This window comes from Triticum urartu, chromosome 3A, assembly GCF_056163025.1.
Source record: "Triticum urartu cultivar PI428250 chromosome 3A, HENAU_Tu73, whole genome shotgun sequence".
NCBI classification, from domain to species: domain Eukaryota; kingdom Viridiplantae; phylum Streptophyta; class Magnoliopsida; order Poales; family Poaceae; genus Triticum; species Triticum urartu.
Genome location: NC_141875.1, coordinates 587526611 through 587598699, shown reverse-complemented (window position 1 = coordinate 587598699; position 72089 = coordinate 587526611). Strand labels below are relative to the sequence as shown.

Sequence of the window (72089 nt, the reverse complement as noted above, 5' to 3'; positions counted from 1 at the left end):
TTATACTCTGAAGCATGGCAAAAATAATGTACTCTGAAGCATGGCAAAATATACTCTTAAGCCGCCATGCCCATGTGCTGCTGCTTCGCCGACGATCGCGACCCCTGCTACTGCTCGTCTTACCCTCTAATCTCCCACCAACCTCCAGATCGTGACACTCCATTGAAAGGGCGAGCTTTCTCCAACCAGAAATCCTACATTCCTCAGCCTCGATATGAGCTTCTCTCATGGCTGATCACACCCCACCCCTTGCCCCGTCCTCCATCGACGATGACGACTTGCTCTCCCGGTGCTCAAGTAGATGAATGGCGTCGCTTACCTCCTTGTGTTCGCTGAAGAGGAGGAAGGAGAAGTCGTGGCCCTTGCTGGCGATGGAGAGGACACATGCCTGAGCTCAAAGAGTGAGAGGGAGTGGAATGAGGAGGGAGAACCAACTAGAGCGCTGGTGATGTTTTCGAAGTGGAGGCGCCGCTCTTTTGTCTCGCTCCGCTAGTCAACCGAGATACCGGTTGTAGTTGTGCAAGTGCGATAGGGAACGAACAAATACGCCGGGGTGTTGTCATGCTGTCACGCACGGACGCATCGGACGTCGCTTGTGTTCGCTTCAAAAATGTTGTGTGCTGACATCACTTGTATAGCATTTCAAATTAATTTTAGTTTAATAGATACAGCCCAAACTATGCTTTGTATTTTGTTTGTTTACTAGCAAGATGCCCATGCATTGCACGGAACATCAAGATGCATTTTTATGAGTAGTTTATCTTGTGAGAGAAAAGAATGAATGGGGGAAGGCCTTATTTGCAAATGTGGAGAGGTGTGTGGGTATTTTTCCAAAATTACCATAGTTTCCTTCCTATCTGTCAGATATAAATCGGACGGCCTATATTGCAGGATGTCAGGCACACCATCATCACCAACTCTGTTTTTTTATCTCTACTTCTAATGGAGCAGTTGGCGAATCGTCTCCACGGTTTATTTTCGCTGGTTTATATTCGCTGGATTTTTTTCGTCTCTCCTCCCACCACCCCCTCCCATCCTGGTCCATCGGTTTATTTTTTCTCCACTCTTTATTACAACCAGAACTTTCCTAACGTATAACAAATCACGAATCTAACTTACTTAAATTATACAAATCAATCGATTTCTTTTATTGGTTCAATTTGTTTTAGGAAACAAATAACAGATTTTCAGGAAACAAATAATATATTTTAATCTAACTTCCCTAACTTATCTAAATCAATCGATTTCTCTCATTAGTGAAATTTGTTTTAGGAAACAAATAACAAACACGTCACAAACTTTCCTCCCAATAAATAGTTTCTTAACATTTGTAAACTTTCCTAATCAGACACGTCAGAACGGACAGGTACTGATATCACGTTACTAAACAATAAAACCCCATTTCCATAGAAATCAGTTCAAAATCCTAACTTTTCTAATTTTTTTACCTTTCCTTGATAACAAACAATATTTCCTATGTTTTCCACCTATAGAAGGAAATCACCCCTCCATCGATATTAGCATTTTTTTGAAATGAGATCTCCAAGTTATGATTTTTCTTTTGCAATTCTTTCCAATTATGACCTCTCCTTCCGCTCCGGCTCCTTCTCGCAGTTGGTGAATAGTCTCCACCATTTATTTTCGCTGGTTTATTTTCGCTGATTTTTTTTTGTCTCTCCTCCCACCACCCCCTCCCACCCTGGTCCATAGGTTTATTTTTCTCTCCACTCTTTATTACAACCAGAACTTTCCTAACGTATAACAAATCACGGATCTAACTTCCTTAAATTATATAAATCAATCGATTCCTTTTATTGGTTCAATTTGTCTTAGGAAACAAATAACAGATTTTCAGGAAATAAATAACATATTTTAATCTAACTTTCCTAACTTATCTAAATCAATCGATTTCTCTCATTAGTGAAATTTGTTTGAGGAACAAATAACAGACACGTCACAAACTTTTCTCCCAATAAATAGTTTCTTAACATTTGCAAACTTTTCTAATCAGACACATCACAAACGGGCAAGTACTGATATCACGTTACCAAACAATAAAACACCATTTGCATAGAAATCAGTTCAAAATCCTAACTTTCCTAAATTTTTACCTTTCCTTGGTAACAACCAATATTTCCTATGTTTTCCACCTATAGAAGGAAATCACCCCTTCATCGATATTAATATTTTTTGGAATGAGATCTCCAGCTTATGATTTTTTTTTGTGATTCTTTCCAATTGTGACCTCTCCTTCCGTTCCGACTCCTTCTCGCATAAACACCTCCACCACAGCCAGCTGACGCCACCCCAGACCTCCTGCCTCTCCACACCTTCTCCGCCACCTCCTCCTCGTACTCCATTGACAATCCCTCTGCCATGTTTGTCCACGGCGGTGTCGAGGACATGGCGCAGCAGCATACCAGCGGTAGAGCAACGCATAGCAGCAGGAAGCAGCACGCAGCAGGCGAGGCAAGCGGCCGGCGTGGCTGAGGGGGCGGCCGGCAGAAGATGGCCATGACAGGAGGGGGCGCGAGGCACGGGCGCGACTGCGGGGCGAGCGAAGGGATAGGCGGCAGCAGACGGGGCGAGTGCAGCTAGCGAGAGTGTGGCGCGTGGCCAGGGTGTGCGTTGCGCGGGTCACAGTGATGTGGTGGCTGCGGCGAGCGCGACGGCAGTGGCGGGCGCGATCGATGCGGTGTGGCACAGGCGTGGGCATGGAGAGGGAGTGGCCCTGCGGGCGCGGAAGAAGAGCAGCAGGCTCGGGCATGGGCACGCATAGGAGTGGGCATGTGCCACGAGGTCGATCCGAGGAGCTCGGTGGCTACCCCTGCAATGGCCATGGCGGGCGGCGGTTCTCGACCACGGCGAAATACCTAACGAGAGCAAACGAGAGGGGAAACAGGGGAAAGGCAATAGGAGATCACGACGGTGTCAATGGCGCCCTAGGAGAAGACAGGGGAGCTGATACGTCTCCAACGTATCTATAATTTTTGATTGCTCCATGCTATATTATCTACTGTTTTGGACATTATTGGGCTTTATTATCCACTTTTATATTATTTTTGGGACTAACCTATTAACCGGAGGCCCAGCCCAGAATTGTTGTTTATTGCTTGTTTTAGGGTTTCGAAGGAAAGGAATATCAAACGGAGTCCAAACAGAATGAAACCTTCGGGAACGTGATTTTCTCAACGAACAAGACCCAGGAGACTTGGACCCTACGTCAAAACACAAAAGAGGAGGCCACGAGGTAGGGGGCGCGCCTACCCCCCCCCCCATAGGCGCGCCCTCCACCCTTGTGGGGCCCCTGTTGCTCCACCAACATACTCCTTCCTCCTATATATACCTACGTACCCCCAAATGATCAGATGCGGAGCCAAAAACCTAATTCCACCGCCGCAACTTTCTGTATCCACGAGATCCCATTTTGGGGCCTGTTCCGAAGCTCCGCCGGAGGGGGCATCGATCACGGAGGGCTTCTACATCAACACCATAGCCCCTCCGATGAAGTGTGAGTAGTTTACCTCAGACCTACGGGTCCATAGTTATTAGCTAGATGGCTTCTTCTCTCTTTTTGGATCTCAATACAATGTTCTTCCCCTCTCTTGTGGAGAACTATTCGATGTAATCTTCTTTTTGCGGTGTGTTTGTTGAGACCGATGAATTGTGGGTTTATGATCAAGTCTATCTATGAACAATATTTGAATCTTCTCTGAATTCTTTTATGTATGATTGGTTATCTTTGCAAGTCTCTTCGAATTATCAGTTTGGTTTGGCCTACTAGATTGATCTTTCTTGCAATGGGAGAAGTGCTTAGCTTTGGGTTCAATCTTGCGGTGTCCTTTCCCAGTGACAGTAGGGGCAGCAAGGCACGTATTGTATTGTTGCCATCAAGGATAACAAGATGGGGTTTTCATCATATTGCATGAGTCTATCCCTCTACATCATGTCATCTTGCTTAAGGCGTTACTCTGTTTTTAACTTAATACTCTAGATGCATGTTGGATAGCGGTCGGTGAGTGGAGTAATAGTAGTAGATGCAGGCAGGAGTCGGTCTACTTGTCTCGGACGTGATGCCTATATACATGATCATACCTAGATATTCTCATAACTATGCTCAATTCTGTCAATTGCTCAACAGTAATTTGTTCACCCACCGTAGAATACTTATGCTCTCGAGAGAAGCCACTAGTGAAACCTATGGCCCCGGGGTCTATCTTTATCATATTAATCTCCTACTACTTAGTTATTTTCTTTGCTCTTTACTTTGTCTTTATTTTACTCTGCATCTTGATACATCAATTTTGCATCATGCTTTTATATCTATATTTATTGCATTATGGGCTGTTATTTCACATTATGTCACAATACTTATGGCTATTCTCTCTTATTTTACAAGGTTTACATAAGGAGGGAGAATGTCGGCAGCTGGAATTCTGGGCTGGAAAAGGAGCAAATATTAGAGACCTATTCTGCACAACTCCAAAAGTCTTGAAACTCCACGGAACACCTTATAATAAATAATGAAAAATCCTCGCCAAAGATGAAGACCAAGGGTCCCACACCCTACTCACGAGGGTGGGGGCGCCCCCCCCCCCCCCCCGGGTGCGCCCCCTACCTCGTGGGCCCCCTGGTGGCTCTCCGATGACCATCTTCTCCTATATTAAGTCTTTTGTCGAGAAAAAAAAAGAAGAAGCAACTTTTCGGGACGAAACTCCGCCGCCATGAGGCGGAACCTTGGCGGATCCAATCTAGAGCTCCGGCAGAGCTGTTCTGCCAGGGAAACTTCTCTCCAAGAGGGGGAAATCATCGCCATCGTCATCACCAACGCTCCTCTCATCGGGAGAGGGCAATCTCCATCAACATCTTCATCAGCACCATCTCATCTCAAAACCCTAGTTCATCTCTTGTATCCAATTCTTGTCGCCAAGTCCGGGATTGGTGCTAGTAGGTTGCTAGTAGTGTAAATTACTCCTTCTAGTTGATGCTAGTTGGTTTAATTGGTGGAAGATCATATGTTCAGATCCTTTATGCATATTAATACCCCTCTGATTATGAACATGAATATGCTTTGTGAGTAGTTATGTTTGTTCCTGAGGACAAGGGAGAAGTCTTGCTATTAGTAGTCATGTGAATTTGGTATTCGTTCGATATTTTGATGAGATGTATGTTCTCTAGCCTCTAGTGGTGTTATGTGAACGTCGACTACATAACACTTCACCATTATTTGGGCCTAGAGGAAGGCATTGGGAAGTAATAAGTAGATGATGGGCTGCTAGAGTGACAGAAGCTTAAACCCTAGTTTATGCGTTGCTTCGTAAGGGGCTGATTTGGATCCATATGTTTCATGCTATGGTTAGGTTTACCTTAATACTTTTGTTGTAGTTGCGGATGCTTGCAATAGAGGTTAATCATAAGTGGGATGCTTGTTCAAGTAAGAACAGCACCCAAGCACCCGTCCACCCACATGTCAAATTATCAAAGTACCGAACGTGAATCATATGAACGTGATGAAAACTAGCTTGACGATATTCCCATGTGTCCTCGGGAGCGCTTTTCCTTATATAAGTGTTTGTCCAGGCTTGTCCTTTGCTACAAAAAGGATTGGGCCACCTTGCTGCACTTTATTTACTTTTGTTACTTGTTGCTCGTTACAAATTATCTCATCACAAAACTATCTGTTACCACTTCTTTCAGTACTTGCAGAGAATACCTTGCTTAAAACCGTTTATCATTTCCTTCTGCTCCTCGTTCGGTTTGACACTCTTACTTATCAAAAGGACTATGATAGATCCCCTATACTTGTGGGTCATCAAGACTCTTTTCTGGCGTCGTTGCCGGGGAGTGAAGCGCCTTTGGTAGGTGGAATTTGGTAAGGAAAAATTTATATAGTGTTCTGAAATTTACTGTCACTTGTTACTATGGAAAGTAATCCTCTGAGGGGCTTGTTCGGGGTATCTTCACCCCGACCAGTAGAGCAAAGAGTTGCTCCTCAACCTACTGAACCTATTGAAAATGAAATTACTTATGAGTATCCTTCGAGTATAATAGAAAAACTGCTGGCTAATCCTTTTACAGGAGATGGAACAAAGCATCCTGATGAACACCTAATATATGTGGATGAAGTTTGTGGATTATTTAAGCTTGCAGGTATTCCCGATGATGTTGCTAAGAAGAAGGTCTTCCCTTTATCTTTGAAGGGAGACGCATTGACATGGTATAGGCTATGTGATGATATGGGATCATGGAACTATAGAAGATTGAAATTGGAATTTCATCAAAAGTATTACCCTATGCATCTTGTTCATCGTGATCGCAATTATATATATAATTTTTGGCCTCGCAAAGGAGAAATCATCGCTCAAGCTTGGGGGAGACTTAAATCAATGTTATATTCATGCCCCAATCATGAGCTCCCAAGAGAAACAATTCTTCAAAAAAATTATGCTCGGCTTTCTGAAAATAATCGCACCATGCTCGACACTTCTTGTGCTAGCTCTTTTATGATGAAGACTATTGGATTTAGATGGGATTTATTGGATAGAATTAAACGCAACTCTGAAGATTGGTACCTCGAGAATGGTAAGGAGTCAGGTATGACACCTAAGTTTGATTGTGTTAAATCTTTTATGGATACCGATATTTTCCGTAAGTTTAGCACTAAATATGGACTTGATTCTGAGATAGTAACTTCTTTATGTGAATCTTTTGCTACTTATGTTGATCACCCTAAGGAGAAGTGGTTTAAATATCATCCTCCCATAGAAGTAAAAGTAGCTGCACCTATTAAAGTTGAAGAAAAGACTGTCACTTATAATGATCCTATTGTTCCTACTTCTTATGTTGAGAAACCACCTTTCCCTGTTAGGATAAAGGATCATGCTAAAGCTTCAACTGTGGTTCGTAAAAGCAATATTAAAACATATACACCTCCTGAGCAAGTTAAAGTTGAACCTAATATTGCTATTGTTAAAGATCTCTTGTCTGATAATATAGATGGGCATGTTATTTATTTCTGTGATGAAACTGCTAGAATTGCTAAACCCCGTGATACAGATAAACCTAGACCTGTGATAGGCATGCCTGTTATTTATGTTAAAATTGGAGATCATTGTTATCATGGCTTATGTGATATGGGTGCTAGTGCTAGTGCAATACCTATTGACTTATACAACGAAATTATGCATGATATTGCACCTATTGAGTTAGAAGATATTGATGTCACTATTAAACTTGCTAATAGAGATACTATTTCACCAATGGGAATTGTTAGAGATGTTGAAGTCTTGTGTGGGAAAACTAAATATCCTGCTGATTTTCTTGTTCTTGGTTCCCCACAAGATAGCTTTTGTCCCATTATATTTGGTAGACCCTTCTTAAATACTGTTAATGCTACCATAGATTGCACAAGGGATGTTGTTACTGTCGGCTTGGATGATATGACTCATGAATTTAATTTCTCTAAATTTAGTAAACAACATCGTGAAGAAGAATTGCCTAGTAAGGATGAAATTATTGGTCTTGCTTCTATTGTCGTACCTCCTAGTGATCCTTTAGAACAATATTTGCTAGACCATGAGAATGATATGTTTATGAATGAAAGAAGGGAAATAGATGAAGTATTCTTTAAACAGGAACCTATGCTGAAACACAATTTGCCTGTTGAAATCCTAGGGGATCCCCCTCCACCTAAGGGTGATCTCGTGTTTGAGCTTAAACCGTTGCCTGACAATCTTAAATATGCTTATCTTGATGAAAACAAGATATATCCTGTTATTATTAGTGCTAACCTTTCAGAGCATGAAGAAGAAAGATTATTGAAAACTCTGAAGAAGCGTCGTGCTGCTATTGAATATACTCTTGATGATCTTAAGGGAATTAGTCCCACTCTATGTCAACATAAAATAAATTTGGAAGCAGATGCCAAACCAGTTCGTGATCCTCAATGACGTATGAATCCTAAAATGAAAGAAGTGGTAAGAAAAGAAATACTAAAGCTTCTGGAGGCAGGTATAATTTATCCCGTTGCTGATAGTCAGTGGGTAAGTCATGTTCATTGTGTCCCTAAGAAGGGAGGTATTACTGTTGTTCCTAATGATAAAGATGAATTGATTCCACAAAGAATTATTACAGGTTATAGGATGGTGATTGATTTCCGCAAAGGCTACTAAGAAAGATCATTACCCCTTACGTTTTATTGATCAAATGCTAGAAATATTGTGCAAACATACACATTACTACTTTCTAGATGGTTATTCTGGTTTCTCTCAAATACCTGTGTCGGCTAAAGATTAATCAAAGACTACTTTTACATGCCCTTTTGGTACTTTTGCTTATAGACATATGCCTTTTGGTTTATGTAATGCACCTGCTACCTTTCAAAGATGCATGATGACTATATTCTCTGACTTTTGTGAAAAGATTTGTGAGGTTTTCATGGACGACTTTTCTGTCTATGGATCTTCTTTTGATGATTGCTTAAGCAATCTTGATCGAGTTTTGCAGAGATGTGAGGAAACTAATCTTGTATTGAATTGGGAAAAGTGCCAATTTATGGTTAATGAAGGTATTGTCTTGGGGCATAAAGTTTCTGAAAGAGGTATTGAAGTTGATAAAGCCAAGGTTGATGCTATTGAAAGATGCCATGTCCCAAGGACATCAAAGGCATAAGAAGTTTCCTTGGTCACGCCGGATTTTATAGGAGGTTCATTAAGGACTTCTCAAAAATTTCTCGGCCTCTGACTAATTTATTACAAAAAGATATACCATTTGTCTTTGATGATGATTGTGTAGAAGCATTTGAAATACTTAAGAAAGCATTAGTCTCTGCATCTATTGTTCAGCCACCTGATTGGAATTTACCCTTTAAAATTATGTGTGATGCTAGCGATTATGTTGTAGGTGATGTTCTAGGGCAAAGAGTTGATAAGAAATTAAATGTTATCCATTATGCTAGTAAGACTCTAGACAATGCTCAAAGAAATTATGCTACTACTGAAAAAGAACTTTTAGCAGTTGTATTTGCTTGTGATAAGTTCAGACCTTATATTGTTGATTCTAAAGTAACTATCCACACTGATCATGCTGCTATTAAATATCTTATGGAGAAGAAAGATGCTAAACCTAGACTTATCAGATGGGTTCTCTTGCTACAAGAATTTGATTTGCATATTGTTGATAGAAAAGGAGCTGAGGACCCCATTGCAGACAACTTATCTAGGTTAGAGAATGTTCTTGATGACCCACTACCTATTGATGATAGCTTTCTTGATGAACAATTAAATGTCATAAGTACTTCTCGTAGTACCCCTTGGTATGCTGATTATGCTAATTACATTGTTGCTAAGTTCATACCACCTAGCTTCACATACCAACAAAAGAAAAAGTTCTTCTATGATTTGAGACATTACTTTTGGGATGACCCACATCTTTATAAAGAAGGAGTAGATGGTGTTATTAGACATTGTGTACCTGAGCATGAACAGGAACAGATCCTACGCAAGTGCCACTCCGAAACTTATGGAGGACACCACGCAGGAGATAGAACTGCACATAAGGTATTGCAATCCGGTTTTTATTGGCCTACTCTCTTTAAGGATGCCCGTAAGTTTGTCCTATCTTGTGATGAATGTCAAAGAATTGGTAATATTAGTAGACGTCAAGAAATGCCTATGAATTGCTCACTTGTTATTGAACCGTTTGATGTTTGGGGCTTTGATTATATGGGACCTTTTCCTGCCTCTAATGGATATACACATATTTTAGTTGTTGCTGATTACATTACTAAGTGGGTAGAAGCTATGACAACTAGTAGTCTGATCATAACACTTCTATTAAAATGCTTAAAGAAGTTATTTTTCCGAGGTTTGGAGTCCCTAGATATTTAATGACTGATGGTGGTTCACATTTTATTCATGGTGCTTTCCGTAAAATGCTTGCTAAATATGATGTCGATCATAGAATTGCATCTCCGTATCACCCACAGTCTAGTGGTCAAGTAGAATTGCAAAATAGAGAACTCAAATTAATTTTGCAAAAGACTGTCAATAGGTCTAGAAAGAATTGGTCCAAGAAACTTAATGATGCATTATGGGCCTATAGAACTGCATATAAAAATCCTATGGGTATGTCTCCATATAAAATGGTCTATGGAAAAGCATGTCACGTACCTCTCGAACTAGAACACAAGGCTTATTGGGCTATTAAAGAACTAAATTATGATTTTAAACTTGCCGGTGAGAAGAAGTTATTTGATATTAGCTCACTAGATGAATGGATAACTCAAGCTTATGAAAATGCCAAGTTGTTTAAAGAAAAGGTTAAAAGATGGCATGACAAAAGGATACAAAAGCATGAGTTTAATGTAGGTGATTATGTATTGCTATACAACTCTCGTTTAAGATTTTTTGCAGGAAAACTTCTCTCCAAATGGGAAGGCCCCTATGTTATCGAGGAGGTCTATCGTTCCGGTGCCATAAAAATCAACAACTTCGAAGGCACAAATCCAAAGGTGGTAAACGGTCAAAGAATCAAACATTATATCTCAGGTAATCCCATAAATGTTGAAACCAATATTATTGAAACCGTAACCCCGGAGGAATACATAAGGGACACTTTCCAGAACGTTTCAGACTCCGAAAGGGAATAGGTATGTGGTACGGTAAGTAAACCGACTCCAAAACAATTTTTAAGGCAATATTTCTCCGTTTTGGAATATTTAGAAAAATAGAAAATTAAGTAGCTGTCCGGGAAGGACACGAGGGCCCCACGAGGGTGGAGGGCGTGCCCTACCCCCCTGGGCGCGCCCCCTACCTCGTGAGCTCCTCGTGTGCCTTCCGGACTCCGTTTTCTTGCACGATACGTATTTTGGTCGGTAAAAATTCACTATATATTCTCCCGAAGGTTTTGACTCCAGTATCACGCAAAAATCCCTTGTCTTTGTTTTGAGCTGTCCTGCTGCAGATAGAGCAACATGTTGTCCCAGGATTCGGAAGGAGAAAGCTATGTGACTGATTACCTTGTAGATCCTAAGGTCTATGGGGATGTGGAGCATTGTGGTTGGACTACGAAAGAAGAAGAAGACTATGAACCCAAGGGAAAGGAGGAGACGAGCTCAAATGAAGATGAAGTCCCACTACCTCAACCTGGGGACATGCATGTGGAGTTCAAAAATTCAAGCCTCCCGGATAGGGTAAAGAAACCTAAGATCGGGTTTATCCCTTTTCGACTCTTGCTGGAAAAGAAGCAGGAACTATGCAAAAAGATACTGAGCTTGGAGCAGGAGATCGAGGACCTAAGGGACCAAAATTCTGTCCTCAAGCGCAAATTAAGGAAGAAGCCTACGCCATCAACAAAATCACCACCGTCTCCACCAACAAAGAAGGATTGAGTATCTAGTATGGGCACTCCCCTTGGCAACTGCCAATCTTGGGGGAGGTGCCCCGGTATCGTATCACCATCACTTTTATCTTTACCGTTTTTCTTAGTTCGATCCTTTTGGTAGTATTTTGATCTAGTAGAATAAAGTTTATGGCATGATCTAGTTTTAAGTTTTGCTTTATGATCTCTCTATGTAATCGAGTCCGTGAGCTATATAATAAAGATTGGTGTTGAGCTAAGGGCTTGATTTTCTTGCTATGATCTTGGGTGAATAAAAGAAAAGAGAAAAAGAATAAAAAGAAACAAAAGTTCATATTGATCTTATTGATAGTAATGACTTCACATAGAAAGAGTGTGATGATTAAAAGTTGTTGGGAGTTGGCACACATAGCTTTGGTCATCGTTGCAATTAATAAGAAGTAATAAGGAAAGGGAGGTTTCACATATAAATATACTATTATTGACATCTTTTATGATTGGGAGCACTCATCAAAATATGACATGCTAAAGAGTTGATGTTGGATAAGGAAGACAATGTAATGGGTTATGTTTTCTTATATCTGAGATAAAGTATGTTGTCACTGTTGGGGAATGTTGCAGAAAACAAAAAAAATTCCTACGTTTTCACCAAGATCAATCTATGGAGTCAACTAGCAACGAGAGGAGAGTGCATCTACATACCCTTGTAGATCGCGCGCGGAAGCGTTCAAGAGAACGGGGATGAGGGAGTCGTACTCGTCATGATCCAAATCACCGAAGATCCTAGCGCCGAACGGACGGCACCTCCGCGTTCAACACACGTACGGTCAGCGTGACGTATCCTCCTTCTTGATCCAGCAAGGGGGAAGGAGAGGTTGGTGAAGATCCAGCAGCATGACGGCGTGGTGGTGGATGCAGTAGTCACCGCAGCAGGGCTTCGCCGAGTTTCTGCGAGAGGGAGAGGTGTAGCAGGGGAGAGGGAGGCGCCAAGACTTCAGGGGTGCGGCTGCCCTCCCTCCCCCCCCCCTTATATAGGCCCCCTAGGGGGTGTGCCGGCCCTAGGAGATGGGATCTCCTAGGGGGGCCGCGGCCAAGGGGGTGGAGTGCCCCCCCAAGGCAAGTGGAGGCGCCCCCTCCCCTAGGGTTCCCAACCCTAGGCGCATGGGGGGCCCAAGGGGGGCGCACCAGCCCACTATGGGCTGGTTCCCTCCCCACTTCAGCCCATGGGGCCCTCCGGGATGGGTGGCCCCACCCAGTGGACCCCCGGGACCCTTCCGATGGTCCCGGTACAATACCGTTGACCCCCGAAACTCTCCCGATGGCCGAAACTGCACTTCCTATATATAATTCTTCACCTCTGGACCATTCCAGAACTCCTCGTGACGTCCGGGATCTCATCCGGGACTCCGAACAACTTTTGGGTTACTGCATACTCATATCTCTACAACCCTAGCGTCACCGAACCTTAAGTGTGTAGACCCTACGGGTTCGGGAGACATGTAGACATGACCGAGACGACTCTCCGGTCCATAACCAACAGCGGGATCTGGATACCCATGTTGGCTCCCACATGCTCCTCGATGATCTCATCGGATGAACCACGATGTCGAGGATTCAAGCAACCCCATATACAATTCCCTTTGTCAATCGGTACGTTACTTGCCCGAGATTCGATCGTCGGTATCCCAATACCTCGTTCAATCTTGTTACCGGCAAGTCACTTTACTCGTACCGTAATGCATGATCCCGTGACCAGACACTTGGTCACTTTGAGCTCATTATGATGATGCACTACCGAGTGGGCCCAGAGATACCTCTCCGTCATATGGAGTGACAAATCCCAGTCTTGATCCGTGTCAACCCAACAGACACTTTCAGAGATACCCGTAGTATACCTTTATAGTCACCCAGTTACGTTGTGATGTTTGGTACACCCAAAGCACTCCTACGGTATCCGGGAGTTACACGATCTCATGGTCTAAGGAAAAGATACTTGACATTGGAAAAACTCTAGCAAACGAACTATACGATCTTGTGCTATGTTTAGGATTGGGTCTTGTCCATCACATCATTCTCCTAATGATGTGATCTCGTTATCAATGACATCCAATGTCCATAGTCAGGAAACCATGACTATCTGTTGATCAAAGAGCTAGTCAACTAGAGGCTTACTAGGGACATGTTGGTGTCTATGCATTCACACATGTATTACGATTTCCGGATAACACAATTATAGCATGAATAAAAGACAATTATCATGAACAAGGAAATATAATAATAATCCTTTTATTATTGCCTCTAGGGCATATTTCCAACAGTCTCCCACTTGCACTAGAGTCAATAATCTAGTTACATTGTGATGAATCGAACACCCATAGAGTACTGGTGTTGATCATGTTTTGCCCTAGGGAGAGGTTTAGTCAACGGATCTGCGACATTCAGATCCGTATGTACTTTACAAATATCTATGTCTCCATCTTGAACATTTTCACGAATGGAGTTGAAGCGACGCTTGATGTGCCTGGTCTTCTTGTGAAACCTGGGCTCCTTGGCAAGTGCAATAGCTCCAGTGTTGTCACAGAAGAGTTTGATCGGCCCCGACGCATTGGGTATGACTCCTAGGTCGGTGATGAACTCCTTCACCCAAATTGCTTCATGCGCTGCCTCCGAGGCTGCCATGTACTCCGCTTCACATGTAGATCCTGCCACGATGCTCTGCTTGCAGCTGCACCAGCTTACTGCTCCACCATTCAACATATACACGTATCCGGTTTGTGACTTAGAGTCATCCAGATCTGTGTCGAAGCTAGCGTCGACGTAACCCTTTACGACGAGCTCTTCGTCACCTCCATAAACGAGAAACATGTCCTTAGTCCTTTTCAGGTACTTCAGGATATTCTGGACCGTTGTCCAGTGTTCCTTGCCGGGATTACTTTGGTACCTTCCTACCAAACTTACGGCAAGGTTTACATCAGGCCTGGTACACAGCATGGCATACATAATAGACCCTATGGCTGAGGCATAGGGGATGACACTCATATCTTCTATATCTTCTGCCGTGGTCGGACATTGAGCTGAGCTCAATTTCACACCTTGCAACACAGGCAAGAACCCCTTCTTAGACTGATCCATATTGAACTTCTTCAATATCTTATCAAGGTATGTGCTTTGTGAAAGACCTATGAGGCGTCTTGATCTATCTCTATAGATCTTGATGCCTAATATATAAGCAACTTCTCCAAGGTCCTTCATTGAAAAACTCTTATTCAAGTAGGCCTTAATGCTGTCCAAAAGTTCTATATCATTTCCCATCAAAAGTATGTCATCTACATATAATATGAGAAATGCTACAGAGCTCCCACTCACTTTCTTGTAAACGCAGGCTTCTCCATAAGTCTGCATAAACCCAAACGCTTTGATCATCTCATCAAAGCGAATGTTCCAACTCCGAGATGCTTGCACCAGCCCATAAATCGAGCGTTGGAGCTTGCACACCTTGTCAGCATTCTTAGGATCGACAAAACCTTCCGGCTGCATCATATACAATTCTTCCTTAAGGAAACCATTAAGGAATGCCGTTTTGACGTCCATTTGCCATATCTCATAATCATAGAATGCGGCAATTGCTAACATGATTCGGGCGGACTTCAGCTTCGCTACGGGTGAGAAAGTCTCATCGTAGTCAACCCCTTGAACTTGTCGATAACCCTTAGTGACAAGCCGAGCTTTATAGATGGTCACATTACCATCCGCGTCTGTCTTCTTCTTAAAGATCCATTTATTTTCTATGGCTCGCCGCTCAACGGGCAAGTCAGTCAAAGTCCATACTTCGTTTTCATACATGGATCCTATCTCGGATTTCATGGCTTCCAGCCATTTGTCGGAATCCGGGCCCGCCATCGCTTCTTCATAGTTCGAAGGTTCACCGTTGTCTAACAACATGATTTCCAAGACAGGGTTGCCGTACCACTCTGGTGCGGAACGTGTCCTTGTGGACCTACGAAGTTCAGTAGACACTTGATCTGAAGTTTAATGATCATCATCATTAACTTCCTCTCTAGTCGGTGCAGGCACCTCAGGAACATTTTCTTGAGTTGCGCCACTTTCCGGTTCAAGAGGTAATACTTCATCAAGTTCTACTTTCCTCCCACTTACTTCTTTCGAGAGAAACTCTTTCTCTAGAAAGGATCCATTCTTGGCAACAAAGATCTTGCCTTCGGATCTGAGGTAGAAGGTATACCCAATAGTTTCTTTAGGGTATCCTATGAAGACGCATTTTTCCGACTTGGGTTCGAGCTTTTTAGGTTGAAGTTTCTTGACATAAGCATCGCATCCCCAAACTTTTAGAAACGACAGCTTAGGTTTCTTCCCAAACCATAATTCATACGGTGTCGTCTCAATGGATTTGGACGGAGCCCTATTTAAAGTGAATGCGGCAGTCTCTAAAGCATAGCCCCAAAATGATAGCGGTAAATCAGTAAGAGACATCATAGATCGCACCATATCTAATAGAGTGCGATTACGACGTTCGGACACACCATTACGCTGAGGTGTTCTAGGCGGCGTGAGTTGTGAAACTATTCCACATTTTCTTAAGTGTGTGCCAAATTCGTGACTCAAGTATTCTCCCCCATGATCTGATCGCAAGAACTTGATTTTCTTGTCACGTTGATTCTCAACCTCACTCTGAAATTCCTTGAACTTTTCAAAGGTCTCAGCCTTGTGTTTCATTAAGTAGACATACCCATATCTACTCAAGTCATCAGTGAGGGTGAGAACATAACGTAGCCACCGCGAGCCTCAACACTCATTGGACCGCACACATCAGTATGTATGATTTCCAATAAGTTGGTTGCTCGCTCCATTGTTCCTAAGAATGGAGTCTTGATCATTTTACCCATGAGGCATGGTTCGCACGTGTCAAATGATTCGTAATCAAGAGACTCTAAAAGTCCATCTGCATGGAGCTTCTTCATGCGTTTGACACCTATGTGACCAAGGCGGAAGTGCCACAAGTATGTGGGACTATCATTATCAACCTTACATCTTTTGGTATTCACACTATGAATATGTGTAGCATTACGCTCGAGATTCATTAAGAATAAACCATTCACCATCGGAGCATGACCATAAAACATATCTCTCATATAAATAGAACAACCATTATTCTCGGATTTAAATGAGTAGCCATCTCGTATTAAACGAGATCCTGATACAATGTTCATGCTCAAAGCTGGCACTAAATAACAATTATTGAGGTTTAAAACTAATCCCGTAGGTAAATGTAGAGGTAGCGTGCCGACAGCGATCACATCGACCTTGGAACCATTCCCGACGCGCATCGTCACCTCGTCCTTCGCCAGTCTCCAGTTATTCCGCAACTCCTGCTTTGAGTTACAAATGTGAGCAACTGCACCGGTATCAAATACCCAGGAGCTACTACGAGTACTGGTAAGGTACACATCAATTACATGTATATCACATATACCTTTCGTGATGCCGGCCTTCTTGTCCGCTAAGTATTTGGGGCAGTTCCGCTTCTAGTGACCACTTCCCTTGCAATAAAAGCACTCAGTCTCGGGCTTGGGTCCATTCTTTGGCTTCTTCCCGGCAGCTTGCTTGCCGGGCGCGGCAACTCCCTTGCCGTCCTTCTTGAAGTTCTTCTTACCCTTGCCTTTCTTGAACTTAGTGGTTTTATTCACCATCAACACTTGATGTTCCTTTTTGACTTCTACCTCTGCTGATTTCAGCATTGCAAATACTTCAGGAATGGTCTTTTCCATCCCCTGCATATTGAAGTTCATCACAAAGCTCTTGTAGCTCGGTGGTAGCGACTGAAGGATTCTGTCAATGACTGCGTCATCCGGGAGATTAACTCCCAGCTGAGTCAAGCGGTTATGTAACCCAGACATAGTGAGTATGTGCTCACTGACAGAACTGTTTTCCTCCATCTTATAGCTGAAGAACTTGTCGGAGACTTCATATCTCTCGACCCGGGCATGAGCTTGAAAAACCATTTTCAGCTCTTCAAACATCTCATATGCTCCGTGTCTCTCAAAACGCTTTTGGAGCCCCGGTTCTAAGCTGTAAAGCATGCCACACTGAATGAGGGAGTAATCATCAGTACGTGTCTGCCAAGCGTTCATAACGTCTTGTTCTGCAGGGAGAGCAGGTGCTTCACCTAGCGGTGCTTGTAGGACATAATATTTCTTGGCAGCTATGAGGATGATCCTCAGGTTCCGGACCCAGTCCGTATAGTTGCTGCCATCGTCTTTCAGCTTGGTTTTCTCTAGGAACGCATTGAAGTTGAGGACAACGTTGGCCATTTGATCTACAAGACATGTTGTAAAGATTTTAGACTAAGTTCATGATAATTAAGTTCATCTAATCAAATTATTCAATGAACTCCCACTCAGATAGACATCCCTCCAGTCATCTAAGTATAACATGATCCGAGTTAACTAGGCCGTGTCCGATCATCACATGAGACGGACTAGTCAACATCGGTGAACATCTTCATGTTGATCGTATCTTCTATACGACTCATGCTCGACCTTTCGGTCTTCTGTGTTCCGAGGCCATGTCTGTACATGCTAGGCTCGTCAAGTCAACCTAAGTGTTTGCATGTGTAAATCTGTCTTACACCCGTTGTATGTGAACGTTGGAATCTATCACACCTGATCATCACGTGGTGCTTCGAAACAACGAACTGTCGCAACAGTGCACAGTTAGGGGGAACACTTTCTTGAAATTATTATGAGGGATCATCTTATTTACTACCATCGTTCTAAGTAAACAAGATGCAAAAACATGATAAACATCTCATGCAATCAAATAATAGTGACATGATATGGCCAATATCATATAGCTCCTGTGATCTCCATCTTGGGGCTCCATGATCATCTTGTCACCGGCATGACACCATGATCTCCATCATCGTGTCTCCATGAAGTTGCTTGCCAACTATTACTTCTACTACTATGGCTAACACGTTTAGCAATAAAGTAAAGTAATTTACATGGCGTTTCTCAATGACACGCAGGTCATACAAAAAATAAAGACAACTCGTATGGCTCCTGCCGGTTGTCATACTCATCGACATGCAAGTCATGATTCCTATTACAAGAACATGATCTCATACATCACATATATCATTCATCATTCATCACAACTTTGGCCATATCACATCACAAAACACTTGCTGCAAAAACAAGTTAGACGTCCTCTAATTGTTGTTGCAAGTTTTACGTGGCTGCAAGAGGGTTCTAGCAAGAACGTTTTCTTACCTACGTTAAAGCCACAACATGATTTGTCAACTTCTATTTACCCTTCATAAGGACCCTTTTCGTCGAATCCGCTCCAACTAAAGTGGGAGAGACAGACACCCGCCAGCCACCTGATGCAACTAGTGCATGTTAGTCGGTGGAACCGGTCTCACGTAAGCATACGTGTAAGGTTGATCTGGGCTGCTTCATCCCACAATACCGCTAAAGCAAAATAAGACTAGTAGCGGCAAGAAAGTTGACAACATCTACGCCCACAACAAATTGTGTTCTACTCGTGCAAAGAGAACTACGCATAGACCTAGCTCATGATGCCACTGTTGGGGAATGTTGCAGAAAACAAAAAAAATTCCTACGTTTTCACCAAGATCAATCTATGGAGTCAACTAGCAACGAGAGGAGAGTGCATCTACATACCCTTGTAGATCGCGCGCGGAAGCGTTCAAGAGAACGGGGATGAGGGAGTCGTACTCGTCGTGATCCAAATCACCGAAGATCCTAGCGCCGAACGGACGGCACCTCCGCGTTCAACACACGTACGGTCAGCGTGACGTATCCTCCTTCTTGATCCAGCAAGGGGGAAGGAGAGGTTGATGAAGATCCAGCAGCATGACGGCGTGGTGGTGGATGCAGCAGTCACCGCAGCAGGGCTTCGCCGAGTTTCTGCGAGAGGGAGAGGTGTAGCAGGGGAGAGGGAGGCGCCAAGACTTCAGGGGTGCGGCTGCCCTCCCTCCCCCCCCCCTTATATAGGCCCCCTAGGGGGTGCGCCGGCCCTAGGAGATGGGATCTCCTAGGGGGGCGGCGGCCAAGGGGGTGGAGTGCCCCCCCAAGGCAAGTGGAGGCGCCCCCTCCCCTAGGGTTCCCAACCCTAGGCGCATGGGGGGCCCAAGGGGGGGCGCACCAGCCCACTATGGGCTGGTTCCCTCCCCACTTCAGCCCATGGGGCCCTTCGGGATGGGTGGCCCCACCCAGTGGACCCCCGGGACCCTTCCGATGGTCCCGGTACAATACCGTTGACCCCCGAAACTCTCCCGATGGCCGAAACTGCACTTCCTATATATGATTCTTCACCTCTGGACCATTCCAGAACTCCTCGTGACATCCGGGATCTCATCCGGGACTCCGAACAACTTTCGGGTTACTGCATACTCATATCTCTACAACCCTAGCGTCACCGAACCTTAAGTGTGTAGACCCTACGGGTTCGGGAGACATGTAGACATGACCGAGACGACTCTCCGGTCAATAACCAACAGCGGGATCTGGATACCCATGTTGGCTCCCACATGCTCCTCGATGATCTCATCGGATGAACCACGATGTCGAGGATTCAAGCAACCCCATATACAATTCCCTTTGTCAATCGGTACGTTACTTGCCCGAGATTCGATCGTCGGTATCCCAATACCTCGTTCAATCTCGTTACCGGCAAGTCACTTTACTCGTACCGTAATGCATGATCCCGTGACCAGACACTTGGTCACTTTGAGCTCATTATGATGATGCATTACCGAGTGGGCCCAGAGATACCTCTCCGTCATATGGAGTGACAAATCCCAGTCTTGATCCATGTCAACCCAACAGACACTTTTGGAGATACCCGTAGTATACCTTTATAGTCACCCAGTTATGTTGTGACGTTTGGTACACCCAAAGCACTCCTACGGTATCCGGGAGTTACACGATCTCATGGTCTAAGGAAAAGATACTTGACATTGGAAAAACTCTAGCAAACGAACTATACGATCTTGTGCTATGTTTAGGATTGGGTCTTGTCCATCACATCATTCCCTAATGATGTGATCTCGTTATCAATGACATCCAATGTCCATAGTCAGGAAACCATGACTATCTATTGATCAACGAGCTAGTCAACTAGAGGCTTACTAGGGACATGTTGGTGTCTATGCATTCACACATGTATTACGATTTCCGGATAACACAATTATAGCATGAATAAAAGACAATTATCATGAACAAGGAAATATAATAATAATCCTTTTATTATTGCCTCTAGGGCATATTTCCAACAGTCACAGATCATCCAACATGTTGAGCTTGCCTTTCCCCCTCATGCTAGCCAAATTCTCAGCACCAAGTAGAGATACTACTTGTGCTCCCAAATACCCTTAAACCAGTTTTGCCATGAGAGTCCACCATATCTACCTATGGATTGAATAAGATCCTTCAAGCAAGTTGTCATCGGTGCAAAGCAATAAAAATTGCTCTCTAAATATGTATGATTGATTGGTGTGGGAGAAATAAGCTTTATACGATCTTGTGATGTGGAAGTAATAAAAGCGATGGACTGCATAATAAAGGTTCATATCACAAGGGGCAATATAAAGTGACGTTATTTCGCATTAAGATTTTGTGCATCCAACCATAAAAGCGCATGGCAACCTCTGCTTCCCTCTGCGAAGGGCCTATCTTTTATTATTATCTTCTACCTTATGCAAGTGTCATGGTGATCTTCACCTTTCCTTTTTACATTTTACCCTTTGGCAAGCCCGGTGTGTTGGAAAGATCCTGATAGATATATCTAATTGGATGTAGGGGAGGATGAGTTATTATTGTTGACATTACCCTTGAGGTAAAAGGTTGTGGGGCGAAACTATAAGCCCCTATTTTTCTCTGTGTCCGATTAAAACTCCGTAACCACAAGTATTGCGCGAGTGTTAGCAATTATGAAGGACTAGATGATAGTTGAGTATGTGGACTTGTTTTTTAGCTCTGACATAGACTCTTTCTGATGTTATGATAAATTGCAATTGTTTCAGTGACTAAGGTTATAATTTGTTGGTTCTCAATAAGGTTTCTGATTCATACTTTTGTATTGTGAATAGATCATCACTTGAACATTAGAGATCATATGACAAGAATTATATGAGTTGTTGTTCTAAGAATGATCATGATTCCCTCATGTCCGTATTTTATTTTTATCGACACCTTCATCTCTAAACATGTGGACATATTTTTCGATTTCGGCTTTTCGCTTGAGGACAAGCGAGGTCTAAGCTTGGGGGAGTTGATACGTCCATTTTGCATCATGCTTTTATATCGATATTTATTGCATTATGGGCTGTTATTTCACATTATGTCACAATACTTATGGCTATTCTCTCTTATTTTACAAGGTTTACATAAGGAGGGAGAATGCCGACAGCTGGAATTCTGGGCTGGAAAAGGAGCAAATATTAGAGACCTATTCTGCACAACTCCAAAAGTCCTGAAACTCCACGGAACACCTTATAATAAATAATGAAAAATCCTCACCAAAGAGGAAGACCAGGGGGCCCACACCCTGCTCATGAGGGTGGGGGCGCCCCCCCCCCCCCAGGGCGTGCCCCCTACCTCGTGGGCCCCCTGGTGGCTCTCCGATGACCATCTTCTCCTATATGAAGTCTTTCGTCGAGAAAAAAAGAAGAAGCAACTTTTCAGGACGAAACTCCGCCGCCACGAGGCGGAACCTTGGCGGATCCAATCTAGAGCTCCGACAGAGCTGTTCTGCCGGGGAAATTTCCCTCCCGGAGGGGGAAATCATCGCCATCGTCATCACCAACGCTCCTCTCATCGGGAGAGGGCAATCTCCATCAACATCTTCATCAGCACCATCTCATCTCAAAACCCTAGTTCATCTCTTGTATCCAATTCTTGTCTCCAAGTCCTGGATTGGTGCTAGTAGGTTGCTAGTAGTGTTAATTACTCCTTGTAGTTGATGCTAGTTGGTTTAATTGGTGGAAGATCATATGTTCAGATCCTTTATGCATATTAATACCCCTCTAATTATGAACATGAATATGCTTTGTGAGTATTTACGTTTGTTCCTGAGGACAAGGGAGAAGTCTTGCTATTAGTAGTCATGTGAATTTGGTATTCGTTCGATATTTTGATGAGATGTATGTTGTCTAGCCTCTAGTGGTGTTATGTGAACGTCGACTACATAACACTTCACCATTATTTGGGCCTAGAGGAAGGTATTGGGAAGTAATAAGTAGATGATGGGTTGCTAGAGTGACATAAGCTTAAACCCTAGTTTATGTGTTGCTTCGTAAGGGGCTGATTTGGATCCATATGTTTCATGCTATGGTTAGGTTTACCTTAATACTTTTGTTGTAGTTGCGGATGCTTGCAATAGAGGTTAATCATAAGTGGGATGCTTGTTCAAGTAAGAACAGCACCCAAGCACTCGTCCACCCACATGTCAAATTATCAAAGTACCGAACGCGAATCATATGAACGTGATGAAAACTAGCTTGACGATATTCCCAGGTGTCCTCGGGAGCGCTTTTCCTTATATAAGAGTTTGTCCAGGCTTGTCCTTTGCTACAAAAAGGATTGGACCACCTTGCTGCACTTTATTTACTTTTGTTACTTGTTGCTCGTTAGAAATTATCTCATCACAAAACTATCTGATACCACTTATTTTAGTACTTGCAGAGAATACCTTGCTGAAAACCGTTTATCATTTCCTTCTGCTCCTCGTTGGGTTCGACACTCTTACTTATCGAAAGGACTACGATAGATCCCCTATACTTGTGGGTCATCACATATTTATCACAAAAATATCAAAAATATTATCTTATCATATCTATCAGATCTCACTCTCGTAAGTGGCCGTGTAGGGATTGACAACTCCTATTCGCGTTGGTTGCGAGGATTTATTTGTTTTGTGCAGGTACGAGGGACTCGCGCATAGCCTCCTACTGGATTGATACCTTGGTTCTCAAAAACTGAGGGAAATACTTACGCTACTTTGCTGCATCATCCCTTCCTCTTCGGGGAAAACCAACGCAGTGCTCAAGAGGTAGCAAGAAGGATTTCTGGCACCGTTGTCAGGGAGGTCTATGCAAAAGTCAACATACCAAGTACCCATCACATACCCTTATCTCCTGCAGTACATTATTTGCCATTTGCCTCTCGGTTTCCTCTCCCCCACTTCACCCTTGCCGTTTTATTCGCCCTCTCTCTCTATATCCTCCATCTCTTTCTCTATTTGCCTCTTTTTGCCTGCTTGCTTTTTGTTTGCTTGTGTGTTAGTTTGCTTTCTTGTCACGATGGCTCTACCTAAATTTGGTGATCTCCACCTTAAAAGGTTAGAAGAGATCGAAAGCAATGTCAGGAGTTTTATGGTTTTGCAATTTGAACATAATAGTTTCTTCAGAAACGAGCTTAAGGAACAGAAAAGTTTTATGAGTTTTATGAATAAAGAGCTTGATGATATGTCTAAAGAATTCGATGGTTTAAGATCCCAGATTGCTCGTCTTGAGAAATTGACTGCTGAAATTTCGGATAAGCAGGCCACCTTAGTTAATAGGATGGCCGCTAAGCCAGATTGCTATGAAAATAATGATGAAGATCTAAAAGTTATTGATGTGTCCCCTATTAAATCTTTGTTTTGCAATATGAATCTTGATAATGATGGGACTGAATATGATCCACCTTTACCTAGAAGACATTCTAAGAATTCGGAATTTTTTGATCTTGATGCTAAAATTGATAAAAGTGGGATTGAAGAAATTAAAACCCTCGATGTTGCTAAACCCACTATTATGGATTTCAAGGAATTTAACTATGAAAATTGCTCTTTGATTGATTGTATTTCCTTGTTGCAATCCGTGCTAAATTCTCCTCATGCTTATAGTCAAAATAAAGCGTTTACTAAACATATCGTTGATGCATTGATGCAATCTTATGAAGAAAAACTTGAATTGGAAGTTTCTATCCCTAGAAAACTCTATGATGAGTGGGAACCAACTATTGAAATTAAAATTAAAGATCATGAATGCTATGCTTTATGTGATTTGGGTGCTAGTGTTTCCACGATTCCAAAGACTTTGTGTGATTTGTTAGGTTTCCGTGATTTTGATGATTGCTCTTTAAACTTGCACCTCGCGGATTCCACTATTAAGAAACCTATGGGAAGAATTAATGATGTTCTTATTGTTGCAAATAGGAATTATGTGCCCGTAGATTTTATTGTTCTTGACATAGATTGCAATCCTTCATGTCCTATTATTCTTGGTAGACCTTTCCTTAAATCGATTGGTGCAATTATTGATATGAAGGAAGGAAATATTAGATTCCAATTTCCATTAAGGAAAGGCATGGAACACTTTCCTAGAAAGAAAATTAAATTACCTTATGAATCTATTATGAGAGCCACTTATGGATTGCCTACCAAAGATGGCAATACCTAGACCTATCCTTGCTTGTTATGCCTGGCTAGGGGCGTTAAACAATAGCGCTTGTTGGGAGGCAACCCAATTTTATTTTTATTCCTTGATCTTTTTTTCTCCTGTTTAGTAATAAATAATTTATCTAGCCTCTGTTTTGGTTGTGTTTTTTGTGTTTAATTAGTGTTTGTGCCAAGTAGAACCGTTGGGAAGACTTGGGGAAAGTCTTGTTACACTTGCTATAAAAAACAGAAACTTTAGTGCTCACGAGAACTACTGCCATTTTTATTTGTAAAGTGATATTTAGTTAATTATTTTTTCAGATTATTAATAGATAAATTCCTCACGTCCAACAATTTATTTTAGAATTTTTGGGGTTCCAGATCTTGCGCTAGCTACAGATTACTACAGACTGTTCTGTTTTTGACAGATTCTGTTTTTCGTGTGTTGCTTGCTTATTTTGATGAATCTATGGCTAGTAAAATAGTTTATAAACCATGGAGAAGTTGGAATAAAGTAGGTATAACACCAATATAAATAAAGAATCAGTTCATTACAGTACCTTGAAGTGGTCTTTTGTTTTCTTTCGCTAACGGAGCTCACGAGATTTTCTACTTTGAGTTTTGTGTTGTGAAGTTTTCAAGTTTTGGGTAAAGATTTGATGGATTATGGAACAAGGAGTGGCAAGAGCCTAAGCTTGGGGATGCCCATGGCACCCCCAAGATAATCTAAGGACACCTAAAAGCCAAAGCTTGGGGATGCCCCGGAAGGCATCCCCTCTTTCGTCTACTTCTATCGGTAACTTTACTTGGAGCTATATTTTTATTCGCCACATGATATGTGTTTTTCTTGGAGCGTCTTGTATGATTTGAGTATTTACTTTTTAGTTTACCACAATCATCCTTGTTGTACACACCTTTTGGGAGAGCCATACATGATTTGAAATTTGTTAGAATATTCTATGTGCTTCGCTTATATCTTTTGAGTTATATAGTTTTGCTCTAGTACTTCACTTATATCTTTTAGAGCGCGGTGGTGGATTTGTTTTATAGAAACTATTGATCTCTCATGCTTCACTTAGATTATTTTGATAGTATTAAATAGCATGGTAATTTGCTTAAAATCCTAATATGCTAGGTATTCAAGATTAGTAAAATTTTCTTTTGAGTGTTTTGAATACTAAGAGAAGTTTGATGCTTGATGATTGTTTTGAGATATGGAGGTAATAATATCAAAGTCATGCTAGTTGAGTAGTTGTGAAATTAAGAAATGCTTGTGTTGAAGTTTGCAAGTCCCGTAGCATGCACGTATGGTAAACATTATGTAACAAATTTGAAACATGAGGTGTTGTTTGATTGTCCTCCTTATGAGTGGCGGTCGGGGACGAGCGATGGTCTTTTCCTACCAATCTATCCCCCTAGGAGCATGCGCATAGTGCCGAGGTTTTTGATGACTTGTAGATTTTTGCAATAAGTATGTGAGTTCTTTATGACTAATGTTGAGTCCATGGATTATACGCACTCTCACCCTTCCATCCTTGGTAGCCTCTTCGGTACCGTGCATTGCCCTTTCTCACATTGAGAGTTGGCGCAAACTTCGTCGGTGCATCCAAACCCCATGATATGATACGCTCTTTCACACATAAACCTCCTTATATCTTCCTCAAAACAGCCACCATACCTACCTATTATGGCATTTCCATAGCCATTCCGAGATATATTGCCATGCAACTTTCCACCATTTCGTTTATCATGACACATTCATTATTGTCATATTGCTTAGCATGATCATGTAGTTGACATAGTATTTGTGGCAAAGCCACCGTTCATAATTCTTTCATACATGTCGCTCTTAGTCCATTGCATATCCCGGTACACCGCCAGAGGCATTCATATAGTCATCTTTTATTCTAGTATCGAGTTGTAATCATTGAGTTGTAAATAAATAGAAGTGTGATGATCATCATTTTCTAGAGCATTGTCCCAAGTGAGGAATTATAAAAAAAGGGGGGAAGAGAAAGGCCATAAAAAGAGAAGGCCCAAAAAAATGAGAGAAAAAGAGAGAAGGGACAATGTTACTATCCTTTGCCACACTTGTGCTTCAAAGTAGCACCGTAATCTTCATGATAGAGAGTCTCTTATTTTGTCACTTTCATATACTAGTGGGAATTTTCATTATAGAACTTGGCTTGTATATTCCAACAATGGGCCTCCTCAAGTGCCCTAGGTCTTCGTGAGCAAGCAAGTTGGATGCACACTCACTTAGTTTCTTTTGTTGAGCTTTCATACATTTATAGCTCTAGTGCATCCGTTGCATGGCAATCCCTACTCCTTGCATTAACATCAATCGGTGGGCATCTCCTTAGCCCATTGATTAGCCTCGTTGATGTGAGACTTTCTCCTTTTTGTCTTCTCCACATAACCCCCCTCATTATATTCTATTCCACCCATAGTGATATGTCCATGGCTCGCGCTCATATATTGCGTGAAAGTTTATAGGTTTGAGATTACTAAAGTATGAAACAATTACTTGGCTTGTCATCGGGGTTGTGCATGATGAGAGCATTCTTGTGTGACGAAAATGGAGCATGACTAAACTATATGATTTGTAGGGATGAACTTTCTTTGGCCATATTATTTTGAGAAGACATAATTGCTTTGTTAGTATGCTTGAAGTATTATTATTTTTATGTCAATATGAACTTTTGTCTTGAATCTTTCGGATCTGAATATTCATACCATAATTAAGAAGAATTACATTAAAATTATGCTAAGTAGCACTCCGCATCAAAAATTCTGTTTTTTTATCATTTACCTACTCGAGGACGAGCATGAATTAAGCTTGGGGATGCTTGATACGTCTCCAACGTATCTATAATTTTTGATTGCTCCATGCTATATTATCTACTGTTTTGAACATTATTGGGCTTTATTATCCACTTTTATATTATTTTTGGGACTAACCTCTTAACCGGAGGCCCGGCCCAGAATTGTTGTTTTTTGCCTGTTTTAGGGTTTCGAAGGAAAGGAATATCAAACGGGGTCCAAACGGAATGAAACCCTCGGAAACGTGATTTTCTCAACGAACAAGACCCAGGAGACTTGGACCCTACGTCAAGACACAAAAGAGGAGGCCACGAGGTAGGGGCGCACCTACCCCCCCCCCAGGCGCGCCCTCCACCCTCGTGGGCCCCCTGTTGCTCCACCGACGTACTCCTTCCTCCTATATATACCTACGTACCCCCAAACGATCAGATACGGAGCCAAAAACCTAATTCCACCCCCGCAACTTTCTGTATCCACGAGATCCCATCTTGGAGCCTGTTCCGGAGCTCCGCCGAAGGGGGCATCGATCACGGAGGGCTTCTACATCAACACCATAGCCCCTCCGATGAAGTGTGAGTAGTTTACCTCAGACCTACGGGTCCATGGTTATTAGCTAGATGGCTTCTTCTCTCTTTTTGGATCTCAATACAATGTTCTCCCCCTCTCTTGTGGAGAACTATTCGATGTAATCTTCTTTTTGCGGTGTGTTTGTTGAGACCGATGAATTGTGGGTTTATGATCAAGTCTATCTATGAATAATATTTGAATCTTCTCTAAATTCTTTTATGTATGATTGGTTATCTTTGCAAGTCTCTTTGAATTATCAGTTTGGTTTGGCCTACTAGATTGATCTTTCTTGCAATGGGAGAAGTGCTTAGCTTTGGGTTCAATCTTGCGGTGTCCTTTCCCAGTGACAGTAGGGGCAGCAAGGCACGTATTGTATTGTTGCCATCGAGGATAACAAGATGGGGTTTTCATCATATTGCATGAGTCTATACCTCTACATCATGTCATCTTGCTTAAGGCGTTACTCTGTTTTTAACTTAATACTCTAGATGCATGCTGGATAGCGGTCGATGAGTGGAGTAATAGTAGTAGATGCAGGCAGAAATCGGTCTACTTGTCTTAGACGTGATGTCTATATACATGATCATACCTAGATATTCTCATAACTATGCTCAATTCTATCAATTGCTCAACAGTAATTTGTTCACCCACCATAGAATATTTATGCTCTCGAGAGAAGCCACTAGTGAAACCTATGGCCCCCCGGGTCTATCTTTATCATATTAATCTCCTACTAATTAGTTATTTTCTTTGCTCTTTACTTTGCCTTTATTTTACTTTGCATCTTTATCACAAAAATACCAAAAATATTATCTTATCATATCTATCAGATCTCACTCTCGTAAGTGGCCATGTAGGGATTGACAACCCATATTCCCGTTGGTTGCGAGGATTTATTTGTTTTGTGCAGGTACAAGGGACTCGCGCGTAGCCTCCTACTGGATTGATATCTTGGTTCTCAAAAACTGAGGGAAATACTTACGCTACTTTGCTGCATCATCCCTTCCTCTTCGGGGAAAACCAACGCAGTGCTCAAGAGGTAGCAGGAGCTCGGGGCGGCGCGGATCGAACGGCAATGTTACGGTGGCCGAAGGTTGAGGAAGACGGCAGCGACGTCGATGCGGGGGTGCTGGACTTGATCTCGTTGGCGCAGACGGAGTAGCGGAGGAGTTCGGAGCTCCTCGACAAGCTCCTAGCCTGCAGGGAAAGCAGTGGTTGTGTGGACGGGGTCGGTCATGGTGGCCGTGGCGTCTGACTTCGTCCAGATCGACGGGATTGAGCGAGCAAGGAGGAGAAGTGGATCTGGGAGGGGGCGTCGAGGAGTGAGGCCATGGGGGCATGGGAGGCAGGGCGTCACCCTTATCCATTCCCCTTCGATGCCGGCGAGGTGGTCGGGCGGGAGCTCGGCTCTGTAGCGACGCAGCTCGGGGAAATATAAGTTGTGGTGGCAAATATAATACACATAATCCATATTGTTATGCACTAGCGCGTGTGCGTTTGAAATAGATGGATTATGATCCCGTACCCAATAAGATGGATATGTGTGTGTGTTAGAGAGAGAGAGAGGTAGAGGGGGAGAGAGAGTGAGGAAGAGTGAGGGAGAGAGTGTGTGTGAGAATTTGATGGTAAAAAATGCCGCCAATGTCACTTGATATGAACGAGAATATTAAATGTAATATTAACATAACTGATATTAAACTCTTAAAGTTAATGTGGCCCCGTTGCAACACACGGGCGTTCTTCTAGTATATAATAATAACTAGCAAGATGCTCGTGCGTTGGACGGAACATCAAGATGCATTTGTATGAGTAGTTTATATTCTGGGAGAGAAGGATGAACAAGGGAAGGCCTTATCTGCAAATGTGGAGAGGAGTGTGGGTCAATTGTCATACTTTTCTTCCTATCCGTCAGATATAGATCGAACGGCTTATATTGCAGGATGACAGGCACAATCACCAACTCTGCTTTTTATAAGAGTAGAGATTTATTTTGCAAGAGATTTGGAGTCAGGTCGGACAATGACACGATGTGACCTAATTGGGTGTAAACAAAAACATAAATTATGTTTAAATAATATCCACGGTAGCATGTCAATCTGACTTGATTACAATATAAATAATTTGGGGAGATAAAAGCCAAACATGATGACTCACACTAGCTTTTGAGTGTAATAAGTTTCCATGTTCGTCTCCTTTCATTCGTGGCACTGAAGGTACAATCAATAGTATTGAGGCCAGGAAGATATCATTGAGCTATGAAGTGTTCATTCATATCATTAGCGAAACCACATTCATCCTCCATAAGCAAAAGGAAAAGCATCTACCAGATATTCATCCTCACAAAGAAACACTGAAGCATAAGCCACAGAGAAAAGCATGGGACGCCTTAAATCAAGCAAACAGTTTCTCGACAAACAATTGCCAGATTGAAGACAGTAAAACAACCCCTATTATTATTATTACTATTACAAAGAGAAGAACAAACTAGACACCCCTTCCAATGAGACACTTATTCAGCTATGAGTTACTAGCTCTATGGTTTAAATCTTTCTACAGTTGGGCTTCTTCTATAGCTGAACTCCTATCTGTTAAGTATACAAGCTGCAACGAGCAAAGTAAAATCTTCTATAGAGCCACCATCAAATCAAATTTAAAGACCGTGTTTGTACACCCATTGTTAAGAGAGATGGCAGGGTGGGCATGCATTGGCCCTTCTCTGTTCAGTCCTTCGATCCGATTGCGCAAGTCGTTTTCCTCCAAGAGCTGTCTTTGATATGCGTTTTGGTTTGATTCTACATACACCAGAGCCGATCGCATCGGCGAGCTCTCAAGGTCTTTCTGCTCTACTGTCATACTTCATCAGATTGGCATCAGCTCCTACAGGACAAGGGAGAAAATCAATTATGCACATGTTTGATGATCAGCATAAAACCAAGTGAACACTGCATCAAAGAAAACACATTACATGAGTGCAATATTAAATATATCTGCGGTGGTATACCTGCACAATGTAGGATTAGGTTACATCCATGTTTGTCGTATACGCTATGTTCTTGGTTGAAGTTTCCAGCTGGGTAACATGCCCGTTAAGTTCCTTTTCCTTCATTATTGAGGCTTCACTCAAACTATGTGTGCTTTGAGAATTCTGGTGAGGTGAGTTCAGGACCTCAGAACCACAAGTGCCCAATCCATTTGATGAAAAATCTAGTTGTTTCTCAACAGATTTTGTGAGACACATTCTCTTTGCCCTTATCCGGTATGGAGGTGAAACATCAAAGCCCCTTGCAGAACTCGATAGCCCATCAAGAGAACCCAGTGACAGAAAGGATGCAGTTCTAAATGACTCTGGGGTGTCTGTAGCAGGGCGCTTCCCAGCAGGGGTGTAAAAGCTATCAGTGTTCGGTTCGCTAAACTTCAAATCACTAGCAGGTGTCAGTCTTTCTCGTTTTCTTCTTCTTAATATTGAAGGGGTGACTGGGAAGCTGTCAGCAGCAATCTTCAATATTGAATCAACACTTAACTGGACTGACATTGTTCCCTTCGTTGGCGTCGTGCAACCATTGGGGGATAGTGCTCCATTCCTGCAATGCTCAGATGTCTGGTGCACGGTTTGATGTTCAGAAATGAGTGAGGAACTGGCAGGGGCTACATCATTCATGTTAGGAATCTGGTAACAAAGAGGACCAAGGCTAGACTGTGCATCATTCTTCAAAGATGATTCTTCACCTTTAGCTGGTACAGCTTCTAGCTGAGTGCTATCAGGTTCCCCCAGGGTATCAAGTGTGGAATCAACCTTGAGTCCCTTCTCATGAACAGAAATAATTTCCAAACCCTTGTCACGAACAGAATCACTTTCCAGACCTTGTGCTGCTGAAGTAACAGCAGAGCCATTAACCACCGATGACACTTCATAAGAAGTTAGTGGCTGCACAGTTGGTAAAAAAGAAATGGATAGGAACCCTGAGCGGTCCTTGGCATGATCCAGTTTGTAAGACTGTAGATGTGAGCTAAAATTAGAATGATGAGCTATTTCAGGCAGGTTTTTTGAAGTGATGCCGGGCACTGTGTTCAGATCAAGATGGCCCTCAGAAGCCAACGACTTCTGTTTATCCTTGAAGTCATCATGACCAACTAGTCTTGGAATTGCCAAAATATTTCTGGTGCCATAGACATCTAACTTCTTTCTCAAAGAACTATTCCAATGATTCTTTATAGAATTATCAGTCCTGGAAAGAGCAGCATACTATCAGCACGAATACATTATCTTGCGAAGTGAAGAAGGAAAACTAAGGTGTACAGGGCGCAGACAGTAAAGACACAACTCATAAGGAAACAATCAAGAGTTGATGACCATAACAAAGCTTTGCACAGTTATAAACAGAGAATCAAAAACAAACAAACTAAATAAGTGTCCATTCCTTCGAAATGGAATATTTGGCTACTTCGAAATGGAAGAATTTTCAGGCATGAAAGGGCATCCTTTGGAGCATGGAAAGGCAAATTTATTCATGATATAACGTTATTGTCACACAGGTTTAAAGCTACTGTGAAGCCCATTCTGCTGGCCTGGATCCAATCCTTGTCATAATCTGTTCATATTGTTGTACTCTTTTGTATTTATGTACTCCCTCCGTCCGAAAATACTAGACATATTTTAGTTCTAGATACATCTCTTTTTATCCATTTTGATGACAAGTATTTCCGGACGGAGGGAGTACTATGTAAATAGGTAAGTGCCCTTGTACAGTAATTTACTTTTTAGACTTTTGTATGACTCTCAGTTTCTTTAATGAAGGACTGAGAGTCTTTTGCCTCACAGTGTTCAGTCGGAAAAAAAAAATAAGTGTGCATTATGAGTAATACGCGTGCTTACAGATTTATCATCATTCAGCTACAGAAGCCTGTAGTTAGTTTTTGGAGAATTCAATTATTTATTCAAATTTGGCAGACCCATTCCATTTATCATAATCTTGTAACTGCAATTCTGTTTATCAGAACCAACACTAGAGGGTTGAAAATAATTATTTAAAATAATCCAATATTAAAAAGTTCAACATAGCAAGTTAACCCAAAAAATAATTATTAAAATAATTATTGATCATTGAATAATTAAAGTCATGAGATAGCATAGTTTGTTAGCACCAACTCAATGCCATTTCAACATTATGCCGCTAGGTTTAGGCGGAAACATTCCAACAGGATGTAAGCTGTTTGGCAGTACCTTCCAGGAAGAACTTTTGCTATTTCTGCCCATTTATTCCCATATTCCCGATGGGCATTAATCAGTGCCTGTTCCTCCTCAGCAGTCCAAGCATCTTTCCGTATGTCTGGATTCAGATGATTATGCCACCTAAAATGTTTTGTATGAATTCAAAATCAGCTTCATATTTACCAATCAGCTCTTTATGTATGTAACCAGTATGTTTCTGAATTAGCAAACTTCCCCCCGTTTGTCTTGCACAAAGGGGGAATGCATTTCAGCAAACCATATAAAAATAGAACAATCAAAAGAATACCTCTCTCGACATTGCTTGCCTATACGTCCAGGTAGTGACCTTGCAATGACGGACCATTTTGTTGGTCCATACTTCTTTACAAGATCAATAATTTTATCATCTTCCTGTAGAAAAAAATATCATAAATATGTAAATATAACGATAAATGTGCAAAAGCCTTTTTTTTCAAGCAAAGTCAGGAGTGCAGAGACAAACCTCTTGAGTCCAAGGACCTTTGATGAGTTCAGGGTTAAGAACCTTCTGCCATCGATGTAAACATTGTACCTCTGTCCTATCCGGAAAGAATTCAGCTGTGTAGGTAGATAGCGACGCAACAAGTGAGCTCACCACACTTGCATATACAGAACAACGTCCAAAGAAGTATGACATTACTATATTACTATATAACTAACTAAAATGTGGGATATGCATTCATAAGGTAACCAATATCATGCTTCAGCATTAAACAACTGGTCGAAAGAACTATAAGAGCACCAGTAACTACTCTTAATTTCTGCTACCCTTTTTCCTCAAATGATGCTGCAAATATGTAAGATGCAACAGGGCCCCACACCAGTGGAAAAAGTCACTAACAGTTTAGCCCCTTTTTGAGGTATTATACAGAATGGACAATGTAAAAACTTATTTCAAAGTCCATCATGTTCGGTACAACGTCATACTGCAAATGACAGCAAATATAAATAGCAATTTACAAATGCAAGGAGACCTGAGCATATGAGTTGGTACAGAGCAAAGAAGAGGCAAACCTATTTTCTTCCAGCTTCTACCATTGAAAGTCTCAACTGCCTTCCGCAATGTTTCATCCTGTTGTCATTTGTTGATGCCAAATTAGCAGAAATCCACATGTGTGTTTGAATCAAACAGTAAAAATACTTTTCAATAGGAAAAATGGAGAAATTTCTCGCGATATAAAAATCTAGTCTTCCAATAGCAAGACCAAGAATGACAGACATGGCAAATTGATTGAAAAAATTACGCACTGGATGATTACAGCTGACTTTTTTTGCACTAGATAGATAAATTAGATATACAAACCAAACTATATAATATTGTACATTGGCATATACTCCCTCCGTCCGAAAAAACTTGTCCCAAGCTTGTTCATCAAATGGATGTATCTAGCACTAACTTGGTGCTAGATACATCCATTTGAGGGACAAGCTTTACCGGACGGAGGGAGTATACATTATGAATACCGGACTATGAATATGGTTTTGCATTGCATGTAGTAACAGAGAAAGTGAGATAGTTACCTCTTGTGATGTCCAGCCACCCTTCGCTCTCCTTATAGGCCCACTTGTTCGCCTAATATAAGTAAGTTTTTGTCAGCAAAATTAAGGTGAAATATTGTCAGTTCAAGGTAATAAGGAACACCATACTAGTCCAAGAAGATGGATATGAAGCACAATCTGCAGATATACACTAGCATACAATAACAACAAAAATGTGGTTTTTGCAGAAGAGGACTACATAAGGAAGCCGTGTGGTGTGCACCTGAAACAGGGACGCTAACTAATGTACTGCTAGTCCTACCATGTGAATCGCCCCTGTGGAGCCTTTTATCTTTATAAATTTGCAGGTATTTGATTCTCATGAACAATATGCTAAATATAAATTTCCCATAGATGAACACTCACATCCTACCTGGAACCTTAAAGATGCCAGGATCCTGAATATTCTGGTTGAGATATACGGTATACCCAGTAAAATCTAGCATACAAGTATCATGGGAACCAGTTTTTGATGCCTGAGTGACCCAGGGCAGCAGATTTTGTGATCACCACAAACAACACAAATGAATGCCCTCAGCTATGAACACGCATCATTCAATTCATACCAAAATCTAGGAAGCTTTATCAGCGCTCAATCATGGAAACTGTTCCAGAGCACATTTCAATCAATAAAGATTTCCAATACAAGACTTGCTTAGCAATATAGGGTATCGGTGACTGCAACTACTAAAACCATGCAGCTAGTAAAGCAAATAAAATAAAATACATCCTTATCTTGTTAAACAACTGCTGCCTGAGCACAACTAAACAGTATCTCCAGTTATACAAGCCGGGGATACTAATACTAAAGCTACTAAAAGTCTAAAACCTCAGCAACCATGACAAAACCCAAATAAACCTTCCCATCAAGATAACAAATATTGCACGGCTCCACGACCATGGTTAAACTAACTCCACACTCAAAGCAGGCATCTTTTGCAAACTGCGTCGATCTACACAAAGTCACAAACTAAACTAAGCCAAGCAAATCAAATGACTGGACCTTTAATAACAAGAGCATGCCAAAGAAGAACATGTTTAACACGGAATTCACCACTACAACATGCTTAAGCCATGCTTGAAACTCTGGATGAAGACAGCATGCTGGCATAGTAGTTCATGGAACCTATAAGAACCCAGGATGCGTCGAGAACCTAATGGATTGCCCCGAAGAATCTATCTTTTGACACAAACAGCCACAAATACCACTCCTGTGCCATTCCTTGACCAAGAAAATCCGCCTTTTCGCAGAATTACAGCCAAAGCGCTCACCAAGCCAGGCAATTGTCGCTGATAGAGCCACAACCCACAACCAAATCCACAAAAAGGGTCAAATCCTCTCACCCCCAACACCCACCGGGCCAGGACCACGACCCGAGCAAGCATCATCGAACCCAGGTAAAGCTAACGGTAACCCAACCGACCGGCCCAGATCCCTCCCGTCGTCGGGCCAATCAAGCGCAGCAAGGAGATAGCTTCCTCACCTGAGACCGGAGACGGAATTCACCGAGCCGGACACGGGCGGCGACATCCGCGCGGGCGCACCGGCGCCGCCATAGCTGCTGCCCTCGGACACCGACTCGCTCGACGCCGCGAGGGGCTGCCGGTTCTCCACGCAGCCCTCGTGCTCCGCCTCCTCCGCCATGGCCCCCATCTACCGCCCCCTCATCACCAGGAGAACCTGCCAGCAACAGCGCGAAATCACCACAAGAAAGAAGGGACAAGTTCAGATCAAGAAAGCCGCAGAAGGAACCGCCGCGGGCAGATCGAGCCCACGAATCTAACGAGGCGTACCAGATCGAGCGGGGCGGGGGATCGAATCCGGGAGGGGGCGAGCCGATCGGGGGGAGGGCGGGAGATGGCGCGAAGGGAAGGGAGGGAGGGAGCGAGGGCGCGCGGTGGCTCGAAACCCTAGGGGCGGGCGTTAAAGAGCAGAGCTTTTTATCCCCCCTCTCCTCGCTCGCGCTACGGCTGCCGTTGGGTGTCGGGGGCAGTTGTTGATGGAGAGGAGAGAGAGGACGCTTTCAAAAAACCTCGCCCGTTGAAGCGATGGGGGAAGGGAGGAGGTCGGGCGACGGCGGCATAAATTACTACTGGCCCGCGCCGTTTCCCGACTCGGCCCCTCGGTTTGTTGCGTATCAGATCACATATTATTCTGTTACAACTCTTCCCTGGCAGAGTACCGTACGCAGAAGGGCCCGATTTGGCTACAAATCCGTGAGCTTGTGCGCAAGGAAGTTTTTTTTAACACATGACAAAAAAAAGTTCTTTTTTTACAGATGTCAAAAAAAGCTTTATTTAACACAAATACTAATATACACTCACCCCTATGAATGTACGTACGTACACACAAATACTAATATACAACATTTTGAGATTGACGAAGTCATCGTAAACGTCACATAATCGATGAGACCGATGCGACATTTTCTTCCACTGAACAAGCATCGCCGGAAAGTCTGAAATAAATTCAGAAAAATAAAAGCAGCAGTCTATGACTTGTACAAAGAAGTTAATAATCATAGCATTGATCAAGAAAAATGCGTGTAACGCCATATGAAATGGAACAATCGCACAACCGCCGAGCATCTCTAGCAGATCCCGTATAACTCTCGCAAACTGGGATATACGGGACGCCATACGGAAAGGCCCAAAATAACTTGTCCGAGCAGATACCGCAAACAAGGCCCAGCCCGTAAAAATTTTAGAGGAGGCTCGTAAACCGTCCCCGATTCCTCCATATATGTGGGTGCCGCCAGGATTTAGGGTTCCCGTCCCGCAAATCCTCCGCCGCCCTCCGCTGCAATCCTCCCCCTTCGGCGTCAAATCCGCTCGGCTCCAGCCACGTTTTCCGTCACATTTCTTCGTTCTTTCTCGCGCGAAAATGTCGTCTGTTGGCTCTGGTCGTGGAGGCGGTGGGGGTTTCGGCCACCGCGGTGGATTCGGGTGCCGCGGCCACAAGCGCCTCCACGACGACAAGGTCGGCGGCTCCATCCTCCGACCTCCTGTGTCAGACAGGCAAAGGGAGGCGGCGCGAAGTCCCGCAGCGCCAGACCGAGGTCGCGCGCGTGGACGACCTTCTGCCGCCACAGCCGACTCTTCGACCCGGTGATCCAGCGGCAGCGTGCGCCGAGCGGGCGTTCTTTGCGGCATGGGTCGTTGCCGATGCCGGAGATGCGGTTGCGGCTGCGCAGTTGCCGGCGCTCTGGGAGGAGTACCAGCTCCAAACTTGGCTCTCCGGTTCGCTGATCTACAATATGCTGCATAGAGGCGAGCCGCTGCCCGCCGAGGTCATCTCCTGCGACGAGGACGATGACAGCGGCTCCGGCGAGGAGTAGACGGCTGCTCCAGTGACGGCAAGTTTATCTAGCTTTTAGCTAGTTTAATCTATGTTTTATCTAAGTTTTATCTAGTTTGTCTGTGCTGTTTGTATGAACTCCGGTGAACTATCTAGTTATCTAGTTTATCTAAGTTTAAATTTACAGTATATTTATACCTGATATATTCAGCTTGCGTGTACCCACAAGTTGGTTTCACAGGATCCTGCATCTAAAAATTAGGGAACAGAGAGATACAGGATCTGTTAGAGATGTTCTAAGACCTTATACAATGCAAGGTGCTTAGATGAGGTGCTTGGAACCCTTCAAAAAAGGGGATGTGCTTGGAGAAATAAATCAGGCTTTCCTTAAGCATTGGTGCCTATTTGTACATGGCAGATGCTTAATTAGACAACTCTTCTATAGAAATAGGCGCTGGTGCTTCAGAAAAAACCGGTTTATTTTTCTAAGCATCTAGCATTGTACAAGGCCTAAATGCATCTCCAACGGCAATTCACATATTTCCTCCCACATCCGTCCGTGAATAGGGGGTACCAGTCTGCGGGCATGGACACGGTAGGCCGCCATTCAACCATAGCTGCATAAATTTCAATCTGTATTTTAACGAACTGGACGAAATTCATGCAAAACCATCAATATTCATCGAAGTTCGAATAGAAAATAACACAAATCCTCCATACATAGCATGCAAATTAAGTTTAGTACAACAATGTCTCAAATTCGACAAGATTGACCGGATGTCCAACAAGTTTTTCATCAACGGAACATGTCGTTCCACACATACTCCCCCTTCAGCTTCATCCAACAGTGTGTGCATGTAAGTGGCTGTCACTTTGTCCTGTGGTACACCACAACAACACGTGCATGCTACATATAATATGTAGACCAACATTAAGTGAATGAATCAATCAACAAGTTGAGTAAGAGGAAGCAAAACTTACGATCTCATCCTCTGCCGTGTGCAATGACCACCTTGCCTCGAGTTGACGAACCACGTCACAAAACTTGGTGACCCTGGTCTGAATTGTATACCGGCGGTACGACACTGACCCCACGTTGCGTTGTTGAATGATGCACATGTTGTAGGGCACAATGTGCTTTTGTGCGTGAAACTTTTCATGCACTTACTCCCAGAAGGTCACCCTCTGCTCTTACCTATGAAATCTGCGGATACGGCCAACCGTGCATCACACAACAACAGAACAACTCATCATACATGGTCGAGTAGCTCACCATCCTTCATACTCTAAGAAACAACATAGTGTTTGAACAAAAGCTTAATGGCATTTGACTGAACACCTGCCGAGCGTGGTGTCCGCCATGGAGGTCGCCGACAAGGCGGCGGAGTGTACCTGGGTACAAACGGCTCCAGAGTGGACAGCTCTGTCATAAAGGCGAGCGGGCGCGCCAGTGCTGGTTGCGGACGTCTGACAATGCCTTTGTGGTGGCTTGAGACGTACAACACGGGCGGCGAAAGTGGAGGGTGTGAATGCAAAGCAAAGGAGAGAAAGGGGAGAAGTGAAAGAAAATGGGACCGGGGGGATTGGGTGGGCCTGGGGTGTTGGACTCCTTCGTTTGCTGTTCCGAAGCAGCTATGTACTCCGCTTCACATGTAGATCCTGCCACAACGCTCTGTTTAGAACTGCACCAACTGACAGCTCCACCGTTTAATGTAAACATGTATCCGGTTTGTGATTTAGAATCATCCGGATCAGTGTCAAAGCTTGCATCAACGTAACCATTTACAATGAGCTCTTTGTCACCTCCATATATGAGAAACATATCCTTAGTCCTTTTTAGGTATTTCAGGATGTTCTTGACCGCTGTCCAGTGATCCACTCCTGAATTACTTTGGTACCTCCCTGCTAGACTTATAGCAAGACACACATCAGGTCTGGTACACAGCATTGCATACATGATAGAGCCTATGGCTGAAGCATAAGGAACATCTTTCATTTTCTCTCTATCTTCTGCATTGGTCGGGCATTGAGTCTTACTCAATTTCATACCTTGTAACACAGGCAAGAATCCTTTCTTTGCTTGATCCATTTTGAACTTCTTCAAAATTTTGTCAAGGTGTGTGCTTTGTGAAAGTCCAATTAAGCGTCTTGATCTATCTCTATAGATCTTAATGCCCAATATGTAAGCAGCTTCACCGAGGTCTTTTATTGAAAAACTCTTATTCAAGTATCCTTTTATGCTATCCAGAAATTCTATATCATTTCCGATTAGTAATATGTCATCTACATATAATATCAGAAATGCTACAGAGCTCCCACTCACTTTCTTGTAAATACAGCCTTCTCCAAAAGTCTGTACAAAACCAAATGCTTTGATCACACTATCAAAGCGTTTATTCCAACTCCGAGAGGCTTGCACCAGTCCATAAATGGATCGCTGGAGCTTGCACACTTTGTTAGCTCCCTTTGGATCGACAAAACCTTCCGGCTGCATCATATACAACTCTTCTTCCAGAAATCCATTCAAGAATGCAGTTTTGACATCCATCTGCCATATTTCATAATTATAAAATGCGGCAATTGCTAACATGATTCGGACATACTTAAGCATCGCTACGAGTGAGAAGGTCTCATCGTAGTCAATCCCTTGAACTTGTCGAAAACCTTTTGCGACAAGTCGAGCTTTGTAGACAGTAATATTACCGTCAGCGTCAGTCTTCTTCTTGAAGATCCATTTATTCTCAATTGCTTGCCGATCTTTGGGCAAGTCAACCAAAGTCCACACTTTGTTCTCATACATGGATCTCATCTCAGATTTCATGGCTTCAAGCCATTTTGCGGAATCTGGGCTCACCATCGCTTCTTCATAGTTCGTAGGTTCATCATGATCTAGTAGCATGACTTCCAGAACAGGATTACCGTACCACTCTGGTGCGGATCTTACTCTGGTTGATCTACGAGGTTCGGTAGTATCTTGTTCTGAAGTTTCATGATCATTATCATTAGCTTCCTCACTAATTGGTGTAGGTGTCACAGAAACCGGTTTCTGTGATGTACTACTTTCCAATAAGGGAGCAGGTACAGTTACCTCATCAAGTTCTACTTTCCTCTCACTCACTTCTTTCGAGAGAAACTCCTTCTCTAGAAAGTTTCCGAATTTAGCAACAAAAGTCTTGCCTTCGGATCTGTGATAGAAGGTGTATCCAATAGTTTCCTTTGAATATCCTATGAAGACACATTTCTCCGATTTGGGTTCGAGCTTATCAGGTTGAAGCTTTTTCACATAAGTATCGCAACCCCAAACTTTCAGAAACGACAACTTTGGTTTCTTGCCAAACCACAGTTCATAAGGTGTCGTCTCAATGGATTTTGATGGTTCCCTATTTAACGTGAATGTGGCTGTCTCTAGAGCATAACCCCAAAACGATAGCGGTAAATCAGTGAGAGACATCATAGATCGCACCATATCAAGTAAAGTACGATTACGACGTTCGGACACACCATTACGCTGTGGTGTTCCGGGTGGCGTGAGTTGCGAAACTATTTCGCATTGTTTCAAATGTACACCAAACTCGTAACTCAAATATTCTCCCCCACGACCAGATCGTAGGAATTTTATTTTCTTGTTACGATGATTTTCAACTTCACTCCGAAATTCTTTGAACTTTTCAAATGTTTCAGACTTATGTTTCATTAAGTAGATATACCCATATCTGCTTAAGTCATCCGTGAAAGTGAGAAAATAACGATATCCGCCACGAGCCTCAACATTCATCGGACCACATACATCTGTATGTATGATTTCCAACAAATCTGTTGCTCTCTCCATAGTACCGGAGAACGGTGTTTTTGTCATCTTACCCATAAGGCACGGTTCGCAAGTACCAAGTGATTCATAATCAAGTGGTTCCAAAAGTCCATCAGTATGGAGTTTCTTCATGCGCTTTATACCGATATGACCTAAACGGCAGTGCCACAAATAAGTTGCACTATCATTATCAACTCTGCATCTTTTGGCTTCAACATTATGAATATGTGTGTCAGTACTATCGAGATTTAATAAGAATAGACCATTCTTCATGGGTGCATGACCATAAAAGATATTACTCATATAAATAGAACAACCATTATTCTCTGATTTAAATGAATAACCGTCTCGCATTAAACAAGATCCAGATATAATGTTCATGCTCAACGCTGGCACCAAATAACAATTATTTAGGTCTAATACTAATCCCGAAGGTAGATGTAGAGGTAGTGTGCCGACCGCGATCACATCGACCTTGGAACCATTTCCCACGCGCATCGTCACCTCGTCCTTAGCCAATCTTTGCTTAATCCGTAGTCCCTGTTTCGAGTTGCAAATGTTAGCAATAGAACCAGTATCAAATACCTAGATGCTACTGCGAGCATTAGTAAGGTACGCATCAATAACATGTATATCGCATATACCTTTGTTCACCTTGCCATCCTTCTTATCCGCCAAATACTTGGGGCAGTTCCGCTTCCAGTGACCAGTCTGCTTGCAGTAGAAGCACTCAGTTTCAGGCTTAGGTCCAGATTTGGGTTTTTTCTCTTGAGCAGCAACTTGCTTGCTGTTCTTTTTGAAGTTCCCCTTCTTCTTCCCTTTGCCCTTTTTCTTGAAACTAGTGGTCTTGTTGACCATCAACACTTGATGCTCCTTTTTGATTTCTACCTCCGCGGCTTTCAGCATTGCGAAGAGCTCGGGAATAGTCTTATTCATCCCTTGCATATTATAGTTCATCACGAAGCTCTTGTAGCTAGGTGGCAGTGATTGGAGAATTCTGTCAATGACGCAATCATCTGGAAGATTAACTCCCAATTGAATCAAGTGATTATTATACCCAGACATTTTGAGTATATGCTCACTGACAGAACTGTTCTCCTCCATCTTGCAGCTATAGAACTTATTGGAGACTTCATATCTCTCAATCCGGGCATTTGCTTGAAATATTAACTTCAACTCCTGGAACATCTCATATGCTCCATGACGTTCAAAATGTCGTTGAAGTCCCGATTCTAAGCCGTAAAGCATGGCACACTGAACTATCGAGTAGTCATCAGCTTTGCTCCGCCAGACGTTCATAACATCTGGTGTTGCTCCAGCAACAGGCCTGGCACCCAGCGGTGCTTCCAGGAAATAATTCTTCTGTGCCGCAATGAGGATAATCCTCAAGTTACGGACCCAGTCCGTGTAATTGCTATCATCATCTTTCAACTTTGCTTTCTCAAGGAACGCATTAAAATTCAACGGAACAACAACACGGGCCATCTATCTACAATCAAACATAAACAAGCAAGATACTATCAGGTACTAAGTTCATGATAAATTTAAGTTCAATTAATCATATTACTAAAGAACTCCCACTTAGATAGACATCCCTCTAATCCTCTAAGTGATTACATGATCCAAATCAACTAAACCATGTCCGATCATCACGTGAGATGGAGCAGTTTCATTGGTGAACATCACTATGTTGATCATATCTACTATATGATTCATGCTCGACCTTTCGGTCTCCATGTTCCGAGACCATATCTGTATATGCTTGGCTCGTCAAGTATAACCTGAGTATTCTGCGTGTGCAACTGTTTTGCACCCGTTGTATTTGAACGTAGAGCCTATCACACCCGATCATCACGTGGTGTCTCAGCACGAAGAACTTTCGCAACGGTGCATACTCAGGGAGAACACTTCTTGATAATTAGTGAGAGATCATCTTAAAATGCTACCGTCAAACAAAGCAAGATAAGATGCATAAAAGATAAACATCACATGCAATCAATATAAGTGATATGATATGGCCATCATCATCTTGTGCTTGTGATATCCATCTTCGAAGCATTGTCATGATCACAATTGTCACCGGCGCGACACCTTGATCATCATCGTAGCATCGTTGTTGTCTCGCCAATCTTATGCTTCCACGACTATCGCTACCGCTTAGTGATAAAGTAAAGCATTACAGCGCAATTGCATTGCATACAATAAAGCGACAACCATATGGCTCCTGCCAGTTGCCGATAAATCGGTTACAAAACATGATCATCTCATACAATAAAATTTAGCATCATGTCTTGACCATATCACATCACAACATGCCCTACAAAAATAAGTTAGACGTCTTCTACTTTGTTGTTGCAAGTTTTACGTGGCTTCTACGGGCTTAAGTAAGAACCAATCTTACCTACGCATCAAAACCACAACGATAGTTTGTCAAGTTGGTGCTGTTTTAACCTTCGCAAGGACCAGGCGTAGCCACACTCAGTTCAACTAAAGTTGGAGAAACTGACACTCGCCAGCCACCTGTGTGCAAAGCACGTCGATAGATCCAGTCTCGCGTAAGCGTACGCGTAATGTCGGTCCGGGCCGCTTCATCCAACAATACCGCGGAACCAAAGTATGACATGTTGGTAAGCAGTATGACTTATATCGCCCACAACTCACTTGTGTTCTACTCGTGCATATAACATCAACACATAAAACCTAGGCTCTGATGCCACTGTTGGGGAACGTAGTAATTTCAAAAAAATTGCTACACACACGCAAGATCATGGTGATGCATAGCAACGAGAGGGGAGAGTGTGATCTACGTACCCTCGTAGACCGACAGCGGAAGCGTTATGACAACGCGGTTGATGTAGTCGTACGTCTTCACGGCCCGACCGATCAAGCACCGAAACTACGACACCTCCGAGTTTTAGCACACGTTCAGCTCGATGACGATCCCCGGACTCCGATCTAGCAAAGTGTCGGGGAAGAGTTCCGTCAGCACGACGGTGTGGTGACGATCTTGATGTTCTATCGTCGCAGGTCTTCGCCTAAGCACCGCTACAATATTATCAAGGAGTATGGTGGAAGGGGGCACCGCACACGGTTAAGAAAACGATCACGTGGATCAACTTGTGTGTCTAGGGGTGCCCCCTGCCCCCGTATATAAAGGAGCAAGGGGAGGAGGCCGGCCGGCCCTAGGGCGCGCCAAGGAGGAGGAGTCCTCCTCCTAGTAGGAGTAGGACGACTCCCCTCTTTCCTACTCCTACTAGGAGGGGGAAAGGAAGGGGGAGAGGGAGAAGGAAAGGGGGGCGCCGCCTCCCCTCTCCTAGTCCAATTCGGACCAGAGGGGGAGGGGGCGCGCGGCCCACCCTGGCCGCCCCTCTCTCTCTCTCCACTAGGGCCCATGAGGCCCATTACTTCTCCCGGGGGGTTCCGGTAACCCTCCGGCACTCCGGTTTTCTCCGAAATCATCCGGAACACTTCCGGTGTCCGAATATAGCCGTCCAATATATCAATCTTTATGTCTCGACCATTTCGAGACTCCTCGTCATGTCCGTGATCACATCCGGGACTCCAAAATAACTTCGGTACATCAAAAATCATAAACTCATAATATAACTGTCATCGAAACCTTAAGCGTGCGGACCCTACGGGTTCGAGAACAATGTAGACATGACCGAGACATGTCTCCGGTCAATAACCAATAGCGGAACCTGGATGCTCATATTGGCTCCTACATATTCTACGAAGATCTTTATCGGTCAGACCGCATAACAACATACGTTGTTCCCTTTGTCATCGGTATGTTACTTGCCCGAGATTCGATCGTCGGTATCTCAATACCTAGTTCAATCTCGTTATCGGCAAGTCTCTTTACTCGTTTTGTAATACATCATCTCGCAACTAACTCATTAGTTGCAATGCTTGCAAGGCTTATGTGATGTGCATTACCGAGAGGGCCCAGAGATACCTCTCCGGCAATCGGAGTGACAAATCCTAATCTCGAAATACGCCAACCCAACATTTACCTTTGGAGACACCTGTAGAGCTCCTTTATAATCACCCAGTTACGTTGTGACGTTTGGTAGCACACAAAGTGTTCCTCCGGTAAACGGGAGTTGCATAATCTCATAGTTATAGGAACATGTATAAGTCATGAAGAAAGCAATAGCAACATACTAAACGATCGGGTGCTAAGCTAATGGAATGGGTCATGTCAATCACATTATTCTCCTAATAATGTGATCCCGTTAATCAAATGACAACACATGTCTATGGTTAGGAAACATAACCATCTTTGATTAACGAGCTAGTCAAGTAGAGGCATACTAGTGACGTTTAGTTTGTCTATGTATTCACACAAGTATTATGTTTCCGGATAATTCTAGCATGAATAATAAACATTTATCATGATATAAGGAAATAAAATAATAACATTATTATTGCCTCTAGGGCATATTTCCTTCATGATGTGCATGTCATAGGGCGCAACATGTGTTTCGCACGTGAAAGAATCATGCAGGCGTTGCCAGAAGGGACCTTCTCTGCTCCTGCCTGCAAAATCCGCGGATACGGCCAACCACGCATTGCAACAGCTCATCCTCCATGGTCGAATACCCACCATCATTCGTACTCTAAAAAACGACATGTCATTTGAAAATAAGCTCAATGCCATTTTACCAAACACCTATCGAGGCGTGGTGACTGCCATGGACGACGTCGAAGGGGGGGGGAGTGCACCTACCTCCCGACGGGTCCTGACTGGACGCCGTCGTCGTGAAAGGTGAGCAGGTGCGTCTGTGCTAGCTTTGGAGGTCCGGCAATGCCTGTGTGCCGGTCGGAGAGGTACAATGGTGGTGTTGGAGGAGGAGGGTGCGGATGCAAAGCAAGGGGGGGGGCTCGGGGTGTTGGAGACCTACATGGATGCTGTCCGGACTCCGGCAAAGTCCCGCCAACTTTGTCTCGGTTTTGCGGAAAAAGTGTATCCGAACCGCTTGACGGACCGATACAGATCCATGTTGGATGACACAACATATACAGACATCACGGTCCAGACAGCATGGTCCAGACGTACCCGGATGGTCTTTTTTTAAGGTCGGTGTTGGAGATAGGCCTTCTCTTTCTTTCTTGCGAAGAACATTCATTTAGGTGCCGAAACCAAAAACCCACAGAAGCCAGGGGTGAGGTAAGAAGAAGAAGAAAAGAAACGCAACACGGGTATAGGAGACCGAAGGAAGCTTGCAGCGGACGCCAGCGCGAGGGATATGTGACGGCGGGTTGACGGTGCCGTGCCGCCGTGGTTGGGATTCGAGAGGAAGGAAGCGGCTGGCTGGCCGCCAACGTCGCCAGTTACCGTTGCTGGTTCGAGGCCCTAACGGCTCCCTGGTTAGTGCGAGCGCGACACCGTGCGAGTGGGTTGACTAGCCGTCGAGGCACAACAACCATCTCAGCCGTCCGTTCTGGATCCTGGCATGGTGAACACAACAACTGCTGTTCCAAAAAAAGAAAAACAGCAACCGCACAAGCCAACTATCACCGATATTTTTGGCAAATAATATGCACGAGATTGGTATTGTGCACCGTATAGCACGTGTAACAACTGATGAATTCACCTAGCCAATGTCGCCTCCCAACCCTAGTGGCGGCGGCCGCCGCCACAATTTCCACCATCGCCTCGGTCCCCTTTCTCTTCCCCGCCTGGTGGCCTCGTTGGCGGCAAAAGGTGTGGGGACCCGTCTGTCTCGTTATATTTTACTTAGGTTTTTGCTTCTCCGGCGACATTGACGAGGTAGTTGCGACGATGGAGTGTTAGAATAAGGTCTCTCTGGTCTCTCACTACCTTGACAACGTTCGATCCGACACGGCAAATGACTTGTGAAAATTTGTGTCCCTGGATCTATTGGTTCCCTCCATATCTTGACAGTTCGTGTGCCTTTCCATGAGAGCTTTTGGATGGATATTGGTGTAGCAACTTCGACGTCTCCATGTTGTTTTGTGGATTGGCCCGGTTCTTCAACCCTCTATGATGGCGGTGATGGATTACAAGTCTGTTCCGCATGAGGTGATGCTCCAGTCAACGTAGCTTTAGCAATTTATAGATCTCGTCTTAAAGGGCGAGCGATATTACGGTCTTTAAAGCCCGGTATTGCAAGGGTGTTTACAGGTTCACTTTTCTTTGTTGTTGATTCATTGCAATTTTCAATCTTTGACATTCTTCCATCTCCGGCAGGCGACATACAATTGAAGGAAAAAGAAGACTAGTATACTCTTTAATGTAATTTTATTTTTCACTGGTCGTTCTACCTTGAGTTGTCTATCTATTGTATTGACCTTTGTTTTCCTCGATACTAATCGGATCTAAGATTCCCTTCAGGTGTTTTTATTAAAAGAAACTTGATGAATTCATGTCTAAGATCTTTTTTTACGAAAATGATTTATTATTAAAGTTCAACGAAGTACAATTCACCAAATTACATTGAGATTTCAAGACCACCGAAATTACTACCGCCGCCAAAACGCACCGCTGTCGCCGCTTTCCTACCGGAGCAGGCTTGACCTTGTCGATGATAGTCAGGAAGTCTTCGTGCACGTGCTCCTAACGACCAACGCCCTTGAGCCACAACCGTCGCCGTCGAACCCTTAAATAGATCTAAAACACTTGACACCAAATCTCGCCACACGACGAAAAACCCTAACCTCACTGCCCTGGACACGGTAGGAATTCATGCCAGAGCCCCATCGACTATGTCCAGATGAACGAACTCGAGGAAGATCAGAGCCCGGAAGACAAACTTGAAGAAGTGTCGCCATTCGCTCGAGCGCTACACGTGCGAGGACTAAAAAAAATAACCTAAACTACTAAATTCTCCTCCCTACCACCGGCCGCCGGAGCGCGCGGAAGGCTGAGGGGAGGCAAATCTACAAGCCCGTGGACGAAGTCTGGACTGAAGTGTTTACCCTAATCATCAAGGGTTATGGGAGGAACGAGAGGTTCTGTCCTTGTCTAAGGTCCTAATTTTGCATTGATGCTTTACCGAACGAAGTCAGATCTATGGTTTCTCTATAGATTCGGCTCGTCTGTTATTGAGCTTGAGTTTGTGTCCTCGCAGGCTCACAACCGATCTTCCGGATTTGTTGGTTTTTTGTCAGTGTGTCATGGTGCTTTCGTTGGTTTGATTTTTGTGGAGCTGACAATTTTCCTCGGCGCTACGATGAAGATCTTGTGGTTCAGTCATATGCACTTCTACGGGATCATTTATCAAGTTAGTGTCTCGAAATAGCCCCCCCCCCCCCCTGCTTTGTATTACAAAGGAACCATCATCGATACAACCCACGATAGGTGCTGGGGCGGAAGCAGTACAGGCATGCCCAGAAGAAACGAAAAAGAAAATATAAAAGAAACAAATACCGACAACGGCAAAAAAAAATGAAGAATCACCAAGCTCCGACTCCGAAGCGCCGGTACCACACACCACCTCCAAGAAAGAACGCGGCAATGACGACGCTGCTGCAAGGGTTTCCCCAGGTACACGGCAAGGAGAAAGGAAGGATGACACCCAACGCCCTCCAGGAAGGTCCGGCGGCACCCTCAGGCGCCACCGCGTCGGAGTCGAGGGATTTCTCCTGACCCCAACCATCACCCCGGGCGCTCCGGAGCACGCCACCATACCATCCATCACCATGTGTCAATAATGTCTTGAGTCTCCCACGCTGTCTCACCACGACACCGCAAAGTGGGATCTGCACAGCGAAGAAGAGAAGCCGGGACTCGAAGCAGCGGCACCGTCAGCACACGGGAGGGCCCAACCTCCACCGTCACCAACGGGATCCGACCGGACGCAACAGTAGGAGCAATACCAGGCCCATGGACCCATAGGCCCGGCTAGGCCCTCAAATGCCCGTAAAGCTCCACTGTCACGCTGCAGAAGGCATGCCATCGGCGTCGCTGCTTCCTGTCCGAGCCACTCCTCCACTTCATCATGCCGGAGGCAGCGAAGCCACGCCGTCGCCGGCCCGCTAGGACCCAGATGGGGCCCTAAGGGCCCAGATCTGGGCCGAGGTTGCGCCGCTGGCCACCCAGCGCCACCAGGCCGCCCCGCCGCCAAAAGGCTGCGTCACCACCATGCCAGCCGCCGGCCCCGGCGCCAGGACGCTGGACTGCCGCCAGGCGAGCTGCTCCCGCCGCCGAGCCCTGCCCCGAGAGGGGCGCCGCGCGCAGGGGAAAGGAAGGCCCGCTGCCGCCGAGACCACCCGGCCAGATTCGGGGGCGTCGTACGGTGGCGACGGGGGATGGATGATAAAGGGGTGGGGGCAAGGAGAGGACGCGGGGGAGCCGCCCCGGCCGCTGCCCGGGGAGGCGGCGCGAGGCGGAGTCAGGAGAGGTAAGGGAGTCGGGAGCGTAGCGTTGGCGAAGTCAGATCGTCGGTTTTTCTAGCTGTAGTGCCTCCTTCGTAGAAATTCCTCTTTCAAAAAAAATATGATCACAAAGAGGATGTATATAAGAGATTTCACTGAAATTCTTGGTTTTAAGAGTTAGGAGTACTTTGTAGTTTTTAAATCTTCGATCCAAAGCATTGTTAGATTGTCGTGTTTGAATAAAGTTCATGTATTTCTTTAAAGAAGTGCATAGTTAACCTCGCCGTGGTTGATCCACACTCTTCACCCTAACACTAACCATTGTCTCCAGCGAAATCGACACCAACTCCGCCGGCTCACTGATCGTATCGCTGGCTAACCATCAAGGCTGGACCGAGGATCATAGTTTTCATGTCCGATACTAGGTGCCTCGGTCGCCAACCTATCATCGCTGCTCCTCGACGGTCATCTCGCCTCCCCTCGTCTTCGACGATATCACTGCCACCACCTCCAGCGGCTCGCAGATCCTGCAACTGCACCTAGCTCCAACGAGGAGTATCGATGGTCGTGACTGCGCCAACACCAACTTAGAAACACAACCAGGCATCAGTTGATGCCAAAGCCCCCCGCGGCGGTCACAGGGACGCCCAAAGGGTGCCCTTTGATGAACTGGTGTTTCATCAGGAGCGCTCATGTAATAATTGGCAGCCTGCAGAGTGAATCCTGGATGGGTTGGTATTTTTCTTACCCCAATTCTTAGATTGTTCGAAGCTGATAAGTAAGCAATCCCTCGTTTTTTCAAGCATTGCCTCCAAACTCTAGCATGTTTGCAACAAAAAATACCAGGGAAACCAGACATCCCACGATGCACATACCTGCAGTAACATTTGACTACATCAAGGATGTGAGGCGCCAGTTACCAGTTCTCTACAGAGGATGAATGCCTCAGCTGTGTCAAATCAGCATCACAGGGATAAGGAAAACTACGTTATTGTAAAGCTATTTTCCATGTTGTCTAAAGAAGACCGCAATCAGTTGGTAAATATTTGTCTTCAAAATAGCATGTCTATCTGCCTCCAAAACGAAAAACAGAAAGAAAGCATTCATATAGCATGTTTACTGTTAGCATCTGGAAAAGAAGAACCCGAATTATCCAACTTGCATATAACTTGGTCGCTGCTATACAACACAAATGTGTTTACACAACCAACATAAATTATACAAGTATGGATGCACTGACCTTTACCTCGCTGATAGAGTGAGAGTGCTCTGCACATACATCTACTTTTTGTTGCTTTGAATTTGCTTATCACTATCATATCGCCCTTGGTTAAGTTTTGGCAATGTCCAGTAAATCACTGAGCAGTGTTTCAGTTTACTAAAGAAATTTCATCAGATTTCCACCAGAGGGTGTGCTTCCTCTTCCCACTTTCTCAAGACAAACATACAACATATGAATTTGCACAGAAACATAAAACACATACTTAACTACCTAGGTAAAAAAGTTACTGGTCGAGCTTCCCTGTCTTGCCTTGGCATGCAGTAGTGCTTGGGAGACCGATTCGTTTGGTTGTAGACCAGCCTGCACCATGTCCTTGATAAGAGCTTCAGCTTCCGGACATTTACCATCATTACAAAGACTACGGATCGTCAGGCCATAGCTAGCGAAATTTGGAACCAAGCCATTCTTCCTCATCTCCGTGATTAATTTCATAGCCTTGTAGGAGTTCCCTTCTCGTCCATAGCCAAAAATCATCATGTCATAGATCACACCATTCGCCTTAACGCCTTTCTCCTCCATCGACTGGAACAGCTTCCTGGCGTCTTTCATGTTCCCTTCCATGCAGAGAGCATGCACCAAAACACCGTAAGTGCGCACATCCACCTCCAAACCAGCCTTCCCCATGTCCGCAAACATCTCAAAAGCTTTGTCCATGTCACCGCCCCGGGCCAATGCATCAATCAGTATGGTGTAGGTCCCATTTGTGGGTGTCAGTCCTCGCTCCTTCATGTCAGAGAACGCCCTGTTTGCACGGGCAATATCTCTAGCACGGCAGAACCCCGCAATGAGCGCATTGTGCGTCAGAGCGTTGGGCTGGTGCCCGGCGGCCCTTATTTGGTTGGAGAAATGCAAGGCGTTGGACATCTGCCCAGCCTTGCCGTACCCGTCGACGAGGAGGTTGAACGTCACGATGCTCGGGCGGATGCCCTCCTTCCGCATCGTCTCCAGCAGCCGGGCGGCGTCCTTCATCCTGCCGTGCCTGCACAGCCCCGCGATCAGCGTGTTGTAGCTGACGGCGTTCCGCGCGACGCCCTTCGCGGGCATTTCGTCGAACAGGCGGCGGGCGCCCTCGAACTCCCCCGTCCTGCACCACTCCCCGATCAGCACGTTGTAGGTGTAGATGTTCGGCTCGACCCCGCCCCTCCTCATCTCGTCGAACAGGGCGAAGCCCTCGTCCCTGCGCCCGCGGACGAAGTGGCCGTGGATGAGGGCGGTGAAGGTGACCTCGTTCGGGGCCAGCCCCAGGCGCGGCATTGCGCCGAACACCCTCCGCGCCTCCGCCAGGTCGCCGGTCCTGCAGCAGGCGTGGACGAGCGCCGTGCAGGCGGCCACGTCCAGCGCCCCGTCGCCCGCCTTCGCGCCGCGGGCGAGATGCGCTAGCGCTGACCGCAGCTCGCCGGCGGCGCAGAGCCGGCGCACGGCCTCGGCCGTGGTCGCGGACATCGTGTTTTTGTTTTGCTTCACCTGATCGGCTTTTTTGCTACCCTTTCTGGAGTGGAGGTTTGAGTTGTTGGCGGGTCATCGATGCCGCGTTGCACACGGTCAGCAGAGCAGACGGTCGAATAGGGCAGCAGTTGGACGTAGGATTCAAGGCCAGAAATGAGATTGTTCCTCCTGATCTGTTGTGATTATGATGAGGAAGAAGCTTTGGGATTCGTTTCGAGCTGCGTCTCTAGCAGGTGCCCTATGGTTGCCATTTCCAGTGCTGCGGAGCCTAAAGTTCATACTCACTCACCATTTCCAGTTCGAACAAAAAAGCCCGGAGGAAAAAAAATGGTCGCCCACCGTGGGGCTCGAACCCACGACCACAAGGTTAAGAGCCTTGCGCTCTACCAACTGAGCTAGACGGGCTTGCTGAATAGAATGCACAGAAAAGGCACTCGTTACTTGTCTCGCCAAAAGAGGTTACCCGTTCCTGACCTTGAAATCTACTCCCTCCTTCCCAAAGAAAACTGGGCGTGTACAACCATATACTACTTTTTTTTTTGCATGGTCCACCATATACTACTTGCTCAGTGAATACGAATTTCGGCACTACTAGTCGAATTCTTTCGTACGCATACATAAATGCCACCACGATCGAACGAGGAAAAATCTGGAAAGGAATATCGTCATCAACTATGCACGCGACAGCTTGCAAGGAGAAGAAGGAAACGTTTGTACCTGGCCTCCCCTTTGCAGCTTAGCATCTTTCCTTTCCGGAGGGGATTTGACGTTATTCAGCCAGCACACCCTTTTCGCAGCTACGAGCCTTGGAACCAAGGGAAAGCGATCAATCCGAGAGCGCAAAATCTTATGGAAGGATCCGGAATAAAGGGAAGCGTGTTATTATTGCCCTTGCCACTGGCTGATCGAAGGATCCGATTGGGTCTAGTACTAGTACTGTAGTACTTATTTTCAGCATATTTCCGGATAGCAGTTGACGTCGCGGGCACACGTGTTGGGCATGACGAGCGACTCGTCCCGATCGCCAATTTTGTCCGACGAATAATATCGTCACAAGTCCAATACCTACGCTCATGTCACCAACCACGGCACACTCAGCCCGGTGGCGGTGGGACCGTTTTCCCACCACGGTCGTAGGCGAGCAAGCGAAGTGCAAGATCGCAACGTATCTCTCCCGCACACCCGCCTGTCGAGTGTCGACCGCCCCGCACGCTCGCTCACACGCAGAGCAGTCCACCGGTCCGTAGTCCAAACCTCAGAGACCTTCCACTTCCACGTCATTCTATCCCGTACTGCTGCCCCACGCCCACCGGCCGCCCCCGCAACCAGACGCCAGAAAATACCGAGTCAGCGACGGCCGAGCCCGCCTCCCTTCCCACGGACGGAGACGGGGACGGAGACGGGCCCCAGCGTCCAAAACCTCTCTTGAATTCCAACGCGCCCGAGCAGCAGGGGGAGAAGGAAGGAAGGAAGGAAGGAGGTCCACCGCCCACCGCCCACCCCCACGCCGTGCGCCTCCCCCTCCCCTCCCCTCCCCCTCTTTGAACAGTCGCACCACAGCAGCGCCTCCGCCTCCTTCCGTTCCCCCTCTCCCCTCCCTCGCCGCCGCCCGCCGCTCAGCTCAGACCCGATCGGCCGCGCGGCGCGAGTCCCGGCCCGACTGACACCGGCGGGCCGGCAGAGCTCTCCTGGCCCCGGCCAGCTCCGAGCCGTGCCTGCCGGGGGGTTCCGGAGGCGGCTTCGATGCAGCACCACGCGTACAGCCGCCTGGGGAGCTTCGGCGTGGGCGGCGGGGCGGGGGCGGCGGCGTCCCCGCCGTCGTCGCCGCGGCGGGCGTGGGGGAGGAGGGCGTCAGCCAAGGGCGGCGCGGGCGCGGGGAAGGCGGCGGGAGGGGGAGGCGCGGCGCGGCGGGCCGCGCGGGCGGTGCTGGCCGCGCTGCTGCGGCGGCAGGCCGTCTTCCTCTTCGCACCGCTGCTCTACGTCGCGGCGATGCTGCTCTACATGGGCTCCATCTCCCTCGACGGCGTGCCCCGCATCATCTCCCGCCCCGCGCCCGGTTCGCTCTACCACAGCCCGCAGCTGTACGCCCGCCTGCGCCCCGAAATGGACGCCGACAACGCCACGGACGCGGTGAGTGCCGCGCTGCCCCTCCCCCCTGCTCGTCTCTGGAAGTCTGTGTTTGCGATCGAAGTGTTTACTCGATTCGGGGGTGGAGCGAGTTCTCTCGATGCTCGGATTGTAGTGGGTGCGGCGGTGGCTGGTTGGATCATTGTGCGTGAGCTGACTTTCAGCGTGTCTTCAGAGACTGAACTATGTCGTTTTCTGCTTGTGGCCGTATACTCGTTTGCTTTATGTGGTGCGTGCTGGTTAGGACAGATATGGGTTAGTTTTACCCCCGATTGCTGCAGAATTACTACAATACAGTTGTGGAAATGTATGTGAGGGTGGATAACAGGGCAAACTAATGGTGTTTCACCAAGTTGAAACATACTTCAGATTTGTTGGGTTCCTAGTATTTTTAATCAACTGGGAGAAGACACATATCTTGGTCAGAATCAGATAATTGCGGTTTGAGAATTTGTCAGATTACCTGCTTCAAGCAATAGCATGTGCAGAAATGTTTGCAGAAATGTTGTAAATATTGCGGTATCACATAGTATTTGTTAATTGAACGGAATTATGGAAAACCCAATGCAAACTATCCATCCAACAGTCTGCAATTCTGCTGGTCTAAAACAATTGCTTTTAACAGTTGAATCTTATGAATGTGTGTACACAATAGACATGGTTAGGAGCATCTGGTGAACATGGCTTTTCATATTAGTAGCGATGATGACAGATTGACAGGTTAATTTATGATTCAAGTGTATGAAACTTGTGTATACCTGATAGCCTCTCAACTCCGAAGGACTTGTTTTTCAGTAGTAGCTCATGTTCATGTTGTATGCTATAAGAGAATTAGTACATCATTCTATAGTGTCTGAGATACGTTTTTTTGCCGCATTTTTTTACCTATTTGTGTCTCTTATTTAGTTCATATGCATGTGTTACTAGTATTCTCATATTGCTACATTTTTGTAGCTAGCAACTGTATGGCGGCATGCTTACAAAGGTGGTGTTTGGCAACCTTGCATAAGCAATAATACCTATGGTATGTCAATTCAAAACTTCTGAATATTTCTCTGCATTTCTAATTTCATGTACTGGTATCACTCTAATGATATATGACTTGATCAAGTTCAAAGAAACTTTTCTTTGTTTTTCTGCACATTTACAATTGAGCATTCTCTGATTTGTCGTAGGCACATTTTCTATGTTTGATTGCCCTGATATGAGTCCTTCAAAAGTTATAGTTGCAAAACGATATACTTAATGTATTTGACATATTTGGCCACAGTGTATGCTTTGCTCTATTTTGCTACTTTAGTTTATGGCAGATGCCATTTCGCGCAAAGCATTTCATATTGAAGGAAGTTCAAATCAATAATTGGTTACTTCTGTACTTCGGTAGGTTTGCCCGAACCAAACGGCTACATGTATGTGGAGGCAAATGGTGGTTTGAATCAGCAAAGGACATCGGTAGGTACCTTCCATCAGTTGCTCTTTGTGACAATTACCAAAATAAATTTGTATCGTAAAGTTTCCAATGTACAAAGTGTTGCTCACTGATATTTTCTATCATTCTGCAGATATGCAATGCAGTCGCAGTTGCTGGTTTTCTGAACGCAACTCTTGTAATCCCAAATTTTCACTACCACAGCATTTGGAAGGATCCTAGGTCTCTTTCTTTTTGATATGCATGATGTTGATTGTAATCCTTAATGATGGTGCTACTGGGTTTTCATACGCCGTACCACTATCTGTATATAGTCTTTTCGCATCATGTCTTTTGGTTAGGGTTGACAAAAAATGAATTCATGGTTATTGATATCGTTTTCTGAACAATGACAGTTGCACTGTACTTAACTTCTACCATTCTCTACAATATAAAAGACTTTACAAAGGATGACTTGTATATTAACTTAACATTTTATTGAGCTAGATTCACACTAGAGAGCTCAGTTTGTTAGCTATGAGCTGTTATCCTTTTTTTTGGCTTGCTGTAGTGCCATGCTATGGTCAATGGATTCAAACATCAATATAACTACACAAATACACACTTAGTCATTTATGTTTAGGGAACTACTTAATATACTATTGTACTCCCTCTGTTTCTAAATATAAGCCTTTTTAGAGATTCCAGTACAGACTACATATGGATGTATATAGACGTATTTTAGAGCGTAGATTCACTCATTTTGCTCTGTATGTAGTCCATATTGGAATCTCTAAAAGGGCTTATATTTAGGAATGGAGGGAGTACACGATAGCATGTTTCCCATTTTCTAGTTCGGGACTGACGGGGCTCGAACCCGCAGCTTCCGCCTTGACAGGGCGGTGCTCTTGGCATACCCATTCTTAAATAGAACCATAAGAAGATAAATTTGTGATGGCATGTGTTTCATGCATGGGTCTTTTGTTAGCTATGCAGAACTTCAAGGTTCTGGCGATTCTGAAAAATAATGTGTTGTTCATAAAATGTAAATCTCAGGGGTGTGTTTGGATGAGGGGATTTCTCAGAACCTGTGGTTCTTAGGTCAACTTCAATATGAACGAATCCTATTAATTTTGCCTAGAATTGCCAAGGATTGATATTAATATTTATTTTTTGATACAGCAAATTCAGTGATATCTATGACGAGGACCACTTTGTCCAACGTTTGAAAAATGATGTTCGAGTGGTTGACAAGGTGCCTGGATTCATAATGGAGCGGTTTAGTAACAATTTGAGTAATGTTCATAATTTCAAGATAAAGGCTTGGTCTCCTATTCAGTACTACAAAGATGTTGTTCTTCCGAAGTTAATTGAAGAAAAGTGAGTTAAAGCCAATTTGGTTATTGCAGCTCCGAAGAAAATGTTCTTCTGATGTTATTGTGTTTAACTGTTATATGACCATTTAACACTATTGTCTGTGAATAAATTATAGGCTCATAAGGATATCACCTTTTGCAAATCGGCTTTCAGTTGATGCTCCGCCTGCTGTTCAACGACTGAGATGCCTGGCTAACTTTGAAGCCTTAAAGTTTTCTAAACCAATCACTGCTTTATCTGACACTTTAATTTCTCGAATGAGAGAAAAAAGTGTGGAAAACAACGGGAAATATGTAGCAGTGCATCTCCGTTTTGAAGAGGTTGGTTTTCTACTTTAAAAGACTGTTCTTCATTCTTCTGTCTGAATTTCATTTGTGAAATATGGGCATGAACATGGTTACCAGACGAGGACCGTCATCCATTGTTTTTGTTTATGCAGGATATGGTTGCGTTCTCTTGCTGTGTCTTTGATGGTGGTGATGAGGAAAAAAAGGAATTGGATGAGGCCAGGGAAAGAGGTTGGCGTGGAAAATTTACTAGGCCCGGACGTGTAATAAGGCCTGGAGCAATAAGGATGAATGGGAAATGTCCACTTACACCTTTGGAGGTACGCTAGTATGTAATGTTGGTGTTACTGCTTCAGAAGATGCTTCAGAAATTTCATTATGAAATGAATACAAACTATATTTCCAGCAAATCTTGTCTGATTTCAGCAGCAGTTGGTGCTGATTCTTTTTGTTACAGTCATTTACATGTCCATGCCGTGTGTTGTTTAGGTTGGATTAATGCTTCGTGGAATGGGTTTCAGCAATAAGACTTCAATCTATTTGGCTTCTGGGAGAATATATAAAGCAGAGAAGAACATGGCTCCTCTCCTTGAAATGTTCCCTCTCTTACAGACAAAAGAAACATTGGCATCAGATGAAGAACTTGCTCCGTTCAAGGTTTGTAGGAATTGGAGTTCTAAAGTCTTATTTACTGAACTTTGAAGTATGCTGCTCTAACATAGCGCAATGTTTTCCAGAATTTCTCCTCGAGGATGGCAGCTATTGACTACAGCGTTTGTGTCCATAGTGAGGTTTTCGTGACTACTCAAGGTGGAAATTTTCCTCATTTCCTTCTTGGTCATAGAAGATACTTGTATGGTGGGCATTCGAAGACAATTAAGCCTGATAAAAGAAGATTGGCCGTACTCTTTGACAGTCCACGTATCGGGTATGTTATTGTGGTTCATGGCCAGTAAAACATTACTTTTCACCATCTTTTTCAGTTTTGGAATCATAAATATTATTTTGTTAAAAAAAACTGCACCCCCCTTTTATGCAGATGGAAGTCATTAAAACGTCAGCTGCTTAATATGAGGTCGCACAGCGATGCCAAGGGTATTCAGTTGAAAAGAGCAAATGAATCTGTATACACGTTTCCATGCCCTGACTGCATGTGCCATCCAAATAAACCAGAACACCCTAAATCCATCCAGGCTAGATAGCATCTGCCATGGCTGGTTTGACTGATCCTGATTCATTTTGGCATCATTGTATAGCATGATCATTCTTTGCGTGCAGTCTGGTGGTGTGATTTTCCGTCGTCAAGCACCCCCGTTGCAGTGTTGTTCATTCCATGGCCCTCATGTCGACCTTTGTAGAGACATGTTCAGGCTATTTTGATGTAGGCTAATTCTGGGGCTAACAATACACCGATCCTCATCATCTACAATAGATGACCCCTCTTAGGTCTTAACCATCTCTAGGCCTTCTTGGTGGGGTTGTAGACTTGTAGTGTTCCCTTGTACATTGCTAGGCTAGGAAGCAAACACAAATCATAATATATAATTCTTGAAGCGAAGACAGAATGTTCACTTTATTCTAATGTGTCGAGATTTTATTCTTTGGAGTAACCCAATGTGGGGTAGATTTGCATTAGTCTAGAGCCCTGAGGGTTGCCTTCGTTGCTTTAACTTGTTGGCACTGCACTCCTACGAATTATTAGTTCGTCAGTTGAAAGGAGAGCACCAAAAGGTGAAATTCTGTCGTTGGCTTTTGTCTCATGTTGGAAACAGCATCTAGAGATTGTCTGAGCAATCATCAATCGAGTGCACAGGTAAACAAGTGAGGTACCTCATTTTTTTTAAATTTCTTTGCGCTTGTTGAGTGAGGTGCTCTTATTTTATTATTATGCCGAGGACGTAAGCGGCAGTGATGTAAAGCAGCTTTCATAGTCGAGGCCGGTCACATGCCCGGTTTGGATGTTTGCAGTAGATGGAGCCTGTAGTCTGCTCGCATCATTACGAGGATACTTTGTGAAAAGAAGCTGGCGGGCTGCTCTGCTCTTCCCCTGAAATCTCTGGCGGATTTCTGCTTCAGTTAGGCTGCCAATTGCGAGTAAATCAAGGGCTCAACGTTCTGCGCGGTCTGGAAGACGAGACCTAGCAAAGAAAAGTTCAGTCGCCTTGCTACTTTGGTAACATGAAAGTGCAGGGCATCACGCTTTCACCTAACAAAAGTACTGCTACCTCCATTAATACCACGCTTTCACCCAGTAAGGCCAACTCCAACTCGCATGACCCCAAATGATCCGCTCGCGTCCATTTGAGGTAAACATATGAGTACAAAACACGGTTCAACGTGCGGGAGTAAATGATTAATGTCCGTTTTCTGTCCCCTTTCGACCTATTTTTTGTCCAAATTTAGGCCGTGTTTACGTTGAAACGGACAACAGGCGGAACACACACTCTTGTCCTCCTCTGGCTCGTCTGTCAGGGACACACCGTGCCCACTTTCCCTCCCATTCCCAAAAGCCCTCCCGCGCTCCATCTCTCCTCCCTCCTTCATGGTTGGCGCTCCGAAGAAACCCAGCGCCGCGGCGTCCCATGAGGAAGAAGAACGGCCCGAAGAAACCATGGCCGGACCTCATGCCGACGGTGCTTGCGCGGCTCGACCAGGAATCAACCAAGAGGAGGGCCCATGGACAAGGGAGGTGGAGAAGAAACCTGCTGTCGAATCCGACGCTAAGGCCGCGGCCATGCAGCAGGCCGTGCAACACAAGGCCGTCGTCGACCAAAACGAGGCCATCCTCGCCAACGCCACGCAGGCAGCGACGACGCAGACCCTCGTCATGCTAGGGTTGTGCCGACCCAGGTCGGCCATTCTCTTCGCCGCCTCCATGGCCGCGGCAAGCATAGACTCGTCGGCCGTTCGCTCTCCGCAGTACTAGTCGTTGAGCTCCTCCATAACACCAGAGACGCCCGGGTTTCATCCGCCGTGGCTGCGTGGCCAAACCCGGTTCTTCATGTCGCCGGATGACAACATGATCGCACGGGCCAACCCTGCCACCCTGGCCGTCATCGACCTCAACGTCATGCCTGGGTTCAGTGGCGCTGGCCAGTCGTCCGACGAGATGGAAAGGAAGTAGCCCCGGTCGATTCCTACGACCAACCTTCCCAGCGTCTGCAAGCTGTTTGATGAAATGCCAATCCCGACGCCGACGGCGACGACTCTGACTACACCGTGTCAATGGAGAACGTTATCTACGAGGGCCGTGGCCAAGACTTCCACGTCGACGACCAAGGCCATGCCTACGAGGGTCGTGGCCAAGCCAAGGCCATGCCTACGATTCCGATGAGACCCAAAGCCAAGATGGCCATGGCCAAGATGGTGATGACCACTTCGGTGCCCATGAAAAGAAGAGGCCGACGACCGTGGCACCTCATGGCATGAAGATGATGACATGTATTGCGAAGATTAGGAAGAAGAGGTCGACATTGCGGAGGAGCCATTGTTTATCGACGAGCTTACCCAAAGAGTCGAGGCACAAAGGAGGAAGCAAAGCATTCACACGGGATCATACAACAAGGAAGAGGACACTTTGATTTGCGAGAGTTGGATGAAGATAGGCCAAGACCCCAAAACCGGTGCTGAGCAAAAAGGATTCGTCTTTTGGACGGTAGTTCATAAAACTTTTCATGCGCGGAGGAAGTTTGCGAGCACCCGAGGCCTGATCTAGGGAGGCCTCGGCCGTGGACTATGGCCGTTCTTTTTGAAGGTTGGCAAGTGTGTAGCTTGTTTATTTTGAAGGCTAGCTAGTGTGCCGACCGCTGACTTTGTTGTCTGTATGAAACTTGGGGCTTGACCATTTTGTAGGTTGGCATATATTTGCCGACCGCTGGCTTTGTTGCCGGCATGAACTATGACCGTTCGCATGAAGAGCTACGTTCGCTGACAAAATTACATTTGCAAAAATTTACATGCAGCCGGATGAGATGCGGCCGAGATGCGCTCGTGTGTTGGACGAACGGCCGGTGCATCCAGAAAAACGGTCGGACACCACCCCATTGTCTGATCCAAATGGACAAATTCCGAACAATATAAATATCTGTTTGGGGTCATGCGTTGGAGTTGGTCTAATCATTCCTAAATTAGTATCAATAAATTTGTGTTCCAAGGTTTGGCTAACCAGAATCCATGGAGGCGAACTCGGACACTGTTTTATTGCGTGGATCCCACCATAGAGCATGCGCAATGTGCATTATGACTGGAACCAGAGACGAGACAGATTGCCTGGTTGCGGTACTGCACATTGCAACTAGGAGAAATGAAAAGGGAGAAAGGAAAATGTGGTAGGAGAAAGAAGTGATTTTGTTTCTTCTCTTGAAGAGAAAGTTTTAGACACTAGATACAAAGAGAAACTTTAGTGCAAAGCGTGATGTGGGAAATTTTAGCGCTGGCAAAGGCACCCACAATGTGCGTGCTAGGCCAAGGACCTCAAGGTAGAATAGTCATGATGATAACTCTTTTCACACCTTTGATATCTAAGGTGGTGGAGCTAATTGATCCAGCTACAGGACAGTGGGATGACGACTTGATCAGAGACATTTTTAACCCTGTGGATGTAACAAGGATTCTGCAGATTCCGATAAACTTTCAAGCCTTTGATGATTTTGTTGCTTGGCATCTTACGAGTTCGGGGATTTTTTCAGTGAGGACTGCTTACCATGAACAATGGTCACATAAATACAGAGGCAAAGTAGGAGATAATCTCACGTCCAGTAGTAACAGGCAATCAGCATATGGAATCACCTTTGGGAGTTGCAAGTTCCACGAAAAGTACAGATTTTTTATTGGAGAGCGCTCCGAGGAATTGTCCCTCTGAAATCAATATTATCAAATAAACATTTGCCTATGAGTGGTGTATGTCCGGTTTGCAAGAATAGCCCTGAAGATGTGAGACACCTACTCTTTCAATGCGTACTTGCCAAGAGATTATGGACTGATCTGGGCCTTATTGATAAGGTAAACAATGCTTTACACATTGATCGGTCGGGATTGGTAATTTTGGAACATCTACTCGTTGAGTCAGACGTTCCCTTGTCTGTTATGCCAAGTCTGAACTGTAAAAAAGTTTTCGCCACCGGATGCTGGTATTTATGGTGGCTGCGTAGGCAACATACACATCATGATTCTTGCCCTCCTCCATTCCGGTGGCCTGGTTTGATTTTGGCTATTATCGGGAACTATATGAAGTCAATTCAAAAGCCAGAGACGAGTGAACATAAGTGGACGAGACCAGAACCCAACTTCGTTAAGCTTAATGTTGATGCCTCGTTCCATGTAGATGATGGCATGGGTGCAACAGCGGCAATTTTGCGTGATGCAAGAGGAATATTCATAGCAGCTCAATGTAGACTCATCCAAAACGCAGCTGATGCAATGACTGTTGAAGCAATGGCAATGCGCGATGGACTATACTTGGCAAATTCTTTGGGTTTTAACAGAGTTGAAGCAGAATCCGATTCTCTGAAAAGAATGTGGCTAGCTCAATGGTGGGATGCGGCAGCGGCAATCTTTGCGGAATGCGTTGATATAGCTACGTCAATAGGGAATGTCATCTTTAAGCATTGTTTTTGTGATGCAAATTCGGTTGCTCACGAGGTAGCTAAGTTCAGTTTTTGTAATAAATGTGACAATAGTTGGGCTAATGAACCACCGGGTTTTTTACTTAGCCAACTAGTAAACGATGTAATTGTTCTTTAGTCCAATAAAGCTAGCCATAATGGCCTCCCCCCTCCCCCCTCCAAAAAAAACTCTTTTCACACCTTTGGACCCAAGGAATGATTGCAAGCTCATGCGCACTACAGGCATTTTGGAAGAATTAAGCTAGGATTTTATTTTCTATAGAAGCCATTCGCGGATCATACGATTGGGGCTGTCAAATTTTCTATTGAGAGCATACTTATGACCCGAAAATGCATAGGAGCACTCGCCCCTCTGATATCTTACCATTAAACAAGCATAGGGTTTCCGTATCACTATATTAGTCCGGGTGTATTCGTTATTTTAGTTCGACGTATATTTTTTAAAAAACAAGTATATGGTTGTATCCTTCTGCACACTTTTAATGACCTCTGAGGGATAATAAATATGTTCATTGCGGACGGCTTGAATGACATCCGACAGTTGACAGCAGCCCACATGCATGCAGTCTTTGTTCACCTTCACGTTACAACACATCTAATATTCAAGTTGTCTAACTAGCAACTAACTAATAAAAAAATCTTTCACAAGTTTATGCTTTTACCAAGTTTTAAAATATCATTTCACCTTAAAAAATATGTCCAGTTGATTTAAATCATTTCCAAGGCTTAGATAATGTGAAACAAGTTCCATGAAGTTATGTGTCTTCTGTAAAAACCGAGAATCTCATCCTGATATAATAGAAATAAATGGTGGATTTCATGGTTGTAAAAAATTTAATTCCGTGAAAAGTCATGATACAAATTCCACAAAACTATATTTTTCCTAGGAAAATCAAAATTTTACTACACTAATTTCTAGGATTAATGTTTTTTTATATTTAGCTGATATGTCTGTAATTCTTCAGTAAACAAACGAGGATCATCATCTGTCCGCGTGTGCCGGACTAGTATTTCTAACTACTTTGTAAAAAAAATAATCTTGTAAGCACCGTATGTGGTTGTTGGGTGCTAGTGAACTTGTACCGTATACCATTAGTGTTAATATCAATCTTGTTCAAATGAATTTTTTGTCGACTCAAATTCGTCTTTACATACATTCATTTTTTTTAGAGCGGACCATAGACGTGTCAGTGTACGCCGGACCTCCATGTTCTTTTTACTTGCGGAAGTGAACCTTCACATCTTTTTCACTCCTGACACGACTAGTTTCCCGCGATGTGCACAAGTCTTTCATCCAGTCAATGTTTGCAGACTTTATCTGCCGAATTTACTATGATGTCCCGTCACGCTGTTCTGTACTCTAATGTAGGCGCTGCACATATTTTAAATGACGCAGCACAGGTACATATTGTTTGGTTCTACGCGTTGATGGTGCATTGACACATAACAAATCATTTTGTTGGAAGTGCCATGCATCGAGAGCGGGCAAAGGATCGGCCGTGATTTCGGAGCGTTGCGCCGTCGAGTGCTCCTAGTTCACACCCCTTTTGACCTTAGTTTCACAGTAGATTTAACATGAACTCTCATCTCATTTCCTTTTTCTTTTGAGAAGTCATGTCGATGATTGGTACACCATCAATCTTGTGCCCATAGTTACAGTTATAAAAAAGAGGAGAGTCAAGGATGTGCAAAATGTCTTGTTGAGTAAACACCAAAAGCGAATGAGCCTTTTTTTTGCGTTGTCCTTGTGTGACAATACGAGGGGCGATTAGGTTTCTCAAGCCCGCCGCCACCCCCTTCGAGCGCCCACCTCGTCGTCAACTGGCCCGCAGCGGCGGCCAAGTCTCTCAGCTTCCTTCCCTTCACTGCTCTCTCTCCACTCGGGGGTTGCTCCCTCCTTGACGCGACAGCACCCTCGACACATCCCTAGGCTGCATCTTCTCTGAGTGTGGGGGGTTTGGCCAGTCCTGTTGGCGTCGTCCCTGGCGGTGCGGTCGGTTGTCGGCTGCCGACCATCAACGAAGTAATGGGTCGAGTCGGTCCCTGTGTTGTATTTGTTCAGCACCGCCGCTCCGCTGAATGTGACCAGGGTGGGTCAGTTCACGGACACATACGTTGGACCGACTCGTTGGCCTTGGGCTGCGTCACCACTAGGTTGGATTCGACCTGGTTATCCATGGACGTGGTTAGCCACCTCCTTCCACGACCCGGTACACGGGTCGTGGGGGTTTGTGTGGATTTGAGCTTCCCGGAGTTTTCATCGCTTGTGTGGTTGTCGTCAGTGGAGGGTTTGCAGGATATTGAGGCGCGCTGGTGTGGCAGCTGTTAAAAATATGCCCTCGAGGCAATAATATTGTATTTATTATATTTTCATGTTTATAATTAAGAGTTTATATTTCATGGTATAACTGCTATGATCCTTGAATATGTGATTCAATGGAAAACTCATATGCACGTATGGAATGATAAACGGTAAAGAATAGGTTCCTAGTCTTGCCTCTAAGACTCGCTCAAGTGTTGTTGGTGATCATGTTTTCGAGATCTTAGGATATCGTTCAGCGTAACAATAGTACTAAAACAACATTAAGTGTATGACGTTAGAAGAAATCGTATTGAATCGACCCAATCTTGTCTGTTATACTTTGAGATAATATCATTAGAAATAAATTGTTATAAGATGGAGTGTTAACATATGATTTAGTTCCTCTGACCATGAGAGTATCGTAGTCACTTCTTATCGTATGATGGACTTTGGGGTTGCTCAAACGTCATCAGTAACACGGTGATCATAATGACAACTTACAGATTCATCAGAAAGTTTGACAAGGGACTAGATAGCTCGAGAGTGGGATTTGCTCCTCTGACGATGGAGAGATATTCTTAGGGCCCTCTCGGTGTGACGGTATCCATCATTGTCTGGCCAGACACAGATGAATATGTCACAAGGATGCCGGAACACTTCAACGAGAAAGAAGAACAAAATCGGTAATGAGGGTAACGGTATAGTGAGCATGTGCATGACTCAGGAGGATACAGACACATCTTGGATTTTGTAAAGTATCACGAAGCAAAAGGAACATCACATGACAACCAAAGGTTCACTCTAATGACATCCGTGTAATCATAGGGATTGATATGGACGTACACAATCCCACTATTAGTCATTGAACAAAGGAGTTTCGTTCATCTCTATGTTTTACCGAACCTACAGGGTCACATGCTCAAGGTAATCACTATCCTCTAATCATCATAATTAGAAGCCCAGCCTGGTTCTAATCTCCTTCCTCTAATTCTCCAACGATAATTAGTTCTGGACGGCGAAGCGCTACCGGATCGTGAAGACCGTACGCTTGTAACCAATTAGAGAACCCATGATTTCGGTCTTCCGTTCGAGGGCGGTTCGCGAGATCATCATCAACGGTTCGAGGGACTCCAAGTATGATCTACACCGACTAGTCTTTTCCGTTGCAACTCTGGAGTCGGAAACGATCGTTGTTCCAAACCCTATATGCATCTTCATATTATTCTTGGGTGATCATAGGGAGGATTTTTTGTTTTCTAACAGCAGCGGGGTTGGCCGGGTGCGCATCTACGAATCTGAAGGAAGTATGCCCTAGAGGCAATAATTGTTATTTATATTTCCTTAAATCATGATAAATGTTTATTATTCATGCTAGAATTGTACTAACCAGAAACTTAGTACATATGTGAATACATAGACAAACAAAGTGTCACTAGTATGCCTCTACTTGACTAGCTCGTTAATCAAAGATGGTTAAGTTTCCTAGCCATGGACAAAGAGTTGTCATTTGATAAGCGGGATCACATCATTAGAGAATGATGTGATTGACTTGACCCATCCATTAGCTTAGCACTATGATCGTTTAGTTTATTGCTATTGCTTTCTCCATAACTTATACATGTTCCTATGACTATGAGATTATGCAACTCCCGAATACCGGAGGAACACTTTGTGTGCTATCACACGTCATAACGCAACTGGGTGACTATAAAGATGCTCTACAGGTGTCTCCGATGGTGTTTGTTGAGTTGGCATAGATCAAGATTAGGATTTGTCACTCCATGTATCGGAGAGGTATATCTGGGCCCTCTCGGTAATGCACATCACTATAAGCCTTGCATGCAATGTGACTAATGAGTTAGTTAAGGGATGTTGCATTGCAGAAAGAGTAAATAGACTTGCCAGTAATGAGATTGGACTAGGTATTGAGATACCGACGATCAAATCTCGGGCAAGTAACATACCGATGACAAAGGGAACAACGTATGTTGTTATGCAGTTTGGTCGATAAAGATCTTCGTAGAATATGTAGGAACCAATATGAGCATTCAGGTTCCGCTATTGGTTATTTAACGGAGATGAGTCTCGGTCATGTCTAAGTTCTCGAACCCATAGGGTCCGCACGCTTAACGTTCGGTGACGATCGGTATTATGAATTTATGTGTTTTGATGTACCGAAGGTAGTTCGGAGTCCCGGATATGATCACGGACATGACGAGGAGTCTCGAAATGGTCGAGACATAAAGATCGATATATTGGAAGGCTATGTTTGGACATCGAAATGGTTCTGGGTAAGTTCGGGCATTTACCGGAGTACTGGGGGGTTACCGGAACCCCCCGGGGATTGTATGGGCCTTATTGGGCCTTAGTGGGAGAGAGGAGGAGGCGGCCAAGGTGGAGGGCGCCCCCCAAGCCCAATCCGAATTGGGTGGGGGGCGGCCCCCCTTCCTTCACTACAAAAAAAAGACACATCCGTGACATTTTGGGCCGAACAATTTTTTTTGTCATACTTATGACACTTCTATGACGATAATTGTGACAAAACCCGGTATCATCATAGATGTGGTGGGCTCCTACTTCTATGACAAAAAATCATGAGAGAAAATGGGCTTTTTGTCCTGAGCGGGTCGGAGACGCAGCTGCATGACATTCTTTGGGCCGTCCATGACGGAAAAAATCATGGTAGAAGCGAGGGCGAGGAAAATATCGGGGTGTTTCCGGTTACGGTGGGTGGTCGGGGCCAAGCGATGCACGGAGGTTTGCGTGTTTCTCTCATACACGCACGCACGTGGGTGCGAGGCATTGGGCTCTGACTGAACGCGAGCGAGGCGTTCGCCTACAGAACCCGAGCGATTGCACTGCAGGCTACGCGTTACTGAACCCGAGCGATCGATCGATGGCTGTTAACTGAACCCGATCGAGCGATTCCTTCGCTACTGCTGCTAACTAAAGCCGATCGATGCTGCCTCTGGATGAATAGTGAGCGTTGCTGGGGGGGGGTGGATGAACAATTCCCGGTGGGGGTGGATGAACAGGACCCTGTGGTGTTGCCTCTGGATGAACAGGACCCCAATTGATCCAGCCGGTTGGGGTTGGATGAACAGGACCCCGTGGAGGGCTGGATGAACAGGACCACCCCGTGGAGGGCTGGGTGAACAGTAGACAGTGGAGGGCTGGATGAACAGTAGCCCGTGGAGGGGTGGTTGAATAGGAGCTCGTGGAGAGGGCTGGTTGAACAGTAGCCGATTGAGTAGCGCGTGGTGGAGGCTGGATGAACAGGAGCCCGTGGATGAACAGTCGCAGGTGGAGGCTGGAGGAGGTCGACGGTGGATTAACAGTAGCCCGTGGAGGCTGGAGGGGGTCGACGGTGGAGATGAACAGTATCCCGTGGAGTCCCGTTTTGCGGTACGCAACACCCCTCCTGATGAACAGGACCCCCGTTTCGACCGTAGGAGGTCCGTTTCCTCCGTTTTGCGGTATGCTAGACCCCTTCCAATGAACAGGTGAAGGAAATATACCCTAGAGGCAATAATAAAGTTATTATTTATTCCTTATATCATGATCAATGTTTATTATTCATGCTAGAATTGTATTAACCGGAAACTTAGTACATATGTGAATACATAGACAAACAAAGTGTCACTAGTATGCCTCTACTTGACTAGCTCGTTGAATCAAAGATGGTTAAGTTTCCTAGACATAGACATGAGTTGTCATTTGATTAATGGGATCACATCATTAGAGAATGATGTGATTGAGTTGACCCATTCCGTTAGCTTAGCACGATGATCGTTTAGTTTGTTGCTACTGCTTTCTTCATGACTTATACATGTTCCTCTGACTATGAGATTTTGAAACTCCCGAATACCGGAGAAACACTTTGTGTGCTACCAAACGTCACAACGTAACTGGGTGATTATAAAGGTGCTCTACAGGTGTCTCCGATGGTACTTGTTGAGGTGGCATCGATCGAGATTAGGATTTGTCACTCCGATTGTCGGAGAGGTATCTCTGGTCCCTCTCGGTAATGCACATCACTATAAGCCTTGCAAGCAATGCAAATAATGAGTTAGTTGCGGGATGATGCATTACAGAAACAAGTAAAGAGACTTTCCGGTAATGAGATTGAACTAGGTATTGAGATATCGACGATCGAATCTCGGGCAAGTAACATACCGATGACAAAGGGAACAACGTATGTTGTTATGCGGTTTGACCGATAAAGATCTTCGTAGAATATGTAGGAGCCAATATAAACATCCAGGTTCCGCTATTGGTTATTGACCGGAGACGTGTCTCGGTCATGTCTACATAATTCTCGAACCCGTAGGGTCCGCACGCTTAACGTTCGATGACGATCGGTATTATGAGTTTATGTGATTTGATGTACCGAAGGTAGTTCGGAGTCCCGGATGAGACCGGGGACATGACGAGGAGTCTCGAAATGGTCGAGATGTAAAGATCGATATATTGGATGACTATATTCGGACATCGGAAAGGTTCCGATTGATTCGGGTATTTTTCGGAGTACCGGGGAGTTACAGGAATACGAGGAAGAAGTATTGGGCCTCATGGGCCAAGTGGTGGAAGAGAGGAGGCAGGGCGCGCAGCCCCCCTAGCCCAAACTGAACTGGACTAGGGGGCCGGCCCCCTTTCCTCCTTTCCTCCCTCTCCTTCCTTCTTCCCTTCCCCTTCCTTTCCACCTCCTAGTAGGAGCAGGAAAGGGGAGTCCTACACCTACTAGGAGGAGGACTCCTCCTCCTGGCGCGCCCCAGGAGAGCCGGCGGGCCTCCCCCCTTGCTCCTTTATATACGGGGACAGGGGGGCACCCTAGAACATAGAAGTTGATCATTGATCCCTTAGCCGTGTGCGGTGCCCCCTCCACCATAATCCACCTCGATCATATCGTAGCGGTGCTTAGGCGAAGCCCTGCGTCGGTAGCAACATCATCACCATCATCACGCCGTCGTGCTGAGGAACTCTCCCATGAAGCTCTGCTGGATCGGAGTTCATGGGACGTCATCGAGCAGAACATGTGCAGATCGCGGAGGTGCCATACGTTCGGTACTAGGATCGGTCGATCGTGAAGACATATGACTACATCAACCGCGTTGTCATAACACTTCCGTTTTCGGTCTACGAGGGTACATGGACGGTACTCTTCCCTCTCGTTGCTATGCATCACCATGATCTTGCGTGCGCATAGGAAAATTTGGAAATTACTACGTGATACGTCTTCAACGTATCTATAATTTTTGATTGTTCCATGCTATATTATATTCTATTTTGGAGATTATTGGGCTTTATTATACACTTTTATATTATTTTTGGGACTAACCTATTAACAGGAGGCCTAGCCCAGAATTGCTGTTTTTTTGCCTATTTTAGGGTTTCGCAGAAAAAGAATATCAAATGGAGTCCAAACGGAATGAAACCTTCAGGAACGTGATTTTCGGAACAAACATGATCCAGGGGACTTGGACCCTGCGTCAAGCAATCAACGAGGAAGGCACGAGGTAGGGGGACGCGCCTACCCCCCAGGCGCGCCCTCCACCCTCGTGGGCCCCCTGTTGCTCCACGACGTACTCCTTCCTCCTGTATATACCTACGTACCCCCAAACTATCAGATACGGAGCCAAAACCCTAATTCCACCGCTGAACTTTCTGTATCCACGAGATCCCATCTTAGGGCCTGTTCCGGAGCTCCGCCGGAGGGGGCATCGATCACGGAGGGCTTCTACATCAACACCATAGCCCCTCCGATGAAGTGTGAGTAGTTTACTTCAGACCT

At 44.7% G+C, this 72089-nt stretch overlaps 3 protein-coding genes and 1 non-coding gene across 5 annotated transcripts; 1 reads left to right on the top strand and 3 right to left on the bottom strand.

Annotated features, from left to right (window-relative positions):
- Positions 1–30600: 30600 nt before the first annotated feature.
- On the bottom strand, positions 30601–37053 carry LOC125530211 (transcription factor MYB3R-2). Its single transcript, XM_048694611.2, has 9 exons — positions 36791–37053; positions 36481–36677; positions 34979–35030; positions 34472–34529; positions 33921–34015; positions 33726–33829; positions 33431–33559; positions 31211–32435; positions 30601–31086 (listed from the first exon to the last, which is right to left on the bottom strand). The coding sequence occupies exons 2-8, from the start codon at positions 36648–36650 to the stop codon at positions 31226–31228; spliced, it is 1818 nt and encodes a 605-aa protein (XP_048550568.1). The 5' UTR covers positions 36651–36677; positions 36791–37053; the 3' UTR covers positions 30601–31086; positions 31211–31225.
- A 14522-nt stretch (positions 37054–51575) lies between these two features.
- LOC147980664 (uncharacterized) lies at positions 51576–53582 on the bottom strand. The gene has a single exon (XM_087513449.1). The coding sequence runs from the start codon at positions 53168–53170 to the stop codon at positions 51938–51940; it is 1233 nt and encodes a 410-aa protein (XP_087369575.1). The 5' UTR covers positions 53171–53582; the 3' UTR covers positions 51576–51937.
- TRNAK-CUU (transfer RNA lysine (anticodon CUU)) lies at positions 53506–53578 on the bottom strand. Its single transcript has one exon. It is a non-coding gene; the product is annotated as a tRNA-Lys (tRNA).
- A 1079-nt stretch (positions 53583–54661) lies between the features above and the next one.
- LOC147980663 (protein ESMERALDA 1-like) lies at positions 54662–59948 on the top strand. Of its 2 annotated transcripts, none has more exons than XM_087513447.1 (10): positions 54662–55303; positions 56255–56324; positions 56685–56752; positions 56863–56951; positions 57891–58088; positions 58201–58405; positions 58525–58692; positions 58862–59029; positions 59110–59300; positions 59412–59948. In XM_087513447.1, the coding sequence occupies exons 1-10, from the start codon at positions 54917–54919 to the stop codon at positions 59572–59574; spliced, it is 1707 nt and encodes a 568-aa protein (XP_087369573.1). In that variant the 5' UTR covers positions 54662–54916; the 3' UTR covers positions 59575–59948. The 2 variants fall into 2 exon arrangements, with proteins under 2 accessions (XP_087369573.1, XP_087369574.1); XM_087513448.1 differs by having other exon boundaries at positions 54845–55303; positions 56259–56324.
- The last annotated feature ends 12141 nt before the right edge of the window (positions 59949–72089 follow it).

What these genes read in the sequence shown, in the direction of transcription:
- LOC147980664 (XM_087513449.1), bottom strand. Translation starts at nt 53,170, where the DNA reads ATGTCCGCGACCACGGCCGAGGCCGTGCGCCGGCTCTGCGCCGCCGGC.
- LOC125530211 (XM_048694611.2), bottom strand. Translation starts at nt 36,650, where the DNA reads ATGGGGGCCATGGCGGAGGAGGCGGAGCACGAGGGCTGCGTGGAGAAC. An exon ending in AATTCCGTCTCCGGTCTCAG is followed by an intron (nt 35,031 to 36,480) that starts GTGAGGAAGCTA and finishes TACTTATATTAG; the next exon opens with GCGAACAAGTGGGCCTATAA. An exon ending in TAGAAGCTGGAAGAAAATAG is followed by an intron (nt 34,016 to 34,471) that starts GTTTGCCTCTTC and finishes CTACCTACACAG; the next exon opens with CTGAATTCTTTCCGGATAGG.
- LOC147980663 (XM_087513447.1), top strand. Translation starts at nt 54,917, where the DNA reads ATGCAGCACCACGCGTACAGCCGCCTGGGGAGCTTCGGCGTGGGCGGC. An exon ending in TGCATCTCCGTTTTGAAGAG is followed by an intron (nt 58,406 to 58,524) that starts GTTGGTTTTCTA and finishes TTGTTTATGCAG; the next exon opens with GATATGGTTGCGTTCTCTTG. An exon ending in GTCCACTTACACCTTTGGAG is followed by an intron (nt 58,693 to 58,861) that starts GTACGCTAGTAT and finishes TGTGTTGTTTAG; the next exon opens with GTTGGATTAATGCTTCGTGG.